The sequence below is a fragment of the Pieris brassicae genome, unplaced genomic scaffold (genome assembly GCF_905147105.1).
Source record: "Pieris brassicae unplaced genomic scaffold, ilPieBrab1.1, whole genome shotgun sequence".
NCBI classification, from domain to species: Eukaryota; Metazoa; Arthropoda; class Insecta; order Lepidoptera; family Pieridae; genus Pieris; species Pieris brassicae.
Window position 1 is genome coordinate 69 of NW_025576206.1, and position 72,089 is coordinate 72,157.

The 72,089-nt window shown below is 36.3% G+C and overlaps 3 long non-coding RNA genes across 7 annotated transcripts; 1 reads left to right on the forward strand and 2 right to left on the reverse strand.

The window, feature by feature from the left end:
- Positions 1–16,856: 16,856 nt before the first annotated feature.
- On the reverse strand, positions 16,857–19,776 carry LOC123719746. Of its 3 annotated transcripts, none has more exons than XR_006755821.1 (6): positions 19,711–19,776; positions 19,324–19,558; positions 18,981–19,119; positions 18,289–18,603; positions 17,622–17,804; positions 16,857–17,111 (listed from the first exon to the last, which is right to left on the reverse strand). It is a non-coding gene; the product is annotated as an uncharacterized LOC123719746 (long non-coding RNA). The 3 variants fall into 3 exon arrangements; XR_006755819.1 differs by having other exon boundaries at positions 18,289–18,616; XR_006755820.1 differs by having other exon boundaries at positions 18,289–18,616; positions 19,668–19,776.
- Positions 19,777–19,862: 86 nt separating this feature from the next.
- Positions 19,863–23,074, forward strand: LOC123719745. Of its 3 annotated transcripts, none has more exons than XR_006755816.1 (4): positions 19,863–20,310; positions 20,699–20,835; positions 20,985–21,109; positions 22,970–23,074. It is a non-coding gene; the product is annotated as an uncharacterized LOC123719745 (long non-coding RNA). The 3 variants fall into 3 exon arrangements; XR_006755817.1 differs by having other exon boundaries at positions 20,985–21,083; XR_006755818.1 differs by lacking the exon at positions 20,985–21,109.
- Positions 23,075–23,474: 400 nt separating this feature from the next.
- Positions 23,475–24,920, reverse strand: LOC123719744. Its single transcript, XR_006755815.1, has 3 exons — positions 24,217–24,920; positions 23,762–23,890; positions 23,475–23,534 (listed from the first exon to the last, which is right to left on the reverse strand). It is a non-coding gene; the product is annotated as an uncharacterized LOC123719744 (long non-coding RNA).
- Between the last annotated feature and the right edge of the window lie 47,169 nt (positions 24,921–72,089).

Consider the following 72,089-nt stretch of genomic DNA (forward strand, 5'->3'; position numbering starts at 1 on the left):
CAGACGCAGGCACTCTCTTCTACATACAGTTATTCGTTTCATAACGATTAACTAAATCATGGGAGTTACACTCCGAGAGCATAGCCAGACGCAGGCACTCTCTTCTACATACAGTTAGTTATTCGTTTCATAACGATTAACTAAATCATGGGAGTTACACTCCGAGAGCATAGCCAGACGCAGGCACTCTCTTCAACATACAGTTATTCGTTTCATAACGATTAACTAAATCATGGGAGTTACACTCCGAGAGCATAGCCAGACGCAGGCACTCTCTTCAACATACAGTTATTCGTTTCATAACGATTAACTAAATCATGGGAGTTACACTCCGAGAGCATAGCCAGACGCAGGCACTCTCTTCTACATACAGTTATTCGTTTCATAACGATTAACTAAATCATGGGAGTTACACTCCGAGAGCATAGCCAGACGCAGGCACTCTCTTCAACATACAGTTATTCGTTTCATAACGATTAACTAAATCATGGGAGTTACACTCCGAGAGCATAGCCAGACGCAGGCACTCTCTTCAACATACAGTTATTCGTTTCATAACGATTAACTAAATCATGGGAGTTACACTCCGAAAGTATAGCCAGACGCAGGCACTCTCTTCAACATACAGTTATTCGTTTCATAACGATTAACTAAATCATGGGAGTTACACTCCGAGAGTATAGCCAGACGCAGGCACTCTCTTCTACATACAGTTATTCGTTTCATAACGATTAACTAAATCATGGGAGTTACACTCCGAGAGCATAGCCAGACGCAGGCACTCTCTCAACATACAGTTATTCGTTTCATAACGATTAACTAAATCATGGGAGTTACACTCCGAGAGTATAGCCAGACGCAGGCACTCTCTTCAACATACAGTTATTCGTTTCATAACGATTAACTAAATCATGGGAGTTACACTCCGAGAGCATAGCCAGACGCAGGCACTCTCTTCTACATACAGTTATTCGTTTCATAACGATTAACTAAATCATGGGAGTTACACTCCGAGAGCATAGCCAGACGCAGGCACTCTCTTCTACATACAGTTATTCGTTTCATAACGATTAACTAAATCATGGGAGTTACACTCCGAGAGCATAGCCAGACGCAGGCACTCTCTTCTACATACAGTTATTCGTTTCATAACGATTAACTAAATCATGGGAGTTACACTCCGAGAGCATAGCCAGACGCAGGCACTCTCTTCTACATACAGTTATTCGTTTCATAACGATTAACTAAATCATGGGAGTTACACTCCGAGAGCATAGCCAGACGCAGGCACTCTCTTCTACATACAGTTAGTTATTCGTTTCATAACGATTAACTAAATCATGGGAGTTACACTCCGAGAGCATAGCCAGACGCAGGCACTCTCTTCAACATACAGTTATTCGTTTCATAACGATTAACTAAATCATGGGAGTTACACTCCGAGAGCATAGCCAGACGCAGGCACTCTCTTCAACATACAGTTATTCGTTTCATAACGATTAACTAAATCATGGGAGTTACACTCCGAGAGCATAGCCAGACGCAGGCACTCTCTTCTACATACAGTTATTCGTTTCATAACGATTAACTAAATCATGGGAGTTACACTCCGAGAGCATAGCCAGACGCAGGCACTCTCTTCAACATACAGTTATTCGTTTCATAACGATTAACTAAATCATGGGAGTTACACTCCGAGAGCATAGCCAGACGCAGGCACTCTCTTCAACATACAGTTATTCGTTTCATAACGATTAACTAAATCATGGGAGTTACACTCCGAGAGTATAGCCAGACGCAGGCACTCTCTTCAACATACAGTTATTCGTTTCATAACGATTAACTAAATCATGGGAGTTACACTCCGAGAGCATAGCCAGACGCAGGCACTCTCTTCTACATACAGTTAGTTATTCGTTTCATAACGATTAACTAAATCATGGGAGTTACACTCCGAGAGCATAGCCAGACGCAGGCACTCTCTTCAACATACAGTTATTCGTTTCATAACGATTAACTAAATCATGGGAGTTACACTCCGAGAGCATAGCCAGACGCAGGCACTCTCTTCAACATACAGTTATTCGTTTCATAACGATTAACTAAATCATGGGAGTTACACTCCGAGAGCATAGCCAGACGCAGGCACTCTCTTCTACATACAGTTATTCGTTTCATAACGATTAACTAAATCATGGGAGTTACACTCCGAGAGCATAGCCAGACGCAGGCACTCTCTTCTACATACAGTTATTCGTTTCATAACGATTAACTAAATCATGGGAGTTACACTCCGAGAGCATAGCCAGACGCAGGCACTCTCTTCAACATACAGTTATTCGTTTCATAACGATTAACTAAATCATGGGAGTTACACTCCGAAAGTATAGCCAGACGCAGGCACTCTCTTCAACATACAGTTATTCGTTTCATAACGATTAACTAAATCATGGGAGTTACACTCCGAGAGTATAGCCAGACGCAGGCACTCTCTTCAACATACAGTTATTCGTTTCATAACGATTAACTAAATCATGGGAGTTACACTCCGAGAGCATAGCCAGACGTAGGCACTCTCTTCAACATACAGTTATTCGTTTCATAACGATTAACTAAATCATGGGAGTTACACTCCGAGAGCATAGCCAGACGCAGGCACTCTCTTCAACATACAGTTATTCGTTTCATAACGATTAACTAAATCATGGGAGTTACACTCCGAGAGCATAGCCAGACGCAGGCACTCTCTTCTACATACAGTTATTCGTTTCATAACGATTAACTAAATCATGGGAGTTACACTCCGAGAGCATAGCCAGACGCAGGCACTCTCTTCAACATACAGTTATTCGTTTCATAACGATTAACTAAATCATGGGAGTTACACTCCGAGAGCATAGCCAGACGCAGGCACTCTCTTCAACATACAGTTATTCGTTTCATAACGATTAACTAAATCATGGGAGTTACACTCCGAGAGTATAGCCAGACGCAGGCACTCTCTTCAACATACAGTTATTCGTTTCATAACGATTAACTAAATCATGGGAGTTACACTCCGAGAGCATAGCCAGACGCAGGCACTCTCTTCAACATACAGTTATTCGTTTCATAACGATTAACTAAATCATGGGAGTTACACTCCGAGAGCATAGCCAGACGCAGGCACTCTCTTCAACATACAGTTATTCGTTTCATAACGATTAACTAAATCATGGGAGTTACACTCCGAGAGCATAGCCAGACGCAGGCACTCTCTTCTACATACAGTTATTCGTTTCATAACGATTAACTAAATCATGGGAGTTACACTCCGAGAGCATAGCCAGACGCAGGCACTCTCTTCTACATACAGTTATTCGTTTCATAACGATTAACTAAATCATGGGAGTTACACTCCGAGAGCATAGCCAGACGCAGGCACTCTCTTCTACATACAGTTATTCGTTTCATAACGATTAACTAAATCATGGGAGTTACACTCCGAGAGCATAGCCAGACGCAGGCACTCTCTTCTACATACAGTTAGTTATTCGTTTCATAACGATTAACTAAATCATGGGAGTTACACTCCGAGAGCATAGCCAGACGCAGGCACTCTCTTCAACATACAGTTATTCGTTTCATAACGATTAACTAAATCATGGGAGTTACACTCCGAGAGCATAGCCAGACGCAGGCACTCTCTTCAACATACAGTTATTCGTTTCATAACGATTAACTAAATCATGGGAGTTACACTCCGAGAGCATAGCCAGACGCAGGCACTCTCTTCAACATACAGTTATTCGTTTCATAACGATTAACTAAATCATGGGAGTTACACTCCGAGAGCATAGCCAGACGCAGGCACTCTCTTCTACATACAGTTATTCGTTTCATAACGATTAACTAAATCATGGGAGTTACACTCCGAGAGCATAGCCAGACGCAGGCACTCTCTTCTACATACAGTTATTCGTTTCATAACGATTAACTAAATCATGGGAGTTACACTCCGAGAGTATAGCCAGACGCAGGCACTCTCTTCAACATACAGTTATTCGTTTCATAACGATTAACTAAATCATGGGAGTTACACTCCGAGAGCATAGCCAGACGCAGGCACTCTCTTCTACATACAGTTATTCGTTTCATAACGATTAACTAAATCACGGGAGTTACACTCCGAGAGCATAGCCAGACGCAGGCACTCTCTTCTACATACAGTTATTCGTTTCATAACGATTAACTAAATCATGGGAGTTACACTCCGAGAGCATAGCCAGACGCAGGCACTCTCTTCTACATACAGTTATTCGTTTCATAACGATTAACTAAATCATGGGAGTTACACTCCGAGAGCATAGCCAGACGCAGGCACTCTCTTCAACATACAGTTATTCGTTTCATAACGATTAACTAAATCATGGGAGTTACACTCCGAGAGCATAGCCAGACGCAGGCACTCTCTTCAACATACAGTTATTCGTTTCATAACGATTAACTAAATCATGGGAGTTACACTCCGAGAGTATAGCCAGACGCAGGCACTCTCTTCAACATACAGTTATTCGTTTCATAACGATTAACTAAATCATGGGAGTTACACTCCGAGAGCATAGCCAGACGTAGGCACTCTCTTCAACATACAGTTATTCGTTTCATAACGATTAACTAAATCATGGGAGTTACACTCCGAGAGCATAGCCAGACGCAGGCACTCTCTTCAACATACAGTTATTCGTTTCATAACGATTAACTAAATCATGGGAGTTACACTCCGAGAGCATAGCCAGACGCAGGCACTCTCTTCTACATACAGTTATTCGTTTCATAACGATTAACTAAATCATGGGAGTTACACTCCGAGAGCATAGCCAGACGCAGGCACTCTCTTCAACATACAGTTATTCGTTTCATAACGATTAACTAAATCATGGGAGTTACACTCCGAGAGCATAGCCAGACGCAGGCACTCTCTTCAACATACAGTTATTCGTTTCATAACGATTAACTAAATCATGGGAGTTACACTCCGAGAGTATAGCCAGACGCAGGCACTCTCTTCAACATACAGTTATTCGTTTCATAACGATTAACTAAATCATGGGAGTTACACTCCGAGAGCATAGCCAGACGCAGGCACTCTCTTCAACATACAGTTATTCGTTTCATAACGATTAACTAAATCATGGGAGTTACACTCCGAGAGCATAGCCAGACGCAGGCACTCTCTTCAACATACAGTTATTCGTTTCATAACGATTAACTAAATCATGGGAGTTACACTCCGAGAGCATAGCCAGACGCAGGCACTCTCTTCTACATACAGTTATTCGTTTCATAACGATTAACTAAATCATGGGAGTTACACTCCGAGAGCATAGCCAGACGCAGGCACTCTCTTCTACATACAGTTATTCGTTTCATAACGATTAACTAAATCATGGGAGTTACACTCCGAGAGCATAGCCAGACGCAGGCACTCTCTTCTACATACAGTTATTCGTTTCATAACGATTAACTAAATCATGGGAGTTACACTCCGAGAGCATAGCCAGACGCAGGCACTCTCTTCTACATACAGTTAGTTATTCGTTTCATAACGATTAACTAAATCATGGGAGTTACACTCCGAGAGCATAGCCAGACGCAGGCACTCTCTTCAACATACAGTTATTCGTTTCATAACGATTAACTAAATCATGGGAGTTACACTCCGAGAGCATAGCCAGACGCAGGCACTCTCTTCAACATACAGTTATTCGTTTCATAACGATTAACTAAATCATGGGAGTTACACTCCGAGAGCATAGCCAGACGCAGGCACTCTCTTCAACATACAGTTATTCGTTTCATAACGATTAACTAAATCATGGGAGTTACACTCCGAGAGCATAGCCAGACGCAGGCACTCTCTTCTACATACAGTTATTCGTTTCATAACGATTAACTAAATCATGGGAGTTACACTCCGAGAGCATAGCCAGACGCAGGCACTCTCTTCTACATACAGTTATTCGTTTCATAACGATTAACTAAATCATGGGAGTTACACTCCGAGAGTATAGCCAGACGCAGGCACTCTCTTCAACATACAGTTATTCGTTTCATAACGATTAACTAAATCATGGGAGTTACACTCCGAGAGCATAGCCAGACGCAGGCACTCTCTTCTACATACAGTTATTCGTTTCATAACGATTAACTAAATCACGGGAGTTACACTCCGAGAGCATAGCCAGACGCAGGCACTCTCTTCTACATACAGTTATTCGTTTCATAACGATTAACTAAATCATGGGAGTTACACTCCGAGAGCATAGCCAGACGCAGGCACTCTCTTCTACATACAGTTATTCGTTTCATAACGATTAACTAAATCATGGGAGTTACACTCCGAGAGCATAGCCAGACGCAGGCACTCTCTTCTACATACAGTTATTCGTTTCATAACGATTAACTAAATCATGGGAGTTACACTCCGAGAGCATAGCCAGACGCAGGCACTCTCTTCTACATACAGTTATTCGTTTCATAACGATTAACTAAATCATGGGAGTTACACTCCGAGAGCATAGCCAGACGCAGGCACTCTCTTCTACATACAGTTATTCGTTTCATAACGATTAACTAAATCATGGGAGTTACACTCCGAGAGCATAGCCAGACGCAGGCACTCTCTTCTACATACAGTTATTCGTTTCATAACGATTAACTAAATCATGGGAGTTACACTCCGAGAGCATAGCCAGACGCAGGCACTCTCTTCAACATACAGTTATTCGTTTCATAACGATTAACTAAATCATGGGAGTTACACTCCGAGAGTATAGCCAGACGCAGGCACTCTCTTCAACATACAGTTATTCGTTTCATAACGATTAACTAAATCATGGGAGTTACACTCCGAGAGCATAGCCAGACGCAGGCACTCTCTTCTACATACAGTTATTCGTTTCATAACGATTAACTAAATCATGGGAGTTACACTCCGAGAGCATAGCCAGACGCAGGCACTCTCTTCTACATACAGTTATTCGTTTCATAACGATTAACTAAATCATGGGAGTTACACTCCGAGAGCATAGCCAGACGCAGGCACTCTCTTCTACAAACAGTTATTCGTTTCATAACGATTAACTAAATCATGGGAGTTACACTCCGAGAGCATAGCCAGACGCAGGCACTCTCTTCTACATACAGTTATTCGTTTCATAACGATTAACTAAATCATGGGAGTTACACTCCGAGAGCATAGCCAGACGCAGGCACTCTCTTCTACATACAGTTAGTTATTCGTTTCATAACGATTAACTAAATCATGGGAGTTACACTCCGAGAGCATAGCCAGACGCAGGCACTCTCTTCAACATACAGTTATTCGTTTCATAACGATTAACTAAATCATGGGAGTTACACTCCGAGAGCATAGCCAGACGCAGGCACTCTCTTCAACATACAGTTATTCGTTTCATAACGATTAACTAAATCATGGGAGTTACACTCCGAGAGCATAGCCAGACGCAGGCACTCTCTTCTACATACAGTTATTCGTTTCATAACGATTAACTAAATCATGGGAGTTACACTCCGAGAGCATAGCCAGACGCAGGCACTCTCTTCAACATACAGTTATTCGTTTCATAACGATTAACTAAATCATGGGAGTTACACTCCGAGAGCATAGCCAGACGCAGGCACTATCTTCAACATACAGTTATTCGTTTCATAACGATTAACTAAATCATGGGAGTTACACTCCGAGAGTATAGCCAGACGCAGGCACTCTCTTCAACATACAGTTATTCGTTTCATAACGATTAACTAAATCATGGGAGTTACAATCCGAGAGCATAGCCAGACGTAGGCACTCTCTTCAACATACAGTTATTCGTTTCATAACGATTAACTAAATCATGGGAGTTACACTCCGAGAGCATAGCCAGACGCAGGCACTCTCTTCAACATACAGTTATTCGTTTCATAACGATTAACTAAATCATGGGAGTTACACTCCGAGAGCATAGCCAGACGCAGGCACTCTCTTCTACATACAGTTATTCGTTTCATAACGATTAACTAAATCATGGGAGTTACACTCCGAGAGCATAGCCAGACGCAGGCACTCTCTTCAACATACAGTTATTCGTTTCATAACGATTAACTAAATCATGGGAGTTACACTCCGAGAGCATAGCCAGACGTAGGCACTCTCTTCAACATACAGTTATTCGTTTCATAACGATTAACTAAATCATGGGAGTTACACTCCGAGAGCATAGCCAGACGCAGGCACTCTCTTCAACATACAGTTATTCGTTTCATAACGATTAACTAAATCATGGGAGTTACACTCCGAGAGCATAGCCAGACGCAGGCACTCTCTTCAACATACAGTTATTCGTTTCATAACGATTAACTAAATCATGGGAGTTACACTCCGAGAGCATAGCCAGACGCAGGCACTCTCTTCAACATACAGTTATTCGTTTCATAACGATTAACTAAATCATGGGAGTTACACTCCGAGAGCATAGCCAGACGCAGGCACTCTCTTCTACATACAGTTATTCGTTTCATAACGATTAACTAAATCATGGGAGTTACACTCCGAGAGCATAGCCAGACGCAGGCACTCTCTTCAACATACAGTTATTCGTTTCATAACGATTAACTAAATCATGGGAGTTACACTCCGAGAGCATAGCCAGACGCAGGCAATCTCTTCAACATACAGTTATTCGTTTCATAACGATTAACTAAATCATGGGAGTTACACTCCGAGAGTATAGCCAGACGCAGGCACTCTCTTCAACATACAGTTATTCGTTTCATAACGATTAACTAAATCATGGGAGTTACACTCCGAGAGCATAGCCAGACGCAGGCACTCTCTTCAACATACAGTTATTCGTTTCATAACGATTAACTAAATCATGGGAGTTACACTCCGAGAGCATAGCCAGACGCAGGCACTCTCTTCTACATACAGTTATTCGTTTCATAACGATTAACTAAATCATGGGAGTTACACTCCGAGAGCATAGCCAGACGCAGGCACTCTCTTCAACATACAGTTATTCGTTTCATAACGATTAACTAAATCATGGGAGTTACACTCCGAGAGCATAGCCAGACGCAGGCACTCTCTTCAACATACAGTTATTCGTTTCATAACGATTAACTAAATCATGGGAGTTACACTCCGAGAGCATAGCCAGACGCAGGCACTCTCTTCTACATACAGTTATTCGTTTCATAACGATTAACTAAATCATGGGAGTTACACTCCGAGAGCATAGCCAGACGCAGGCACTCTCTTCTACATACAGTTATTCGTTTCATAACGATTAACTAAATCATGGGAGTTACACTCCGAGAGCATAGCCAGACGCAGGCACTCTCTTCTACATACAGTTATTCGTTTCATAACGATTAACTAAATCATGGGAGTTACACTCCGAGAGCATAGCCAGACGCAGGCACTCTCTTCTACATACAGTTAGTTATTCGTTTCATAACGATTAACTAAATCATGGGAGTTACACTCCGAGAGCATAGCCAGACGCAGGCACTCTCTTCAACATACAGTTATTCGTTTCATAACGATTAACTAAATCATGGGAGTTACACTCCGAGAGCATAGCCAGACGCAGGCACTCTCTTCAACATACAGTTATTCGTTTCATAACGATTAACTAAATCATGGGAGTTACACTCCGAGAGCATAGCCAGACGCAGGCACTCTCTTCTACATACAGTTATTCGTTTCATAACGATTAACTAAATCATGGGAGTTACACTCCGAGAGCATAGCCAGACGCAGGCACTCTCTTCAACATACAGTTATTCGTTTCATAACGATTAACTAAATCATGGGAGTTACACTCCGAGAGCATAGCCAGACGCAGGCACTCTCTTCAACATACAGTTATTCGTTTCATAACGATTAACTAAATCATGGGAGTTACACTCCGAGAGTATAGCCAGACGCAGGCACTCTCTTCAACATACAGTTATTCGTTTCATAACGATTAACTAAATCATGGGAGTTACACTCCGAGAGCATAGCCAGACGCAGGCACTCTCTTCAACATACAGTTATTCGTTTCATAACGATTAACTAAATCATGGGAGTTACACTCCGAGAGCATAGCCAGACGCAGGCACTCTCTTCAACATACAGTTATTCGTTTCATAACGATTAACTAAATCATGGGAGTTACACTCCGAGAGCATAGCCAGACGCAGGCACTCTCTTCTACATACAGTTATTCGTTTCATAACGATTAACTAAATCATGGGAGTTACACTCCGAGAGCATAGCCAGACGCAGGCACTCTCTTCTACATACAGTTATTCGTTTCATAACGATTAACTAAATCATGGGAGTTACACTCCGAGAGCATAGCCAGACGCAGGCACTCTCTTCTACATACAGTTATTCGTTTCATAACGATTAACTAAATCATGGGAGTTACACTCCGAGAGCATAGCCAGACGCAGGCACTCTCTTCTACATACAGTTATTCGTTTCATAACGATTAACTAAATCATGGGAGTTACACTCCGAGAGCATAGCCAGGCGCAGGCACTCTCTTCTACATACAGTTATTCGTTTCATAACGATTAACTAAATCATGGGAGTTACACTCCGAGAGCATAGCCAGACGCAGGCACTCTCTTCTACATACAGTTATTCGTTTCATAACGATTAACTAAATCATGGGAGTTACACTCCGAGAGCATAGCCAGACGCAGGCACTCTCTTCTACATACAGTTATTCGTTTCATAACGATTAACTAAATCATGGGAGTTACACTCCGAGAGCATAGCCAGACGCAGGCACTCTCTTCTACATACAGTTATTCGTTTCATAACGATTAACTAAATCATGGGAGTTACACTCCGAGAGCATAGCCAGACGCAGGCACTCTCTTCAACATACAGTTATTCGTTTCATAACGATTAACTAAATCATGGGAGTTACACTCCGAGAGCATAGCCAGACGCAGGCACTCTCTTCAACATACAGTTATTCGTTTCATAACGATTAACTTAATCATGGGAGTTACACTCCGAGAGCATAGCCAGACGCAGGCACTCTCTTCAACATACAGTTATTCGTTTCATAACGATTAACTAAATCATGGGAGTTACACTCCGAGAGCATAGCCAGACGCAGGCACTCTCTTCAACATACAGTTATTCGTTTCATAACGATTAACTAAATCATGGGAGTTACACTCCGAGAGCATAGCCAGACGCAGGCACTCTCTTCAACATACAGTTATTCGTTTCATAACGATTAACTAAATCATGGGAGTTACACTCCGAGAGCATAGCCAGACGCAGGCACTCTCTTCAACATACAGTTATTCGTTTCATAACGATTAACTAAATCATGGGAGTTACACTCCGAGAGCATAGCCAGACGCAGGCACTCTCTTCAACATACAGTTATTCGTTTCATAACGATTAACTAAATCATGGGAGTTACACTCCGAGAGCATAGCCAGACGCAGGCACTCTCTTCAACATACAGTTATTCGTTTCATAACGATTAACTAAATCATGGGAGTTACACTCCGAGAGCATAGCCAGACGCAGGCACTCTCTTCAACATACAGTTATTCGTTTCATAACGATTAACTAAATCATGGTAGTTACACTCCGAGAGCATAGCCAGACGCAGGCACTCTCTTCTACATACAGTTATTCGTTTCATAACGATTAACTAAATCATGGGAGTTACACTCCGAGAGCATAGCCAGACGCAGGCACTCTCTTCTACATACAGTTATTCGTTTCATAACGATTAACTAAATCATGGGAGTTACACTCCGAGAGCATAGCCAGACGCAGGCACTCTCTTCAACATACAGTTATTCGTTTCATAACGATTAACTAAATCATGGGAGTTACACTCCGAGAGCATAGCCAGACGCAGGCACTCTCTTCTACATACAGTTATTCGTTTCATAACGATTAACTAAATCATGGGAGTTACACTCCGAGAGCATAGCCAGACGCAGGCACTCTCTTCAACATACAGTTATTCGTTTCATAACGATTAACTAAATCATGGGAGTTACACTCCGAGAGCATAGCCAGACGCAGGCACTCTCTTCAACATACAGTTATTCGTTTCATAACGATTAACTAAATCATGGGAGTTACACTCCGAGAGCATAGCCAGACGCAGGCACTCTCTTCAACATACAGTTATTCGTTTCATAACGATTAACTAAATCATGGGAGTTACACTCCGAGAGCATAGCCAGACGCAGGCACTCTCTTCTACATACAGTTATTCGTTTCATAACGATTAACTAAATCATGGGAGTTACACTCCGAGAGCATAGCCAGACGCAGGCACTCTCTTCAACATACAGTTATTCGTTTCATAACGATTAACTAAATCATGGGAGTTACACTCCGAGAGCATAGCCAGACGCAGGCACTCTCTTCAACATACAGTTATTCGTTTCATAACGATTAACTAAATCATGGGAGTTACACTCCGAGAGCATAGCCAGACGCAGGCACTCTCTTCTACATACAGTTATTCGTTTCATAACGATTAACTAAATCATGGGAGTTACACTCCGAGAGCATAGCCAGACGCAGGCACTCTCTTCAACATACAGTTATTCGTTTCATAACGATTAACTAAATCATGGGAGTTACACTCCGAGAGCATAGCCAGACGCAGGCACTCTCTTCAACATACAGTTATTCGTTTCATAACGATTAACTAAATCATGGGAGTTACACTCCGAGAGCATAGCCAGACGCAGGCACTCTCTTCAACATACAGTTATTCGTTTCATAACGATTAACTAAATCATGGGAGTTACACTCCGAGAGCATAGCCAGACGCAGGCACTCTCTTCAACATACAGTTATTCGTTTCATAACGATTAACTAAATCATGGGAGTTACACTCCGAGAGCATAGCCAGACGCAGGCACTCTCTTCAACATACAGTTATTCGTTTCATAACGATTAACTAAATCATGGGAGTTACACTCCGAGAGCATAGCCAGACGCAGGCACTCTCTTCAACATACAGTTATTCGTTTCATAACGATTAACTAAATCATGGGAGTTACACTCCGAGAGCATAGCCAGACGCAGGCACTCTCTTCAACATACAGTTATTCGTTTCATAACGATTAACTAAATCATGGGAGTTACACTCCGAGAGCATAGCCAGACGCAGGCACTCTCTTCTACATACAGTTAGTTATTCGTTTCATAACGATTAACTAAATCATGGGAGTTACACTCCGAGAGCATAGCCAGACGCAGGCACTCTCTTCAACATACAGTTATTCGTTTCATAACGATTAACTAAATCATGGGAGTTACACTCCGAGAGCATAGCCAGACGCAGGCACTCTCTTCAACATACAGTTATTCGTTTCATAACGATTAACTAAATCATGGGAGTTACACTCCGAGAGCATAGCCAGACGCAGGCACTCTCTTCTACATACAGTTATTCGTTTCATAACGATTAACTAAATCATGGGAGTTACACTCCGAGAGCATAGCCAGACGCAGGCACTCTCTTCAACATACAGTTATTCGTTTCAAAACGATTAACTAAATCATGGGAGTTACACTCCGAGAGCATAGCCAGACGCAGGCACTCTCTTCTACATACAGTTATTCGTTTCATAACGATTAACTAAATCATGGGAGTTACACTCCGAGAGCATAGCCAGACGCAGGCACTCTCTTCTACATACAGTTATTCGTTTCATAACGATTAACTAAATCATGGGAGTTACACTCCGAGAGCATAGCCAGACGCAGGCACTCTCTTCAACATACAGTTATTCGTTTCATAACGATTAACTAAATCATGGGAGTTACACTCCGAGAGCATAGCCAGACGCAGGCACTCTCTTCAACATACAGTTATTCGTTTCATAACGATTAACTAAATCATGGGAGTTACACTCCGAGAGCATAGCCAGACGCAGGCACTCTCTTCAACATACAGTTATTCGTTTCATAACGATTAACTAAATCATGGGAGTTACACTCCGAGAGCATAGCCAGACGCAGGCACTCTCTTCAACATACAGTTATTCGTTTCATAACGATTAACTAAATCATGGGAGTTACACTCCGAGAGCATAGCCAGACGCAGGCACTCTCTTCAACATACAGTTATTCGTTTCATAACGATTAACTAAATCATGGGAGTTACACTCCGAGAGCATAGCCAGACGCAGGCACTCTCTTCAACATACAGTTATTCGTTTCATAACGATTAACTAAATCATGGGAGTTACACTCCGAGAGCATAGCCAGACGCAGGCACTCTCTTCAACATACAGTTATTCGTTTCATAACGATTAACTAAATCATGGGAGTTACACTCCGAGAGCATAGCCAGACGCAGGCACTCTCTTCAACATACAGTTATTCGTTTCATAACGATTAACTAAATCATGGGAGTTACACTCCGAGAGCATAGCCAGACGCAGGCACTCTCTTCAACATACAGTTATTCGTTTCATAACGATTAACTAAATCATGGGAGTTACACTCCGAGAGCATAGCCAGACGCAGGCACTCTCTTCAACATACAGTTATTCGTTTCATAACGATTAACTAAATCATGGGAGTTACACTCCGAGAGCATAGCCAGACGCAGGCACTCTCTTCTACATACAGTTAGTTATTCGTTTCATAACGATTAACTAAATCATGGGAGTTACACTCCGAGAGCATAGCCAGACGCAGGCACTCTCTTCAACATACAGTTATTCGTTTCATAACGATTAACTAAATCATGGAAGTTACACTCCGAGAGCATAGCCAGACGCAGGCACTCTCTTCAACATACAGTTATTCGTTTCATAACGATTAACTAAATCATGGGAGTTACACTCCGAGAGCATAGCCAGACGCAGGCACTCTCTTCTACATACAGTTATTCGTTTCATAACGATTAACTAAATCATGGGAGTTACACTCCGAGAGCATAGCCAGACGCAGGCACTCTCTTCAACATACAGTTATTCGTTTCAAAACGATTAACTAAATCATGGGAGTTACACTCCGAGAGCATAGCCAGACGCAGGCACTCTCTTCTACATACAGTTATTCGTTTCATAACGATTAACTAAATCATGGGAGTTACACTCCGAGAGCATAGCCAGACGCAGGCACTCTCTTCTACATACAGTTATTCGTTTCATAACGATTAACTAAATCATGGGAGTTACACTCCGAGAGCATAGCCAGACGCAGGCACTCTCTTCAACATACAGTTATTCGTTTCATAACGATTAACTAAATCATGGGAGTTACACTCCGAGAGCATAGCCAGACGCAGGCACTCTCTTCAACATACAGTTATTCGTTTCATAACGATTAACTAAATCATGGGAGTTACACTCCGAGAGCATAGCCAGACGCAGGCACTCTCTTCAACATACAGTTATTCGTTTCATAACGATTAACTAAATCATGGGAGTTACACTCCGAGAGCATAGCCAGACGCAGGCACTCTCTTCTACATACAGTTATTCGTTTCATAACGATTAACTAAATCATGGGAGTTACACTCCGAGAGCATAGCCAGACGCAGGCACTCTCTTCTACATACAGTTATTCGTTTCATAACGATTAACTAAATCATGGGAGTTACACTCCGAGAGCATAGCCAGACGCAGGCACTCTCTTCTACATACAGTTATTCGTTTCATAACGATTAACTAAATCATGGGAGTTACACTCCGAGAGCATAGCCAGACGCAGGCACTCTCTTCTACATACAGTTATTCGTTTCATAACGATTAACTAAATCATGGGAGTTACACTCCGAGAGCATAGCCAGACGCAGGCACTCTCTTCTACATACAGTTAGTTATTCGTTTCATAACGATTAACTAAATCATGGGAGTTACACTCCGAGAGCATAGCCAGACGCAGGCACTCTCTTCAACATACAGTTATTCGTTTCATAACGATTAACTAAATCATGGGAGTTACACTCCGAGAGCATAGCCAGACGCAGGCACTCTCTTCAACATACAGTTATTCGTTTCATAACGATTAACTAAATCATGGGAGTTACACTCCGAGAGCATAGCCAGACGCAGGCACTCTCTTCTACATACAGTTATTCGTTTCATAACGATTAACTAAATCATGGGAGTTACACTCCGAGAGCATAGCCAGACGCAGGCACTCTCTTCAACATACAGTTATTCGTTTCAAAACGATTAACTAAATCATGGGAGTTACACTCCGAGAGCATAGCCAGACGCAGGCACTCTCTTCTACATACAGTTATTCGTTTCATAACGATTAACTAAATCATGGGAGTTACACTCCGAGAGCATAGCCAGACGCAGGCACTCTCTTCTACATACAGTTATTCGTTTCATAACGATTAACTAAATCATGGGAGTTACACTCCGAGAGCATAGCCAGACGCAGGCACTCTCTTCAACATACAGTTATTCGTTTCATAACGATTAACTAAATCATGGGAGTTACACTCCGAGAGCATAGCCAGACGCAGGCACTCTCTTCTTCATACAGTTATTCGTTTCATAACGATTAACTAAATCATGGGAGTTACACTCCGAGAGCATAGCCAGACGTAGGCACTCTCTTCTACATACAGTTATTCGTTTCATAACGATTAACTTAATCATGGGAGTTACACTCCGAGAGCATAGCCAGACGCAGGCACTCTCTTCTTCATACAGTTATTCGTTTCATAACGATTAACTTAATCATGGGAGTTACACCCCGAGAGCATAGCCAGACGTAGGCGTAGCTGAGTCGGCGATGCCACTTAAATTCCCTGGGAGGTTGGAGGTTCCATCTGGCTGTTACAGGGATATTCAGTTGCGCAGCTAGGTTTAGTGTCTTCGAAGAATAATAATTTCAGCGTATTAAAAACGCTGCTACTAATTGCCTAAGCTAGTTTTTAATTGGACCGACGTGGGGTTTGGATCACATCCACAATTACAGATGTCAAGTATTATTATAATAAGTGTTTATACCTCTTTCCTGTCGGTCGAACCTCCGTTCAGTCGAAAAGCTTGTCCAGCGACAGTTGTTCCAGGGGCGTCTTGTCATCATTCATCTGAAGGTAAAATAAATTATATAATTACTAGCTGCCATAGAATGTGGTTTTAGATTTGAATTTGATTTACACTTCGGTCTAAGTAACACGTGGTTGGCTAACACCAAAAATTAAAAAAGTTCATACTTTAGCCTCAATAACACGTGGTAATCATGATATTGAATTGTAGCTTATATGACACGTTTGTCGGTTTACCATAGCAGTGCCATCTATTGATCACTTACTCAATTCAGTCGAATAATTGTTTTAATTTAAAATCGGTTAAGTAGTTTAGGAGGCCATCGCGGACAAACATCGTGACAGGAGATTTATATATATATTAACATTAATTTTATTTTTCATTTCTATTTTACAATTAAATACGACAAGTTTAACAATATACTAATAACAGTGTTTGTAATTTTAAAATTATTTAATTAAACACGGTTCTATAATTTTTTGAATTTTCTGCCTGTTTGTTTGTTCGGGAACCGTTGCTGAAGTACTTTTCAATAAAATTTTGAAACTTACTTTGGCAAATATTCCAACTGCAACCGAATGGCTTAAAATTTGATCTGCTAGGCGCTCTTTGATTTTCTGTTTGCCATTCTGTACTGGTTGTAAGTGGTGCTGGGTTAAAGCTGGAGCAAACACGGTTGGGATTCTCGCGATCTTTATTATAAAACTCCTCTATGTGGCTCCACTTTACTGTACCTGCAATGGAAGGTTATGATCTTATTCTCAAAACAATTAATGCATTATTTTAACCAATCACAGGTCAAGCGGCAATAAGAAAATAAATATGGTACAGCAGAGGTACATCAATTATTACTTATTTTAATTAGGCAATAATGCAATACTAACAACTACTCGATGCAGGGAAATAATTGCCAAAGCATTTGGACATTAATCGGTCGAGACATGGCCACTAGCGGATAAATAAGTCAATGGATGGTCATGGTTCAATGGATAAATAAGTCATAAAAAAGTTTTAATATCTTTCCGCTGTTCAATTAATTAAATTATTATACCAACCTATGTTTAGTTTTCCGTTTATTTGTATATCTAGTGTAAATTGGAAATACCGTTTAAAAAAAAATTAAATCTTTAAACATGCACTCAAGCAAACAAGCCAATGTAAATTTGTAAAAATTAATATTCAACCACATTTTGTATAATATTCTAAAGAAGTGGTTACCTCCTCGACAAGAGCTGCTGACTTGTCTGCTGTGTCACAATCTCCTGAGAAGTAAAATGCTATTGGCTGTTTCCAGCATTTTCGAACACCGATAACCATGAAAGTTCGACTATGGTTTGCTATCACAGTAGTACGGCCTTAGCATTGAGTTTTACGTTATATGTCAGATTTTTTCTTATTGACATTTCATCAAAAGCCATTTTACATAAATTATCATTGACATCTTGGTCTTTTGTGATTTCTTTTACTGTCTGTATTACTGGGCTGTTGATTCCACATACCATTGGAATTTTGTTCAATAATGCCTTGAGAGAGCTGACAAAATAACCTAGTATTGTCTTTGGTTAACATAGCTTTTACACATTGAAAGAAACCAATTTTTTATACCGGATTAAAACTATTTGTATTATTATAAACTTATAATTATGTATAATAATCCAGTTAAAAAAATATTTTCTTTCAAAATAACCTAATCAATAATATAAAACAAAAGTTTGATTTCTTATAGATGCTCAAGACGTTCACTTTATCATCCAGTGTCCATCTCATTCCAGTTAATTTTCTTATAAAGTTTTTCAGTTGGCTTTGTAATAGTAAAGAAAATGAATTATTTAATGTGCTTTTTAATATTTCATTGCTAGGTTCGTTTGATGTTAGAACACTTAATATAGATCTTTTGGAGTTTTTATCACCTTGAAACTTTTTTCAGAGCCTCACTATTTCAGATAGATTTTTTCTGCATCTCTTAGACAGCGTTTGCTTTTGAGGTGTAAGTTCACTGAACTTTTTCACGTCCAAGTCCTACAAAATACCTTTGCTAGTTGATGGTTCCTGGAAAATATACAAAAATAATTGAATAAAAAATTCGAAAAAGATAACAAATCCAATAAGTGGATGGAGAAAATAGAAAACTTTTAATCATCCATATATCACCTAGATGTGTGTCAGAAATGTACTGCCTACCTCTATGTAAAAAAGCATGACTATAAAAATTTGTCTATTTGACTTAGGTAGAATATGAATGTAAATACTCACTTGGATGTCATAACTTGCTCTATATGGACTACAATGTTTGTTTTTTAATTGGTCTATATCCTCCTCTATTCACTCTTAATCTAACTTGTTAAGTCTTTTCCTATCGCTGCTGGTAAATGAAGATTCATTCAAATGATTTTCACATAGTATCCTATGCTGGGCATTCACTGTTTTTAATGATTCAATGGATGTCCCATCACCATTAGGAAAACAAAATTTAGCCCAAACTTTAACACTAAAAATAAAGTTTTCATTAGACATAGTTAATAGTGAAGCTGTTTTGGATAATCTTTCCAATATGGACCGTCGATTTAAATGCCCATTTTTTTGTAGATAGTACTCACTAAAAGAAAGAGTTTTGCAAAGATTTAGGTTGCGCAAACTTACGGTTCATGAGATACATTTATTAAAACTTTTCACACAAATTGGTAAGTAACAACACGCAATTACAAAATATATTTGACAAATAATTGATGTCAAACGTCAATCACTTAGTGTAGGGTTCCGAAAATTTTCAAAGTATCGATACCACTCTGGTATCGACATTAAACTTTCTAATATGGATCATCGGTTTAAATGCCCATATTTGTTTTGTAGATAGTACAAAAGTTATTGAAAATATCGATACTACTCGGGTATCGATACTTTTTGGTGATCACTAAATTTGTTTTTAAGCCATTCATTTTGTTTAATGGCGTCCAGTCATCGTTTGTCACCCTTGCAGTAGAAATCGTTTTACGTACTCCTATAAACTTACAACGTTTGACTACCATGGCGTCTCCGAAGCCCATTGTTTGAAGAGTTAAGTGAAGTGCAAGTGTTGGACTCAAATTAGCCGCTTGTCACGGCCTCCTCTTCTGCGCCGATCCTTGACGAACCGGTTGCTGGTCCTAGTGGGCTGACTAGTCCTGGCGAGGAATTTGCTGCGATGCCCAGACTTACTAGGTCATCTGGCAGAAGGCTTAATCCTTACTCGGATGAGTTAAAGTAAGTTTTGATTTATGTTATTTCAGGTCAGGTTATAAAATAATAAATCATTAGTAAAAAAAAAAAAAATTGCTTACTGGAATTTTGAAAAAGTTGGATTGCATAAGGTCTGTTGTGGATTTTAAAATGAAATTTATAGCTGAAAATATTTTTTTCATTGTTTGTAACTTTCTGTATTATCTAATTCTGTATTATCGTGTACTTTTTTAATATCAAAAAAGTACCCAAAACCGAATCAGAGCACCCCACTATCCACATGGTCTTGTCTGCCCTACCCCTAGAGTATATATAAAAGCTCCGAAGTAGCCGTCAACCCCCTCCCCGCCCCTCTAAAACCTCAAATATCGACGGTCCATATTGGAAAGATTAACCGATCTACTTACTTCAGAGGCCCATTCTCGGACGGAAGAGGGAACCTATGCAAGGATAAGGAAGAATCTTCTTTTGATGGTATACCGCATTTTGAGTATTTTCCCTACCATGTTTTGGCAAAGTACAACACAAAATCGTCAATATGACTTACCTGTAAGTGAAGTTTTATTATACATTGAGCTTTGAGACTTTAATACTACCCTCAGTTTTCATTTGATTGAAATTGTAACTACACGTGTGTAAATCCAGTTGTAATGTATCCTCGAACGAAGGCGTACATAACCAAAAGCGTCGCGTAACAGGTAACGCACGGCCGCCGCCCTAACGACCACTTGTCGCTGGATGAGACAATGAACTGCTGCAGGTATCGGGAGAAGATCCATCAAAGTCTAATACTCCAGGTGAAGACATACAGTTTGATCTTGCAGTAAGCTTACACTTTACAACTTTTATCTAAGTATTCTAATCAATGCACCCAATTTGAACCCAGAGGAAAAGACCGCAATCTCAAACAGGATTAATATAGGACGCAGGTTTCAAATGCTACAGCTACTTCTTGTTTAGCAGAGGCCACTCACAGTGTTCTTGTCTGCGGAAACAAGAAATATGTACCTATTAAAATTACTTATGGATACGGATTCCAATGTGACACACAATACCAAGACTCAGTCACACGACACAACTTTATTCTATATAGCCTTAAAAGATCTAAAAGAACAACTTCAAGGAACATAGGTATACAAGTACCTATTCAGTAAGCGATTAGTTGACTACAAGCTCGCATCAAAATCAGAAAAGGACAAAGAAGGTCAAAAAGAATTTAATCATAGGCAAAAGGGGAATCCAGGATGAAGGAGCTTGCTCACAGCCTACTATAGGCAGTCGCGTCCAGCGCCGCGCGCGCCACCTCGCGCTCACTGGTAGTTTATCAAAGAATGTTATTCACTTATTACTTGTGATACAACTCTATTATCGTGGATAAAAGGTTATAAAATACCTTTTTCTTGGTCAGCGATGTTCCTAAAAGTAAACTATATTCAGAGACTGAACAAAGCAAATTCGAACAATCTATAAATTACAACAAAAACACTCCCGCACAAGGCGTTAACCGACAGATAACCGTTTGGCACCGTTAGGTGGCTATCTGAGGGCCGCAGGTAAACCCGCGTTCATAAATTGAAGCGAAGCGACCAATGAGAGGGCGGCAGGCAGCAACGCAGCGATCGGACTGACCAATGAGAGGGCAGCAGGCAGCAAGGCAGCGGTCGGACAGCGCGTGCGCACTGGCAAGCGGCGATGACTCACACGGAGCGAGCGAGATGGCACTACAGCACTGATGACTCACACGGAGAGAGCACTGGAGCAGACATCCGCACGGGTCGGCGGTCGGAAGCGAAAGTGGCCCCTGCGCATGTGTCACAACCTCTTTTATAATCACAACTCCCTCCTCCGACTCGACCATCCCACTTCGGGAAAATGGTCGAGTCAATTCGTAACAACTCGTAAACAACCGAACGAGTCAAATGAGTAACTATTGCACATGCGCACTTGTAGCAAGATTCTTAAGAATATGTTTCATAAAAATGTTTAGAATTTAGAATAATTAAATTAATATTAGAAGCTAACACAAGAAATATTAAGTTTATGTCCTCCAGCTACACTGAATGTTTACAAAATATTCAGGACGCTAGAACACTTCTTGAAGCTAAAGGATTTATTGTAAATACTGAAAAGAGTAATGAAATTCTTGTAAATTCTTGGGTATATAATAAAATGTAGAACTTAAATCTGTTAATATGATAATAATAAACAAATTTTTCAAAATCTCGCACAATTAGATGGCTTACGTGCCTACCTCTGCCTGTCCAGCAGCAGAATATGGCTGGTTTTACACGAAGGGTCTAGAGAGTAAATATTTTAACCATCGATAGTTTTACCGGACTTACAATGGTATCGTGCGTCAGACCAACCTATAAATTAAATTAAATCGGTTGACTTTTGTTAAGAAATGTATAGTGATTCAATTCAATTTCCTCATCTTACTAAAATTACTAAAGAACTTTGGCGATGGGGCGAAGGCTTACACGGTTTCCTGGTCAATTTATTTAATGGCTTTCCATCGTTTGCTATCATATTTAAAACGTTAGGAAAAATTATTAACGGCAATGAGTTTGGCATCATATTTGTTTTCCTGTGGACTACTCGAACGTGGTGACCGCTTTTCAGAAGGCTCTTAGTTTCGGGAACCATAATTTTCTAACCTAATGAAACTTATCTCTCATTCCAGCAACCGAGAAGAGTGCCTTTGTCATCAGTGTCATCTATAATATAAAAAATGAATCGCAGAATGTGTAGGTAAGCGCATAACTATACAAAGCCTGAACCAATTGTACCAGTTCTGTTTTTTTAATGTTCGTTGAAGTTGATGGTTTTAACATTTTCATTGGTTTACATTTATAACATTTGTTTATAACATTGGATTACATATTAGTAATATATAAGAGTATAATGAAATAAATTTTATATTATGTTATGTTTTATTTATTTTTCCTAATATTTCATTACATTACATGGTTATGATAAATAATAATTTAATTTTATAGGTAGATTAACGACATAACTTATTAAAATTTTAACTAACTTTCTTCTAAGAAAAATAAGTACTAGTATTTTATATGTACAAAAGGACATTTAAATACAACATGTTTGTTTCTGCTAGAATTAAGAAGAATATATTAATTTTCCAAAATAATAAATAAAGCTTGTTCTTTCAGTTACGTCTTGATTTCCTTCATTAACTTCTTGACTTGAAACTGTATCAAGTGTTGGAACTAAAACTTCTGCCGGTATATCTACAAATTATAATCCTTACAAATATTTTGCATAACAGCTGTGGCAATAACAATAGCTTGAACTTAAGCTAGTAATAAATACAATGTTAAAGCGACATTTCCATACTCCAAATTTTCCGAAAAAGACAAATATTTTAACCTTACATCATGTTTCATTTGGGTCACATATCTTGCAACTTTTTGACATAGTATAATTATTAATACTCTAAATTATACTATATATTTACCTCTCTATAGTATTCCTATTCTTAATGTGTACTTCATCATATCTCTGGTCAGTCAGAGAAATGGTGTTAATGAATAAGGTATATTTGAGTAAGCACTATTAACAACCATCCAGTGATTTCTCAGTAGACCTGTACAATATTAAGCTATAAACAAATATACCTGTTAATTTAGTTGGCACATTTATCAAGTTCTACCTTCTTATCAATAAATTTGAATTAACTTGTAGAACTGAGTTTACAAAAGTTGTTGCATCATGAGCGGCACCAGGCCATGGGGAACAACATTAATATATTTTATTTCTGCATCACACACAGCTTGTACATTTAAAGAGAAATATCCTTTTCAATTACAATATTATTCACCAATTACGTCACCTAAAGAAAATAATGCTGCTTAAAATTATTACAACTTCATACTATAATGTACAATGTTAAATAATATATAAATTACTTACATGATGATTGAATTCGTAAATGTGGCATAACAAAAAACCACAAATAAAATATTTAAATTTTTTTGGTTCAACAGTTTATGTGCATGATAAGTTATATAAGACAAAATTCGATGTTAAGTCATGGAAAGGTATTCTTGTGGGATACGAACCAAACGGTTATAAAGTTTGGAATCCTAAATGCGAAAAATTTATTACTGTCAGAGATGTCATAGTAGATGAGACAAATTACTTCAATCCAGGCCTGCGTTGCGACCTGAAGAGAATATAGTAAATTCTCATGATAATGTTAACATTGACAACATTTCAAAGTCAATAAAGTCTCAAAAAACTGACAGATATAAATCAGATACCTGTAAATCTGATGATTATGAAGTTCCTCAGAAAATTCGCAAAACTAACCATGACATCGTCGAATTTGAACAACCAAATGCACATTCTGATGATCTTTCAGTGGTCGTAAATAATGAGGACACAACCAGTTGTATTGAACCACGTAGGAGTGATAGGCTTAAAGTCGTCCCCCTATTTCTTATAAAGAAATCGATGATAACCTTATGTGTGCTAGTTCAATTTTGTGTAAAATACCAAATTCGTTTCAAGAGATTAAAACACGAGACGATAGAGTTCATTGGGAAGGTGCAATTAAATTCTCTATTTTTAAATAAAACATGGACTTTAGTACCACGGCCAGATAACAAAAATATTATAGATTGCAAATGGATGTTTAATATAAAAAATGATGAATTCGGAAAGCCTTTACGCTATAAAGCTCGACTCGTTGCTAGGGCTTTTAGCCAGGAATATCTCATAGACTATAATGAGACTTTTGCACCTGTTGCAAGAATAGCTAGTTTTAGATTTATTATTGCTTTTGCTAATCAATATAATTTACTTGTACATCACATGGACGTAAAAACTGCATTTCTAAATGGGGTACTACAGGAAGAAATATATATGAAAGTTCCAGAAGGGGTGTCTTGCAAAAATGGTTATGTGTGTAAATTAAATAAAGCATTATATGGGCTAAAGCAAGCCGCTAGATACTGGTTTGAAATTTTTGAACAGTCTCTTAGGCGGGAGGGTTTTCAGAATTCATCAGTAGATAGATGTATTTATATACTAAATAAAGGAGATATACAGAAAAATATATATGTGGTACTTTATGTTGATGATTTGGTAATAGTGAGTGCTAATGTAAATACAATAAACAGTTTTAAAATATATTTAATGAGTAAATTTAAAATGACAGATTTACATGAAATTAAATTATTTCTTGGAATTAAAATAACTCGTTGCGATGATATGATAATGTTAGATCAAAGTGCTTATATTAAAACAGTTTTAAATAAATTTTGCATGCAGGATTGCAACAAAAACCTGCAACTACTCCTATGGATAGTAAACTCAATTATGAAGCACTAAACTCAGAAAAAATTACACTGCTCCATGTCGCAATTTAATTGGTTGTCTAATGTATATAATGCTATGTACTCGACCTGACTTAAGCACTAGCGTTAATATATTAAGTAGGTACACAAATTAAAATAATAAAGAATTGTGGCAATGCCTCAAAAAAGTGCTTAGATATTTAAAAGGCACAACTGATTTTAAATTATGTTATAAAAGGTGTGAATATAATAACATCTTAACTGGGTATGTGGACTCCGATTGGGGAGGTAATGATGTAAAGAGTACAACCGGGTATATATTTAAATTGTTTGAACATTGTTCAATAACCTGGACAACAAAGAAACAATAGTCAGTAGCAGCCTCCTCCACAGCGGCTGAGTATATGGCCTTATATGAAGCCTTTATGGCTTAAATCTTTGGTAAGGAGTATTCATATTGATATATCCACTCCTATTGTAATATATGAAGACAATTAACTGACAGACAGACATTTTTCTAGGGAACAAATAGAGAAAAATGTAATAAAGCTAAAATACATTCCCACAGGTCAACAACCTGCAGATGCGTTAACAAAACCATTACCAGCGGTTACGTTTCATGAAATGAGGAGAAACATGGGTTTACAATTATAATATTTAATGAGTTGGCTATTATTTGTTATTAATTTAATTATTCTGTTATATTCATTGTGTTCTGATAATTATATGTAATGTATATAATGTATCGAATTTAAGATGATGAAATGATCTGATAAGGTTTTTCTGGGTTTTCCCTTATCCGAGCAACAAATGTTGGATCATTATTTTTGTATTTTCCCAGACTCGCTTGGAAGTTATATAGTTCTGTTTAGGCATTTGATTTGTACAAGAATTAATTTTTGAGGGGCATGTTGATTTATTTGAGTAATATTGCAAAAATTAATCATTGTATTGACTTTTTCCTGTCATTTGAATGAGCGATCGAGCCGCCATCTTGTCGAGGCGCCAAATTGTCTTTACCTCACTCTGCTCCAGGTCATTTCTGTTTCATTCCAATGTGTATCGTGGTAGGAAGCAGACATATCACTTCCAAGTTAAACAGTAAATATATTTCTTTATTACGGATACTGTGTGTATAATTATCGTGCCCTAACAAGAATTACAATAGTTCTTAACTGATACCGCCGTTACTGCACACTCGCAATGTTCGCGAGTGTGTTGCAGGCCTTTTAAGAATTTTTAAACTTAAAAATTGTAATTTATAGTAAACTGAAATATTAAAAAGATTATTACTTATTACTGTTTTTCTTGGAACAGGTGGTAAACGAACAGATTGTCCGTGGACAATCTTAATGTCAAGTTCGCGAGTGCGTTGCCGGCCTATTAAGAATTTGTATGACTTATTTGAAGATAAATATTATAAATAGCAAAATATAGATGTACCTACTACTAGCGACATCTTGTACCAGAGTGTCATCAAATGTTGTCTATGAGATTCTTTACTTTTGTATTTAGAAAATAAAGTTCAGTTCTTTTCCGGTACTCGCTCAGTCACGTTGTTTTATTACAGGTTATGGGCCCAGGCCGCTCCTGGCTCATAAAAAGTACTTAGTTCTCGCGACAGTATAATTATTGATTATCAGGACATTATCGATAATAATAATTCGTGGCAGAATAGGACTAAGTGTGTTGAGTTGTGCAGATTTATTGTGTCGCGTCAGGCATCAGTAATGGCGTCCAGTTCGAACTATCACATTAGTGTGCCGAAACTGCAAGGGCGTGAAAATTACAGTGAATGGTGTTTCGCAGCAGAAAATTTCCTTGTCTTAAAGGGAATGGTTGGGTGTATCAAACCTGAGCCCAACGTTGCTCCAGCAGCTGCAGACGATGCGAGAACAAAAGCGAAGTTGATTCTAACAATTGACCCGGCTCTTTATGTTCATATAAAGAATGTAGCAACATCGAAAGAATTGTGGGATAAATTGAAGATGTTATTCGATGACTCGGGATTTACAAGAAAAATAAGTCTTCTGAGGAATTTAATTTCTATTCGATTAGAAAATTGCACTTCGATGACGTCATATGTAACACAAATTGTTGAAGCTGGTCAGAAATTACAAGGTACGGGTTTTGGCATAAGTGATGAGTGGATCGGATCTATCATGTTGGCTGGATTATCTGAAAAATATATGCCCATGATAATGGCAATCGAGCATTCGGGCATGATAATCACAACCGACGCCATTAAAGGGAAATTGATGGACATTGGACCGGAAGACAGTGATGCCAACAATGCGTTTGCTTGTTTCCGCAAGAATCAAAAATCAAAGAGTGTAAAGAGTACACAGTCTATGTACAAGAAAGATGGTGAGAATGGGCTTAAAGGTCTCGTTACCAGGCCATAAAATTATTAAAAAAAAAAAAAAAATGGTGAGAATGAACGAATGTCGACATCTGTCAAAGAAAAACAACACGTCAAATGTTATAATTGTAAACAACATGGCCACTACCGTAATCAATGCACTTATAAAGATAAATCTTATAAGAATTCTGAAAATAAATCGTCAAAAACAAGTAATGCATTCAGTGCCGTGTTTTTTAGCAGAATATTTGACAAGAGTGACTGGTATGTCGACTCTGGGTCAAGTTCGCATTTGACAAGCAATAAAGATTGGATGGTCGACGAATGTTATTCTGGGTTCACCAAGGAAATCATGGTTGCTAACCAGAATAAAGTCCCAGTGTTGTGTTGTGGAAAAGTAAACATAACAACATCAACTGAAGGATGTGACTTTAACATAACTGTTGAAAAAGTGTTGTGTGTGCCCAAATTATCTACCAACTTATTGTCAGTAAGCCAACTGATATGGCAGGGTAACAAGGTGTATTTTACAAGCGATGGATGCGAGATATTTAATAAACAGGACACTCTAGTAGCGACTGCATCACTTATAAATGGAGTTTATAAACTAAATACTTCATCTTGTTTGGTGGCAGCAACAGCAGAGTCTCCAGAAGTTTGGCATCGTAGATTGGGACATGTCAACAGTGATAACATGAATAAAATGCAGGATGCTGTGGAGGGGGTCAAATTAACTGAGAAGGCCGACATCAACAAGTCCAACTGTATAGTGTGCTGTGAAGGAAAGCAAAGTCGGTTGCCCTTCGATAATAAAGGGAACAGGAGTACTAAGCTATTGGAAATAGTACACAGTGATATATGTGGCCCAATGGAGAATGTATCGCTAGGAGGATCAAGGTACTTTCTCATTTTTGTTGATGATCACAGCAGCATGACATATGTTTATTTTTTAAAAGGTAAAAATGAGACTTTACAATATTTTAAAGAATATAAAGCAAGAGTTGAGAATTCAACGTCAAATAAAATAAAAATACTTGTAAAATAAAAAGTGATAATGGCACAGAGTTCTGTAACAGAGATTTTGATAATTATTTGAAGAAACTGGGTATAATTCATCAAAGAACCAATCCCTATACTCCTGAGCAAAACGGGCTTTGTGAATGTATGAATAGGACTCTGATCGAGAAAGCAAGATGCCTTTTATTTGATGCAAGATTAGGCAAGGAATTTTGGGCTGAAGCCTAATGGCTTCAGCACACAGAGACAATAGACACAGCAGTCTATTTACAAAATAGAATTGTAAAAGGTGGATTGAACCACTGTACACCGTACAAGTTGTGGACAGGAGGCAAACCCAACCTCAGTCATTTAAGGATTTTTGGTAGTACTGTCATGAGACATATACCCAAGGAGAGAAGACGTAAGTGGGACAAGAAATCAGAACAATGCATACTGGTTGGTTACCCTGAGGATGTCAAAGGGTATAGGTTATACAATCCTTCAACAAAGGCTATTATAACCAGTCGAGATGTTGTCTTCATAAATGAAAAGTTATCTCATCAAGAAAATATGATTGAAATGGAAGTGGTAGAAGACAAACCAGCAGAAAATAGTCCACATACATCTTCAGTGGGAGAGGTGTCAGACCATGATGGAGAGGATTCATTCATTTTAACGAATGACATGGATGAAACCTATGTACCAGAGGAGGAGTCCATGACATCTGAGGAAGAACAGCAACCAGAAACCACATCAAAGTCACAACGGGTGAGACAAAAACCAGAAAGGTTTGGATATATGTGCACAGAACAGTGTAATGAATATTTTAGTGATGAACTGACATTAGAAGAAGCACTAAGGGGACCAGAGAAGGAGCAATGGGAACAGGCAGTGAAAGAAGAGCTGAAAAGCTTTGAAGACAACAAAGCATGGGAAGTTGTTGATATTCCTGCAAGTGGCAATATAGTTAAGTGCAAGTGGGTTCTAAAAAAAAAGTGTCATAGTGAAAATAATGTCCGCTATCGAGCCAGACTTGTGGCTAAAGGGTGTAGTCAAAAATATGGTGTGGACTATAGTGAAACATTTTCTCCAGTAGTACGGCATACAACACTTAGGTTATTATTCGCATTATCAGTGCAGTTCAACTTAGAAGTAACACATCTTGATGTGAAAACTGCTTTCTTAAATGGAGATCTGTCTGAGACAATATATATGCAAAAGCCTTTAGGTTATGTCTGTCCAAATAATAAAGTTTTAAAATTGACCAAAGCTATATATGGTCTCAAACAGGCATCTCGTGCATGGCATAAGAAAGTGGATGGTTGCATGTTAGCTAATGGTTATATTAAGTCCCAAATAGAGTCATGTTTATATACAAAATTTGCTGGCAGCAGTAAAACCATCGTGACATTATATGTCGATGATTTCTTTGTATTCTCAAATGATAGAAATGAAACTAGTAATCTTAAGGATATGTTGAATAAGATTTTTGTATTAAAAGACTTGGGAATTGTAAAGGAATGTCTTGGCATGTCAGTTGTATTTGATAAACAAAATAATAATTGTACTGTGACTTTAAGTCAAGAAAAATATATTGATAGATTGTTGACTAAGTTCAATATGGTTGATTGTAACACTGTGAATACTCCAATGGAGGTCAACTTAAAATGTAAGAAGGAAAATGATTGTAGTAATCAAAATCCCTATCAGCAGCTTATCGGGAGCCTAATGTATTTGGTTGTGCTCACACGACCCGATATAGCTTATGCAGTGTCATATTTAAGTCAATTCAATAATTGTAATACTGAACAACAATGGGTTTATGCAAAAAAGAATTTTAAGGTATTTGAAAGGGACAAAAGATTTAGGTTTAAAATATAGTAAGGGCAAAAATGCAAACATTGAAGGTTATGTTGATGCAGACTGGTGCAGTGATGTTAATGATAGGAAATCATATTCAGGAATTTGTTATACTTTGTCTGGGTCTGTTATATCTTGGAGTTGTAGTAAGCAAAAATGTATTACACTTTCTAGTACCGAATCTGAATATGTATCCATATCAGAAGCCTGCAAAGAGGCAGTTTATTTGAGAAATTTACAATTTGAACTTACTAAAAGTATGTATAAGATCATTTTATATAATGATAGTATGAGCGCACAGAAATTGTTGTTAAACCCTGTATTCCATAATAAAACGAAGCATATTGATGTCAGATATCATTATTGTAGAGAATTAATTAATGAAAACATTATAAGTGTTAATTATCTATGTACATCAAATATGCCTGCAGATTTGTTTACAAAAAGTCTCGCTGCTGTAAAACATTATAAACATTTGAATACTTTAGGTATTGTTAAAGTGTAATTGTTTCTTTTGTTTATATAGTATCTATATTTTGAGTGGGAGTATTATAAATAGCAAAATATAGATGTACCTACTACTAGCGACATCTTGTACCAGAGTGTCATCAAATGTTGTCTATGAGATTCTTTACTTTTGTCTTTAGAAAATAAAGTTCAGTTCTTTTCCGGTACTCGCTCAGTCACGTTGTTTTATTACAATAAATACAAATAAGAATATTATTTATTAGTATTTCTTATAGAACAGGTGTTAGCGGGCAGGAGCCTTTTCTGATGTTAACTGATACCCCCGTTAACGTACACGCTTAATGTCGAAGTATTCGCGAGTGTGTTGCCGGCCTTTTAAGAATTTTTATGACTTATGTATTGAAATTTTAAGAAAATTTAAATACAAACAAGATACCAATTACTGTTTTTTTTGGAACAGGGGTAACGGACACGAGCCTTATATGTTTTTAACTGATACCGCCGTTAATGCACACTCTCAATGTTCGCGAGTGTGTTGCAGGCCTTTTAAGAATTTTTGAAATTAAAAATTGTAATTTATAGAAAACTGAAATATTGACAAGATTATTACTGTTTTTCATGGAACAGGTGGTTAACGAACGGATTTTCCGTGGACAATCTCAATGTCAAGTTCGCGAGTGCGTTGCCGGCCTATTAAGAATTTGTATGACTTATTTGAAGTTAAATACAAACAAGAATATTATTTATTAGTATTTCTTATAGAACAGGTGTTAACGGGCAGGAGCCTTATCTGATGTTAACTGATGCCCCGTTAACGTACACGCTTAATGTCGAAGTGTTCGCGAGTGTGTTGCCGGCCTTTTAAGAATTTTTATGACTTATGTATTGAAATTTTAACAAAATTTAAATACAAACAAGATACCAATTACTGTTTTTTTTTTGGAACAGGGGTAACGGACACGAGCCTTATATGTTTTTAACTGATACCGCCGTTAATGCACACTCTCAATGTTCGCGAGTGTGTTGCAGGCCTTTTAAGAATTTTTGAAATTAAAAATTGTAATTTATAGAAAACTGAAATATTGACAAGATTATTACTGTTTTTCATGGAACAGGTGGTTAACGAACGGATTTTCCGTGGACAATCTCAATGTCAAGTTCGCGAGTGCGTTGCCGGCCTATTAAGAATTTGTATGACTTATTTGAAGTTAAATACAAACAAGAATATTATTTATTAGTATTTCTTATAGAACAGGGGTAGAACAGGTTTTAACGGGCAGGAGCCTTTTCTGATGTTAACTGATACCCCCGTTAACGTACACGCTTAATGTCGAAGTATTCGCGAGTGTGTTGCCGGCCTTTTAAGAATTTTTATGACTTATGTATTGAAATTTTAAGAAAATTTAAATACAAACAAGATTATTACCAATTACTGTTTTTTATGGAATAGGTGGTAAACGAACAGATTGTCCATGGACAATCTCAATGTCAGCTTTGCGAGTGCGTTGCCGGCCTATTAAGAATTTTTATGACTTTGTTGAAGTTAAATACAAACAAGAATATTATTTATAAGTATTTTTTATAGAACTCAATGTTCGCGAGTGTGTTGCCGGCCTTTTAAGAATTTTTGAAATTAAAATTTAATTTATAGAAAACTGAAATATTAACAAGTGTTAGCGGTAGTTGATTTAGTTCTTAGGGTAGGAAATTAAACACTTCAATGATGACCTAATTCACTATAATTTACTTCACTGATTTTACGTGAACTGTATAACTTCAAACTTGTACGAAGAAAAGGCCCGTGCGCATGTGTCACAACCTCTTTTATCATCACAACTCCCTCCTCCGACGCGACCATCCCACTTCGCGAAAATGGTCGAGTCAATTCGTAACAACTCGTAAACAACCGAACGAATCAAATGAGTAACTATTGCACATGCGCACTTGTAGCAAGATTCTTAAGAATATGTTTTATAAAAATGTTTAGAATTTAATTAAATTAATATTAGAAGCTAACAGTCGGCCTTTCCTGACAATGTTTGCGTCTCGCAAAAAAAAGAATGCTTTGTAACATACAACTCAAATTAGAAACGAAATTTTAACTTTAACTTTTGAATTACATCTATAACTACAGAGAGTTAAATTTAATCCATTGTGACGTTACTAATTATTTATGTTCATTTATTAAGGAATATATGAATTTGTCTCGGTAGACATCCCTACTCATCGGCAAAGAAGACACAGGGTGTAGGCCGAGAGAAAAAGCCGGCGTAAAAAACTCTCGGTACTCTTTTAAAATATCAAGTCATCAATTTTATCAATAATTTACAATAGTCTTACTAACTAAATCTATTGTGACCTCTTCACATTCACAATAGTCTTACATAACCAAATCTATTGTGACCTCTTCACATTCACAATAGTCTTACATAACCAAATCTATTGTGACCTCTTAATATTCACAATAGTTTTACATAACCAAATCTATTGTGACCTCTTCATAGTCACAATAGTGTTACATAACCAAATCTATTGTGACCTCTTCACATTCACAATAGTGTTATATAACCAAATCTCTTGTGACCTCTTTACATTCACAATAGTCTTACATAACCAAATCTCTTGTGACCTCTTAATATTCACAATAGTTTTACATAACCAAATCTATTGTGACCTCTTCACATTCACAATAGTGTTACATAACCAAATCTATTGTGACCTCTTCACATTCACAATAGTCTTACATAACCAAATCTATTGTGACCTCTTCATAGTCACAATAGTGTTACATAATCAAATCTATTGTGACCTCTTCACATTCACAATAGTTTTAAATAACAAAATCTGCTGTAACCTCTTCATATTCACAGCAGATTCACAATAAAGTTTACATAACTAAATCTATTGTGATCCCTTTATGATCCTTTATACAAAAGTGATTTTATCATGTAAAATTGATATTCTAGTCTCGTGTTCAAAACATAAATTTAACAAAAATATATATTAAAATCATAAAAAACATCTTATCGTAAGCACAACAATTACTTGAAGCACTTTCATTTCTCACAAAATACCTAATTATATGAATAACACCAACTACTACTACAACCCTACTTGTTCTCAGTATTATGTTTCAACAACATATTTCAATTCACTCAAAACTTACTTATTATATTCAGCCATCGCTTTTATTAGGATACTATTACTTCTGGAGATGACGTAAATTTGACATTACTTTATCAAATAATTTGTCAAATACAAACTCATTGGTAACCGATCAAATTGATACAATAATTTCCTTACATTCAATTTCATTACAATATCTTATCAATTCTGTTGAACGATATTTTTATCATCAGACACAAATAAAAGTATTTCATATCCACTACTAAGACAAATAATAAAAAGAAAACTATTGTTAGTGTAAGTCAAGTATTGATTATGCACAGGGAATATATATATGTAGAAAAGTCATATGTAATTTTACTATAAACATACTAGTTTTAATATAAAAATTATAACAGTCTTAACAAGCAAGCTAAATTGTCGACATGAAATAACATCAAAGTTTTAGATTTGTTACTTAAATTGAGACTTTTTTCCGTTCCGATTCCGGTATATGCTGTGCCAAAACGCAATTTTGTTGTCATTTGTAATATAATAAACCCAAAGTGAATTACAGTCAAATACGACCCCCACAAAAAACAAGCCATGAACGACTAGGCTCTGCTGAATGTTAACATACTGCAGAGTCCAATTCATCTGAAGTAAATCAAGTTTGTTTATCAGCAGTGCCAACTTTAAGTGCTGGGAGCAATATGTATGTAAAATTAGACTTCGTTTACTAATTTCCCATTCATCACCTTTGCAACCCTTGCTCACTTAAAACCACAAATAGCATCAGCTTTCTAATAGTACCCTCTTGCAAGGTCCAGTGTAATGCAACACCCTTGACTGAAGTATTGTCCACTTATTAATTCGCGGTAGAGGGCAAAGTGCACAGCCTAAGACAGTAGGACAGTGCACAAATTACCAGGCCATCAGTTCTGGATTTTTTTTTTTGGTTTTTGTTTTACCGTTCCCAGTTTGATCTTCTTTCAGGCCGTATTACGGGTAAAAACCTGTCGCTTAGCTCTATCTTAATTTCTGTACATGTTTTAAAACCAATCGCTAAACTTATTTGAAGAACCCAGCTACAAATAAGTATCTATATTTTCATTCCATTTCCTTATTAATGTTAATCTTTAATTGGATTTACAAATGAACGACTATTCAACCATATATCAAGGTCAATAGTAATAGCGATTCCACTGTTATCATTATCACTTCATTCATATTGACGTTTTTCTACTTTATGGACGTGTAATAACAAGTTCTATTAACGGTTGCCAATAATGAAAATAACTCCTCTTAACTTTCAAAACCAGAAAAATCTTTGAGACACTTAAAATATTTTCATTTTCCTTTCGAGGTTCTAGACATCAACTTTGATCGGAATCTTTCTTCAAAGGAACGTTACATTTGACCAATCGATTTTAAGAAATATGTTGTATCGCCACGGATTTAAATTTGTAGCCTCTTCGTGAGATATACGTAAACAATAATTTAGACCGTACACCGATGCTATTTTGCGTGTATGAAAATAATCGTGATATGCGTATGTCGTATAATGTCGTAGAGTCGTAATTCTTTCACATTCTTTGACAAATTGTCATAATTTTGTCCGGATTGAATTCTGGGACCAAGATCATATTTTAAAACTTCTAACTTCAATCTGTTATATTGTTTAAAATTTAATTTAAATAGAAAATCTTAACAATAAATATTAGTTTCCATCTATACTTGCCGAAATAACAATTTCTCATCCACAAGACTTAAAAATCTTAATCGAAGTTCACACTTTCTACAGTCTAACCCATTGCAACAACTTAAATAGATTCTACCTTCATTTTGTTTAATAAACAATAAAATTAATAAATATCTAATGACAAACTACTTAACCAATTTTGTTTTGACACTGGAAGGACTAGCTAGCGTTTAAGATACAGGCTAGGCCTAGTTTAAACGATAGTGCTCATAGAAGTATATTATGTGTAAGGTTAACCAAAATGAATATTGTAGCTCAACGTTTCGTCGCATATTGTATGTTTACAACCTTTAAAATGTAAGTACAAAGTGTAATGTTTTTTTTGTCTAATAAAGTAATTGTAATATTTAAAAAAAAAATGAATCAGCCGTTTGCTGTATTTTCACGGCTTGCATTATTCATGCAATCGTCGTTCGCGTGCCTTACTTTTGTGGCTAAATGCTGGGACTGCGTAGTCCTGTGATGGTAGTGCCGTGAGGCAACGCCTGCGTAATTATTCGATCTACTGCGGCTTTTGTGGCAAGGTTAACTTACGACTGCCCCATAGTCTTGCTCCTACTGCATTGGGAAGCGAGCTGCTTTAGTCTTACCAATGAAATAACCATGAGGTTCGACTCCTATATGTCTTGTCCTTAAAACCATTTCGTAACTCAGGACTAAAACCCTTGATTCTTTTTGCGTCTAGTCATACTACTGGAAACAAACGTTACACATAAGAAAAGCATTGTACATTACTACACCCGCCATCTGAATCTTAAAAGGATTGGCATCGATTCTAACAAAGATATTTTCTATTTAAATCAAAAAGCTTAATTTATATTCATATATATATATATATATATATATATATACTTGAAACTATACTGTATTATGTTTCAATGTAATTTTCGTCTAACATAGTCATAATTTGATATTAATCTGACCTTGAAATTCTAAAAATGGTGAAAACTACTTACTGTTTAAAGTAGCTTATTATCCTAAGATTTTATAAAATTTGTAAAAAAAATTATAACAATTAATATTAAAAAGAAAACTATAAAAATATTTACCTCGCTTAAAAACCTCTAAAAATGGTTAAATTATTATTATACACAAAAGATATAAATAAATTACTTCTGTAATATAATAATAAACTGACTTAGGACTTCTAAAAATAATAAAATTATTATACATTTAATTAAAGTCAGTTTAAAAGAATCGTTAAAAACATTAATAAATTAAAATCAATTATTTCTGTAGAAAAAAAAAACTTTATAAAAATATTCAACTCACTTAAGAAGTTCTAAAAATTATTATTATAAAAAAAAATTAGAAGAAATAAGTCCTGTAAGAACCTTTTTATAATATTAAACTGACTTAGGACTTCTAAAATAATAAAAATATTATAGATTTAATTAAGCTAAATTTTAAAATAATGGTTAAAATTAATAATAAATTAAAATCCATTATTTCTGAAAAATAAAAAAAACTTTATAAAAATGAATTCACCCTTAGAATCTCTAAAAATTGTGAAAATTATAAAAAGATACGAATACTATAAAACAAGATTTGATTGTTTGCTTTTTGAATAGGCCCCGAAACTGGATGGATTGACAGGATCAATTAGAATTAGAACCCTACGTTATCTCGGATGAACATGGGCTAAATAATATTTTTCCAAATTACTATGGCATTCAGTTCACACCCAAGGCGTGAAAAATACTATATATTAGTTCACATAAAGCCTATATATCTAGCTAAATAAACGCTTCACTACCCTAGTAACCTCTTATAAATAAAGATTATAAACTTTCCTATATACTTATTAAATTTATTTCAACTTCATACAAATGGTAAGTATTGTAAAAATATATAATGTATAAAAATATCTAACAGCTGTTAAAAATAAAAAATAACGTAAAATGTTCTTAGCGTTAAAAGGAAATCGGACAATTCAAGATCATATCTACAATTAAACAAGAAATTGTACTAGTATATGACTTCTTTTCTTTCATATTTGTTAGGTAGGCATCAAGGCCTGCAGTTGGGAAGCTTTGATTTTTATCGATATAACTAATACGACAAGACAGGGCCGAGAGGTTATAATAGGAAAACGTTTAGAAATCCTAAAACATAGCACAGTTCCACGCTTCCTACGCAATAGCACAGTCTTCCGTTAATAAAGGAACAGAACTTTATACCCGTAAGCTACTTTTTAATAGCATAACAAATGTATAGAGAAAACCTAAAATACGAAAATAATTTCCTTCCTTAATATACTTGTGTACCACAAAGAACGGTAGTAGTAGGGATTCCCGGCGACTGCCTCACGTCTAAGTTCCCCAAAAACGTAAAAATCATGGTTGGCCAAACCTAAAAAAAAAGGTTGTACTCTACCCCCACTAAACAGGCCGTGTGGAGTCGAATGCACTCACTCCTGAAGTGATAGCTCTAACCGTTCCAGAGATAGCTTTCCCAAAACCCTTGCTAATTACTTACTAATCACCACCTTATCAGCTACGAATGCGTCGTTATCTACTTTCCTACATTCACTAACCCGATCTATGGCTCTAAAAGAAAAATAGAATAAACTATGTCTAACCTAACCTAATCTACGGGTCTAAGCAAACAACAATAAACATACCTATCCTACATTAACACCATTATCTATAATAAAATTAGATGTAAGGGTTACATATTTAAATAAAATATTTTTATTCCAGGTATTATTCTTTGAGTTATGTTTGATGAGAATATTGTTGATAGCTCATAAGTAAAAATTTAGTATGAGTTATAAGTTAATTAAAATATGTAAATAATTTAAGAATGAAAAATGGTTAATAAATAAACGAATAAAATGCTTCGCCGAACAAAAGGGTCGCATAGCTCTCGTCGCGGTATACCGGCGCAGATGTTTGTAAGCGCAGCTCTCGTCGCGGTATACTGTTCGAGTACTTAAGCTCGGCGAGGTCTACGCAAAATTCTCTTTCCTCTTTCCTCTGACTACGAACTGGGACCCACGAATAATCGGCGAAGCAAGAAACAAGATCAAGGCGCAGTTTCATTTCAAGACAACGTCAAACAATTACGCACAATTATTATTATTATTTTTTTTTGAAGAAGGAATCTCGCTGTTGGCCTTAAGGGCCTTTACAGCTCAGCTCGGGCTGTTTTGGCGAGCGTAGCTCGGCCAGAATGGCGTTTTGTCCCGCGACTAGCGCAAGGGCGTCTCCTGTGAGACTCGAACCTCGGCTTGGGCCGTCGCGGGGCGGTCAATCGCCTGAAGGGCAGGACGGAAGCTCACTGGAGTGAGCGAAGTGCGGCTTTTAATTTATCGTTTGCTACGGTAATTGGATCATCCGGATCCGTTAGTATGTGTCGAGGCCTCCTACGAGCCTTTTTTGTCGGGAAGGGGTAATAGTTGATGCTATTACGCACCAGCGGATTGGGATGGTGTTTAGCCTTGTCAAAGTGGCGTGTGGACGCCAACTTCATCCATTGGGCTATGGTAGGGAGCTCCAGGTCGTGGTGGAGATCGACGTTTCTCACATAGAAGGGCGCACCGGTCGCGATTCTCATGAATCGCGACTGAAGCACCTGTAGCCGGTGAATATAGGAGGGGGCACAATGCGCAAAGACTACGCTAGCGTATGTCATGCACGGTCGGATGCATGCCTTGTACAGGATCACCTTGTGTCTGAGAGACATTTGACTCCTTTTATTTAGGAGGAAATGGAGGCGAGAGAGGACAAAATAGGCCTTCTTGCGAACGGCGGCTATGTGCTTACGGAAAGACATGCCGCTATCGAGCGTGACTCCTAGATATTTGACGGACTTTTGCCAAGGGATGGCTTGCCCGTATAGGGTTACCTCTGTCTTGAGGTGAAATTTATCCCTAGCGATAGCACCGGGGTTGCCCCTGGCAAAGAGAAGTGCTACGCTTTTCTCGGGATTTATTTGGAAGCCCCATTTCCGAAACCATTCGCCTAACGACGTGGTAGCGGTCTGGAGTCTGTCCACAATGACACCTCTATCTTTGTGGGTGGTATAGAGAGCGGTGTCATCGGCATAGAGGGCTAGCTCCACATTGGGAGCCCTAGGGATGTCGCCGGTATACAGCGTGAACAGAAGGGGCGAGAGGACCGAGCCCTGAGGGACTCCGGCCATGATGGGGCGAGGAGACGATAGCGTTCCTTCTACGCGATAGCGCATTGAGCGGTCGGACAAGAAGTCGTGTACGATACGCACGAGTCTTAGTGGCACATTAAGGTGGTAGAGCTTGTAAACCAAGCCGTTGTGCCAGACCTTGTCGAAAGCTTTCGCTATGTCGAAGAAGAGTGCACTGCTCTACTAGGTTGACGGCTAAGCACTCGGCTTTTTCGTCGTCGTCGAATGCGTCAGGCAGATTTGGACGCTTGAGAGGGGGCATGGACGCCACCGTGTCGGTTTTAAGGGAACGCGCGAGAGACCAATAGGCCGTGTGCGAAGGTGACAATGCGCTGGTAAGACGGTCCCAGCGTTCGTTTCTAATTTCCCGCATGCGCTCTTTGACTCGGCGCTGCGAGGCGCGGAGTGCTCTGCGGTTTTCGTCGGTCGGGGCTCTGGCGAAGGCGCGAGTCGCCGCGTTCTACGACTCGGCGACCTTGGTCTGAATGTGATTAGTGACCGAGGAGATCGCGTCTAACGCGTGAGCGGACGAGACTAAATTGTCGGGGACATTTGGGAGGGCAGAGGTGTCGGCGGGCTTGAGGGCCTCGTCTAACTTCTGCCAGTCGACAATGGACTTGAACCTCTTCTCTCGAGTGTTAGGGCCGAATTCAAAGTGAACCGGGAAGTGATCCGAGTCTAACTCGTGTAACGTCTCTACGCTTCGCGGCTGTAGTGCCACGTTACGTAAAACCGCTACGTCTATGACGTCCGTTGAGAGAAGGTCGTTGCCTGTTATGCCACGGCGAGTCGGTTGTATGGGGGCAATGACGTTGAAATTGAGCACGTCTATAAGCCTATTGAGGGCTAACCCATTAGGGTTCTGTTTTGAGCTATTCCAGTCCCCGTGTTTGCTATTGAGATCCCCGACTAATAAGACCGAGGGGCCCATCGCAAACAGGGTTCTGAGATCGCTCTCTAGTATGTCCTTGGCGGGAGGGAGGTACACCGACGCGATAATAATCGGCTGATGGCCGGTCATGGCTACGCGAAACACGGTCGGAAGCGAAGTGTGAAGCAGGGGTGCGTGGGTTAAGGCGGTGCCAGCACTACGTCAAACCGTCTTGACAAAACGTACGAAGTCAATCCCCACCGGTATACAAAACCGCGCCGAGGAACTTTGGTTACTGCACGGGTGTTTTCAAACGAACACATAAACGTATTATCCCGTGCAGGCTTGAGTCTCTGAGGCGTCGTGGAGGTTGGCATTCAACAAGTGGTCCTTCGAGCCGGATTCTGCACCGATTGTCATCAAGAAGTGAATATTGCGAAAAGAAAATGGCAGTCACAAGGTCACAGAACGGGATGCAGCGAGGGGAATCGACGTTAACTGCTACCTCCGCTACTACGTCCGAAGCCACTCGGATTACAAGCGGAGAGATAACGATAGAGCAGTCCACGTCGACGAGCGCAGCCAGCCAGCCAGATCAAGCATTGACTCTGGCACCAGCGGGTTCCACCCGGCGGGCCGCATCGAGAGCCGTATCCAAAGCCAGCTCAAGAAGACAAGCCGAGGCCAGAGAAGAGCTGGCTCGCTGCGAGCTCCGGGAAGCGCAGGCAGCAGCACGCCTGGCCAGAATACGGTTAGAAGCAGCAACGGAAGAGAAAGACTCCGTTATAGAAGATGTCAGTGATAACCATAATGAAAAGGTTAAAAACTGGATGCGCACATCGGCACAAAGGCCAGAAGAATTAGAAACAAAAAGCGACATTCAAGCAATAGCTGACGCAATAAAGGAAGCCATGACGACACATGTAGCGCCGCAACCGAAGTACATTCAAGAGCTGCCAATATTTGAAGGGGACAGCTCCGAATGGACGGCGTTCCGGGTCGTATACGAAGACACTTCTCCGATGTTCACTGGCATTCAGAATATGGCGCGGCTACGTAAAGCGATTAAAGGCACGGCGAGAGAAAGCATTAAGAGCCTCTTGTACTCAGAGGCAATGCCAGAAGAAGTAATTAACGCTTTACGCCGAAGATTTGGTAGACCGGACGCGCTGGTGTTAGCTGAACTGGAGAAATTAATGGCGCTTCCTAGAACGACGGAAAATCCGAGGGACATATGCGTATTCGCTAGCCAAATCAACAATAGCGTGGCCGCCATAAAGGGATTGAAGAGACCGCAATACCTCTACTCACCCGAAATCGTGAAACTTATAATAGAGAAGATGCCTCCAATACTTAGATTCAGGTGGTACGATTTCACGGCTGCGAGGGAAGAGGAATCATTCTCTGATATCCAAACAATAAGCAACTTCCTCAATTCAGAAGCGGATAAATGCGGCGCATTCGCGGCACTCGAAGACAACAAAAGTGTACGACCGAGCGCAGTGATAAGAAGGCCAGTGAAGCAAGCTACTTATAATGTCGCTGAAAGGAGTACACCAGAAGAAATCAAGTGCCCAGACTGTGAAGGCACCCATAAACTCAAAGACTGTGAAAGATTCCTGAAGGCGGCAGTCAACGAGAGATGGGAAACAGTTAAGAGGCTTAAGGTCTGCTTCAAGTGCCTCACTGGGAAGCACCGAAAGGAAACATGCCGAAGACCACCGTGCAAGATTTGTCGAAGATGGCACCATAGCCTATTACACGTGACGTCGGAAAGCGAACGATGTCACGATGAGGTAGCGCCCGAGACAGCGACGGTCAACACAATAAGCACACCGAAAGCTATTCTAAAGATGCTTAAGGTGGAGATATATTGACCGGCTGGGAGCAAACAAGTACTGGCGCTGCTAGATGAAGGCTCAACGGTTACACTGCTTGACGAAAACGTGGCTTCGAGCATCGGCATCCAAGGCCCTCGCGAAATCCTTAACATAGAAACTATCGGCGGAGGGCAAATGCAAAACCATATCTCCATGATTTTAGATATCGAAGTGAAAGGGATCAAGCAAAGCGAGAAGTGCATACTCAAACGGGCAAGAACTATCAAGGAGCTCAAATTAACCCCACAACTCATAGATAAATCCCGGCTAAAGAAGTATCATCACTTGCGGGGTTTACTACAAGAGGTGTGCTATGAAGCTGAGGCGCCGAAGCTGCTCATTGGCCAAGACAATTGGGAATATATTGTCTCGTTACAAATACGACGTGGGAAGCCAGGGCAGCCGGTGGCGTCACGAACAAAGTTAGGATGGGTTCTTCACGGTTCCGACAGCAGCGGCGTGTCACCGATCAATTATGTGAACACATGTGCACACGCAAGCGTCGTCGATAAAACAGATCAGCTGGTGAGGGAACATTTTAGTATTGAGTCCTTGGGGGTTCAGCCGAAGAGGCCTTCAACGGATATAGAACAGCGAGCGCTTGAAATATTGGATAGAACCAGTCGACAATTGGAAGATGGCAGATACGAGGTCGGACTATTGTGGAAAACGGACGACATACAACTTCCAAACAATTACGCAGCAGCTTTCAACAGATTTCAAGGAATAGAAAAAAAACTGCGTAAGGACGCTGAATTAAAAAATGAATATAGCGCGCAGATAGAGAATCTGTTGAAAAGTAACTACGCTGAAGAAGCACCAGATGACTGCACATCCAACAAAAAGTGGTACCTGCCTCATTTTCCAGTGGTTCACCCCCTTAAAAAGAAGCTGAGAATTGTCTTCGACGCCGCGGCTAAATACAATGGAGTCAGCCTCAACGACGTTCTGCTGACCGGTCCGGACTTACTGCAGTCAATATTTGGAGTGCTACTTCGCTTCCGTCAAGGTCCCGTAGCGGTAGCGGCCGATATAAAAGAAATGTTTCTGCAGGTGAAAATATCTGCAGAAGATAGAGACAGTCTCAGGTTCCTATGGCGGAAAGACAAGGAAGCGCCAGTGAAGGAATATAGAATGTCATCGGTGATTTTTGGAGCTGCGTCGTCGCCTTGCACCGCGATTTATATAAAAAAAACAAGAATGCAAAGGCCTTCATACATAAATATCCGGAAGCGGCGCAAGCAATAGAGCGGAATCACTATTTGCTATCACTATATCACTATATCACTATATGGATGACTATTTGGAAAGTTTCCATAGTATTGACGATTGCAAACGAGTAATGCAGCAAGTTGACTTCATTCACAAGAAGGCGCACTTCGAGCTACGAGGATGGGCGTCGAATAAAAAATAAATCGTAGATGCCGGCGGCAAACAGGAAGTGCACCTAGGGGAAAACGAAGAAAAGACCCTGGGACTGAGATGGCTGACGTCAGAGGATTGTCTTGGATTTAGAAGCCAGTTTAGAAGAATCCCTGACGAGGTGGCACGAGGCATGCAGACTCCAACAAAACGAGAAGTCACGGGAGCTGTGATGTCTACCTTCGACCCACTCGGACTGCTGTCACCCATTCTCATCCAAGGGAAGAAGCTCATCCAAAAGATATGGCGCAGTGGTGTTGGATGGGATGACCAAATAACTGAAGATGATACCGAGGCTTGGAAAAGCTACCTAGAGCATATCAGTAGAATACAAGACATCCGGCTGCCGCGATGCATGTCACTATTCTGCACTGAGGGGGAGCTGCATACTTTCACTGACGCGAGCGAGACAGCGTATGCAGCCGCAGTATATTGGCGAACCGGAGATAAAGGAAAATACTTAATAAACCTCATCGCAGCCAAGTCGCGAGTAACGCCTTTAAAACCAGTCTCTATGCCGAGACTTGAACTACAGGCAGCTCTGTTAGGTAGTAGACTAGCAGATTCAGTGGCAAGAGAGCTCGACCTACAAGTTACAAAGAAAACCTTTTGGTCGGATTCAAGTGTGGTCCTGTCCTGGATAAAGGCAGATCCCAGAACATTTAAGACCTTCGTAGCGCATCGAATTGCGGAGATAGAGGATCTGACGAATGCCCTGTGCACTGGAGCATGGGACTGGACTGGAGGTGGGTGCCAACAGCGGAGAATCCTGCCGACGATGCAACCAGAAGTCCACCCGAAGAGTTTAATGCGGAACATCGATGGTTCAAGGGTCCAGATTTCCTGTCGAAAGGCGAAACAGAATGGCCAGCTCCACGAAGCTTTAAAAAGGAAAAATGCGAGGAAGACAGAACGACGGAACAGGTCAATACAATTCACCACAGCGAAGTAACACCGGTTCCTGAAAACTGTTCATCGTGGACGAAATTGTGGAGATCCACTACCAGGGTACTACAATTCATCAATCTGTCTAAAGAAAAGAGGCCGTCGAACCACGAACGCTGCAATAAAACTGCAAAAATGAGGCGACACTTCCTTCCATTAGATGAAACGCATCTACTGAGAGCGGAGGAGGTTCTAATCGCCCAGTGTCAGAAACGCAGTTTCGACCAAGATATCAAAAACCTTAAACAAGGGCACAAGACAGATAATAGAAGCCAATTGAACAGGCTAGATGTCACTATGAAAGACCAATTCATAAGACTTCAAGGCAGAGTAAGGAACGTAGCGGGCGTTGACAACAACTATTTAACGCCCATAGTACTGGATGGCAGGAGCGCTATCAGGCGATTGATTATCAAACACTATCATGAAAAGTTCAACCATGGTAATCAAGCCACGGTAATGAACGAAATCCGCCAAAAATACTGGATGTTGGGTTTGAGATCAGTACTGCGCAGTATATAGCAAAACTGCCAACATTGTAAGCTAAAAAAAGGTAAACCACCGGAATATCCGGCGGGCGACTTACCTCAAGAAAGACTCCGACATGGTGAGCCCCCCTTCACGTGAACAGGTGTAGACTACTTCGGTCCAATGCTCGTGGCGATTGGCAGACGAAGAGAGAAGAGATGGGGAGCCTTGTTTACCTGCCTGACCACGAGGGCAGTACACATCGAAATAGCGCCCAGCCTGACGACGGACTCTACAATAATGGCGTTAAGGAGATTCGCCTCACGAAGAGGAATGCCAAAAGTAATTTATTCCGATAATGGAACTAATTTCGTTAAGGCTAATAAATAACTCCAAACCGCCATTGAAGGGCTTAAAAGAGAGGAAATCGTCACGGAAGCGGAGAAGGTTGGCATAAAGTGGAAATTTATTCCTATAACTAACCTCGCTGACAATTTAGAAGAGGAGGCGCTAACCCCAAATCACTTCCTCATTGAACGATCCAGTGGAGCTGCGCGCGTAGGGCATTTTCCTGATGCGAAGCTAGTGGGCAGAGAAGATTGGAAGACCGTCCAACGACTCTCTGATCACTTTTGGAGGAGATGGCTGCGAGAGTACTTGCCCACGCTACTGCCCAGGAAAATGACAGGACGACGGGAAGGTGAGCAGCTACAACCAGGCGACGTGGTTCTTATCGTGGACCGCACGCTACCACGATGCACGTGGCCGAGGGGCATTATCAAAATTACGTACCCCGGGCCCGACGGAAGAACCAGGATCGTGGACGTCACAACCAAAGGTGGAGTGCTACGAAGACCATCGTCGAGGATAGTGATCTTGGTGCCTGCGAAGTTGCCGTGCAGGAACGACGGTGCTACGCACGAGGGGGAGAATGATGGCGACTCGTAAATATAAATAGAGATAGATTATACGTTAGTTTTAGCGACTCTATAATTATAAGATAAATAAGAATATTTTTGGCAGCTCATAAGTAGAAATTAACTATGAGTTATGTTTGATGAGAATATTGTTGATAGCTCATAAGTAAAAATTAAGTATGAGTTATAAGTTAATTAAAATATGTAAATAATTTAAGAATGAAAAATGGTTAATAAATAAACGAATAAAATGCTTCGCCGAACAAAAGGGTCGCATAGCTCTCGTCGCGGTATACTGTTCGAGTACTTAAGCTCGGCGAGATCTACGCAAAATTCTCTTTCCTCTTTCCTCTGACTACGAACTGGGACCCACGAATAATCGGCGAAGCAAGAAACAAGATCAACAAAGAGCAAACAAGCAAGAAGGCGCAGTTTCATTTCAAGACAACGTCAAACAATTACGCACTAGCAGGGGTGCGTGGGTTAAGGCGGTGCCAGCACTACGTCAAACCGTCTTGACAAAACGTACGAAGTCAATCCCCACCGGTATACAAAACCGCGCCGAGGAACTTTGGTTACTGCACGGGCGTATTCAAACGACATAAACGTAACGACGACTTAAACGTAATATCCCATGCAGGCCCGAGTACCTGAGGTGTCGTAGGGATTGGCAACAATAGTGGTACGTACGAAGTCAATCCCCACCGGTATACAAAGCCGCGCCGAGGAACTTTGGTTACTGCACGGGTGTTTTCAAACGAACACATAAACGTATTATCCCGTGCATGCTGAGGTGTCGTGGAGGTTGGCATTCAACAGTATCATTGATCTCTGAGTCACACGTAAAATTTCTAAGGAAGTCTTCTAATCTCATCCCCCTGAACTTGTAATATATGTATACCAAACAGTACTCTCTGCACACCGTCGATAGGTAATCCTGAACCGTAAGGCTATTGTATCTCCACATGCAACAATTCCTTCTTAAAAATCCTTCTATTGGTTCAATAGGTTTACGTCCAAACGAATCAAAGTATTCCCCAACTCTTTCAACGTTTATATGAATAGCCACCCAATGAGACCCCGGCTGTGAATCAGGGTCAAGATTGCATATGATAAGTGCTGGCACCTGAGCATACATCGGCAATCGATTTGAAGGATATACGTTGCTCTGGAGGCTGGGATGTATTCTACGAAGACTCATTTGCACTTCTAGTGTGTTCATACTTTAATATGCGTTTACTCCCCTACTCTTTCACTCTTTTACTGACTACATTTATTACTATCAATTCATATTTGTACCAATGTATTTAAACACACATAATATGATCTCAACATAAGTAATGAGTCTCTTTGTAAAAAAAGTAATGAAGGTAAATAAAAACCATGTCATATTCGATTACATTATATTTTACTATTCTTAATATCATAATAATTACATAAGTGATTGCTTAACTACTATAATCCACACATACATTTCTGTTCTTATCTATTTCTATAATATTTGAAAACTCTGCGTAAACTACACAGTTAATTGTTTCAGGCAATGCGCTCTCGAATCTTACTTCCATTCTTACACTACCATGGCGTACAAGATTCCAATGCACATTAGAGTTAGCCGACAAGTCAGGTGTTAAATCAAAAGCTAGTAAACAGTACCCATTTGAATATTGCTCCTTCGATATTCCATTACCTTCGTTAAGAAAATGTATACCGGTGCCTGAGTACAGGGTGTGGTATGCGCTAGTAAATACATCGTTTGGAAATGATGGTTGTAACGCTTTTGAAGGTATCTGTTGACCATCTATATATAGGCTAAATGAGCAAATACCAAAATTTTCAAAGTTGAAAGGATTTTTACCATAACTACCGTTGAATGCTGTATTATTCACAAAACCTATAATACATCTCTTAGGAACCTGTCCTAAAAATATATTGTCCAGTGTTTTACCCTGCACACCAGATGGTATGGTCAGGACTTTCACTTCACCTCTTGTTATAGGATATTTAGCCGTAGTAGTGGCAAGAACCTTTTGATGAGCTATTAGTATTGATGGATTAATTTTTGCTCTGCGTATTATTAAAGTTGCATCTGTTATACATACTTTGTACTTATTATCTGCATTCTGTGACATGAGGTTAAATGTTTCTCTCGATCTAACTAATTTTATAGATAATTCGACCCCGTTAATGAGGAATTTATCTTGATTGAATATATCCCCATATTTATCTCGGATTTTGTATATTAGATATATCTAAAACGCTGATGTATGATTTCTACTATAGTTACATGAAAGAGAAATTTACTTCAAATCTGAAACTACTGTATACAGATACTGACAGTCTCATTTATCAAATATTTACTAGTAACTTTTATAATGATATAAAGCCAGACATTTGTACACATTTCGATACATCAGATTATGATCCAAACAATGTTTTTAATTTTCCTCAAGTAAATAAGAAAAAATTAGGTTATTTTAAAGATGAAAATTGTGGTAATATCTTTACAGAATTTGTGGGTTTGCGATCAAAAATGTATGCATTACAGGTAGATGATAAAATTATTACTAAGGCGAAGGGTGTTAACAAATGTGTCACTAAAAAATTAACGTTGGATAATTATAAGTCGTGTTTGTTTAATAAAAACGTACAGCATTGTAAAATGTATCGGTTTAGATCATTAAAACATACAATTTTTACACATGAAATAAATAAGGTGTGTTTATCTTTTAATGACACTAAGCGGTACATTTTACGAAACAAAATCGATACATTACCTATAGGTCATTACCAAATCAATAGTATGTAATTAAGTTAATCATTATTGTAAATATAACAAATTGTAAATTTTTATGTAAATTTAATTTGTTTTGTACATGTATAATGTATAAACGTGTACATTAATATTGTGATATAATACTTACATTGTTTATATATATCATATAAATAAATTGTTTTTAAAATACCAACTTAATTTTATCCCTTTCCCTGAAGAAGTCAAAAAATAATGATTCATTTTATTCATCCCTTTCCTGCTACGGACCTAGTGGGTGTGGAAAATCTAACTTTGTTGTAAATTTCATTATGCATAAAAGTAGTATATGTAATTTTTTTAGAAGGCGAATCTACAACTATATAAATATTGAAAGATTGGTTAACATTTGACTGAGATATGAGCGTTTATAATGTTGGAACGTTTACATCGATTACTCAAAAACTAGTCGATTTATTTAAGAATAATTACACCGTTAGGTAGAAAATTAAACGGCAACTCTAAAACTATATAAATATTGAAGATTGGTTAACATTTGACTGAGATATAAGCGTTTATAATGTTGGAACGTTTACATCGATTTCTGAAAAACTAGTTGATTTATTTAAAAAAAATTACACCGTTAGGTAGAAAATTGAACGGCGAATCTAAAACTATATAAATATTGAAGATTCGTTAACATTTGACTGAGATATGAGCGTTTATAATGTTGGAACGTTTACATCGATTTCTCAAAAACTAGTCGATTTATTTAAAAAAATTACACAGTTAGATAGAAAATTGAACGGCGAATCTAAAACTATATCAATATTGAAGATTGGTTAACATTTGTTTGAGATATGAGCGTTTATAATGTTGGAACATTTACATTGATTACTCAAAAACTAGTCGATTTATTAAAAAAAAATTACACCGTTAGGTAGAAAATTGAACGGCGAATCTAAAACTATATAAATATTAAGGATTGGTTAACATTTGACTGAGATATGAGCGTTTATAATGTTGGAACGTTTACATCGATTTCTCAAAAACTAGTCGATTTATTTAAGAATAATTACACCGTTAGGTAGAAAATTAAACGGCAACTCTAAAACTATATAAATATTGAAGATTGGTTAACATTTGACTGAGATATGAGCCTTTATAATGTCGGAACGTTTACATCGATTACTGAAAAACTAGTCGATTTATTTAAGAATAATTACACCGTTAGGTAGAAAATTGAACGGAAACTCTAAAACTATATTAATATTGAAGATTGGTTAACATTTGACTGAGATATGAGCGTTTATAATGTTGGAACGTTTACATCGATTACTCAAAAACTAGTCGATTTATTTAAGAATAATTACACCGTTAGGTAGAAAATTGAACGGCAAATCTAAAACTATATCAATATTGAAGATTGGTTAACATTTGACTGAGATAAGAGCGTTAATAATGTTGGAACGTTTACATTGATTACTCAAAAACTAGTTGATTTATTTAAAAAAACTTACACCGTTACATAGAAAATTGAACGGCAAATCTAAAACTATATCAATATTGAAGATTGGTTAACATTTGACTGAGATATGAGCGTTTATAATGTTGGAACATTTACATCGATAACTCGAAACAAATTACACCATTAGATAGGAAATTGAATGGCGAACAGGGTAGGTTTGGTTCGGTTAGGTTAGGTGAACTTTTTTTTTTTTTTTTTTTATGAGATATGAGCGTTTATAATGTTGGTATGTTTACATCGATTTCTCAAAAACTAGTTGATTTATTTAAAAAAATTACACAGTTAGATAGAAAATTGAACGGCAAATCTAAAACTATATCAATATTGAAGATTGGTTAACATTTGACTGAGATATGAGCGTTAATAATGTTGGAACATTTACATCGATAACTCGAAACAAAGTACACCATTAGATAGGAAATTGAATGGCGAACAGGGTAGGTTTGGTTCGGTTAGGTTAGGTGAACTTTTTTTTTTTTTTTTTTTTATGAGATATGAGCGTTTATAATGTTGGTACGTTTACATCGATTTCTCAAAAACTAGTTGATTTATTTAAAAAAATTACACAGTTAGATAGAAAATTGAACAACGAATCTAAAACTATATCAATATTGAAGATTGGTTAACATTTGACTGAGATATGAGCGTTTATAAAGTTGGAACGTTTACATCGATTTCTCAAAAACTAGTCGATTTATTTAAGAATAATTACACCGTTAGATAGAAAATTGAACGGCAAATCTAAAACTATATCAATATTGAAGATTGGTTAACATTTGACTGAGATATGAACGTTTATAATGTTGGAACATTTACATCGATTTCTCAAAAACTAGTTGATTTATTAAAAAAAATTACACAGTTAGATAGAAAATTGAACGGCAAATCTAAAACTATATCAATATTGAAGATTGGTTAACATTTGACTGAGATATGAACGTTTATAATGTTGGTACGTTTACATCGATTTCTCAAAAACTAGTTGATTTATTTAAAAAAATTACACAGTTAGATAGAAAATTGAACGGCGAATCTAAAACTATATCAATATTGAAGATTGGTTAACATTTGACTGAGATATGAACGTTTATAATGTTGGTACGTTTACATCGATTTCTCAAAAACTAGTTGATTTATTTAAAAAAATTACATAGTTAGATAGAAAATTGAACGGCGAATCTAAAACTATATCAATATTGAAGATTGGTTAACATTTGACTGAGATATGAGCGTTTATAATGTTGGAACGTTTACATCGATTACTCAAAAACTAGTCGATTTATTTAAAAAAATTACACAGTTAGATAGAAAATTGAACGGCGAATCTAAAACTATATCAATATTGAAGATTGGTTAACATTTGACTGAGATATGAGCGTTAATAATGTTGGAACATTTACATCGATAACTCGAAACAAAGTACACCATTAGATAGGAAATTGAATGGCGAACAGGGTAGGTTTGGTTCGGTTAGGTTAGGTGAACTTTTTTTTTTTTTTTTATGAGATATGAGCGTTTATAATGTTGGTACGTTTACATCGATTTCTCAAAAACTAGTTGATTTATTTAAGAATAATTACACCGTTAGGTAGAAAATTGAACGGCGAATCTAAAACTATATAAATATTAAGGATTGGTTAACATTTGACTGAGATATGAGCGTTTATAATGTTGGAACGTTTACATCGATTTCTCAAAAACTAGTCGATTTATTTAAGAATAATTACACCGTTAGGTAGAAAATTAAACGGAAACTCTAAAACTATATTAATATTGAAGATTGGTTAACATTTGACTGAGATATGAGCGTTTATAATGTTGGAACGTTTACATCGATTACTCAAAAACTAGTCGATTTATTTAAGAATAATTACACCGTTAGGTAGAAAATTGAACGGCGAATCTAAAACTATATCAATATTGAAGATTGGTTAACATTTGACTGAGATATGAGCGTTTATAATGTTGGAACGTTTACATTGATTACTCAAAAACTAGTTGATTTATTTAAGAATAATTACACCGTTAGATAGAAAATTGAACGGCAAATCTAAAACTATATCAATATTGAAGATTGGTTAACATTTGACTGAGATATGAACGTTTATAAAGTTGGAACGTTTACATCGATAACTCGAAACAAATTACACCATTAGATAGGAAATTGAATGGCGAACAGGGTAGGTTTGGTTCGGTTAGGTTAGGTGAACTTTTTTTTTATTTTTTTTTTATGAGATATGAGCGTTTATAATGTTGGTACGTTTACATCGATTTCTCAAAAACTAGTTGATTTATTTAAAAAAATTACACAGTTAGATAGAAAATTGAACGGCGAATCTAAAACTATATCAATATTGAAGATTGGTTAACATTTGACTGAGATATGAACGTTTATAATGTTGGTACGTTTACATCGATTTCTCAAAAACTAGTTGATTTATTTAAAAAAATTAAATAGTTAGATAGAAAATTGAACGGCAAATCTAAAACTATATCAATATTGAAGATTGGTTAACATTTGACTGAGATATGAGCGTTTATAATGTTGGAACGTTTACATCGATTACTCAAAAACTAGTCGATTTATTTAAGAATAATTACACCGTTAGGTAGAAAATTGAACGGCGAATCTAAAACTATATAAATATTAAGGATTGGTTAACATTTGACTGAGATATGAGCGTTTATAATGTTGGAACGTTTACATCGATTTCTCAAAAACTAGTCGATTTATTTAAGAATAATTACACCGTTAGGTAGAAAATTAAACGGCAACTCTAAAACTATATAAATATTGAAGATTGGTTAACATTTGACTGAGATATGAGCGTTTATAATGTTGGAACGTTTACATTGATTACTCAAAAACTAGTAAATTTATTTAAGAATAATTACACCGTTAGATAGAAAATTGAACGGCAAATCTAAAACTATATCAATATTGAAGATTGGTTAACATTTGACTGAGATATGAACGTTTATAAAGTTGGAACGTTTACATCGATAACTCGAAACAAATTACACCATTAGATAGGAAATTGAATGGCGAACAGGGTAGGTTTGGTTCGGTTAGGTTAGGTGAACTTTTTTTTTATTTTTTTTTTATGAGATATGAGCGTTTATAATGTTGGTACGTTTACATCGATTTCTCAAAAACTAGTTGATTTATTTAAAAAAATTACACAGTTAGATAGAAAATTGAACGGCGAATCTAAAACTATATCAATATTGAAGATTGGTTAACATTTGACTGAGATATGAACGTTTATAATGTTGGAACGTTTACATCGATTTCTCAAAAACTAGTCGATTTATTTAAGAATAATTACACCGTTAGGTAGAAAATTAAACGGCAACTCTAAAACTATATAAATATTGAAGATTGGTTAACATTTGACTGAGATATGAGCGTTTATAATGTTGGAACGTTTACATTGATTACTCAAAAACTAGTTGATTTATTTAAGAATAATTACACCGTTAGATAGAAAATTGAACGGCAAATCTAAAACTATATCAATATTGAAGATTGGTTAACATTTGACTGAGATATGAACGTTTATAAAGTTGGAACGTTTACATCGATAACTCGAAACAAATTACACCATTAGATAGGAAATTGAATGGCGAACAGGGTAGGTTTGGTTCGGTTAGGTTAGGTGAACTTTTTTTTTATTTTTTTTTTTTAAGATATGAGCGTTTATAATGTTGGTACGTTTACATCGATTTCTCAAAAACTAGTTGATTTATTTAAAAAAATTACACAGTTAGATAGAAAATTGAACGGCGAATCTAAAACTATATCAATATTGAAGATTGGTTAACATTTGACTGAGATATGAACGTTTATAATGTTGGTACGTTTACATCGATTTCTCAAAAACAAGTTGATTTATTTAAAAAAATTAAATAGTTAGATAGAAAATTGAACGGCAAATCTAAAACTATATCAATATTGAAGATTGGTTAACATTTGACTGAGATATGAGCGTTTATAATGTTGGAACGTTTACATCGATTACTCAAAAACTAGTCGATTTATTTAAGAATAATTACACCGTTAGGTAGAAAATTGAACGGCGAATCTAAAACTATATAAATATTAAGGATTGGTTAACATTTGACTGAGATATGAGCGTTTATAATGTTGGAACGTTTACATCGATTTCTCAAAAACTAGTCGATTTATTTAAGAATAATTACACCGTTAGGTAGAAAATTAAACGGAAACTCTAAAACTATATTAATATTGAAGATTGGTTAACATTTGACTGAGATATGAGCGTTTATAATGTTGGAACGTTTACATCGATTACTCAAAAACTAGTCGATTTATTTAAGAATAATTACACCGTTAGGTAGAAAATTGAACGGCGAATCTAAAACTATATCAATATTGAAGATTGGTTAACATTTGACTGAGATATGAGCGTTAATAATGTTGGAACATTTACATCGATAACTCGAAACAAAGTACACCATTAGATAGGAAATTGAATGGCGAACAGGGTAGGTTTGGTTCGGTTAGGTTAGGTGAACTTTTTTTTTTTTTTTTTTATGAGATATGAGCGTTTATAATGTTGGTACGTTTACATCGATTTCTCAAAAACTAGTTGATTTATTTAAGAATAATTACACCGTTAGGTAGAAAATTGAACGGCGAATCTAAAACTATATAAATATTAAGGATTGGTTAACATTTGACTGAGATATGAGCGTTTATAATGTTGGAACGTTTACATCGATTTCTCAAAAACTAGTCGATTTATTTAAGAATAATTACACCGTTAGGTAGAAAATTAAACGGAAACTCTAAAACTATATTAATATTGAAGATTGGTTACCATTTGACTGAGATATGAGCGTTTATAATGTTGGAACGTTTACATCGATTAATCAAAAACTAGTCGATTGATTTAAGAATAATTACACCGTTACATAGAAAATTGAACGGCGAATCTAAAACTATATCAATATTGAAGATTGGTTAACATTTGACTGAGATATGAGCGTTTATAATGTTGGAACGTTTACATCGATTTCTCAAAAACTAGTCGATTTATTTAAGAATAATTACACCGTTAGGTAGAAAATTGAACGGCAAATCTAAAACTATAACAATATTGAAGATTGGTTAACATTTGTTTGAGATATGAGCGTTTATAATGTTGGAACATTTACATTGATTACTCAAAAACTAGTCGATTTATTAAAAAAAAATTACACCGTTAGGTAGAAAATTGAACGGCAACTCTAAAACTATATAAATATTGAAGATTGGTTAACATTTGACTGAGATATGAGCGTTTATAATGTCGGAACGTTTACATCGATTACTCAAAAACTAGTCGATTTATTTAAGAATAATTACACCGTTAGGTAGAAAATTGAACGGCGAATCTAAAACTATATCAATATTGAAGATTGGTTAACATTTGACTGAGATATGAGCGTTTATAATGTTGGAACGTTTACATCGATTTCTCAAAAACTAGTCGATTTATTTAAGAATAATTACACCGTTAGGTAGAAAATTAAACGGAAACTCTAAAACTATATTAATATTGAAGATTGGTTAACATTTGACTGAGATATGAGCGTTTATAATGTTGGAACGTTTACATCGATTACTCAAAAACTAGTCGATTTATTTAAGAATAATTACACCGTTAGGTAGAAAATTGAACGGCGAATCTAAAACTATATCAATATTGAAGATTGGTTAACATTTGACTGAGATATGAGCGTTTATAATGTTGGAACGTTTACATCGATTTCTCAAAAACTAGTCGATTTATTTAAGAATAATTACACCGTTAGGTAGAAAATTGAACGGCAAATCTAAAACTATATCAATATTGAAGATTGGTTAACATTTGACTGAGATATGAGCGTTTATAATGTTGGAACGTTTACATCGATTTCTCAAAAACTAGTCGATTTATTTAAGAATAATTACACCGTTAGGTAGAAAATTGAACGGCAAATCTAAAACTATAACAATATTGAAGATTGGTTAACATTTGTTTGAGATATGAGCGTTTATAATGTTGGAACATTTACATTGATTACTCAAAAACTAGTCGATTTATTAAAAAAAAATTACACCGTTAGGTAGAAAATTGAACGGCAACTCTAAAACTATATAAATATTGAAGATTGGTTAACATTTGACTGAGATATGAGCGTTTATAATGTCGGAACGTTTACATCGATTACTCAAAAACTAGTCGATTTATTTAAGAATAATTACACCGTTAGGTAGAAAATTGAACGGCGAATCTAAAACTATATCAATATTGAAGATTGGTTAACATTTGACTGAGATATGAGCGTTTATAATGTTGGAACGTTTACATCGATTACTCAAAAACTAGTCGATTTATTTAAGAATAATTACACCGTTAGGTAGAAAATTGAACGGCAAATCTAAAACTATATCAATATTGAAGATTGGTTAACATTTGACTGAGATATGAGCGTTTATAATGTTGGAACGTTTACATCGATTTCTCAAAAACTAGTCGATTTATTTAAGAATAATTACACCGTTAGGTAGAAAATTGAACGGCAAATCTAAAACTATAACAATATTAAGGATTGGTTAACATTTGACTGAGATATGAGCGTTTATAATGTTGGTACGTTTACATCGATTTCTCAAAAACTAGTTGATTTATTTAAAAAAATTACACAGTTAGATAGAAAATTGAACGGCGAATCTAAAACTATATCAATATTGAAGATTGGTTAACATTTGACTGAGATATGAACGTTTATAATGTTGGAACGTTTACATCGATTTCTCAAAAACTAGTCGATTTATTTAAGAATAATTACACCGTTAGGTAGAAAATTAAACGGCAACTCTAAAACTATATAAATATTGAAGATTGGTTAACATTTGACTGAGATATGAGCGTTTATAATGTTGGAACGTTTACATTGATTACTCAAAAACTAGTTGATTTATTTAAGAATAATTACACCGTTAGATAGAAAATTGAACGGCAAATCTAAAACTATATCAATATTGAAGATTGGTTAACATTTGACTGAGATATGAACGTTTATAAAGTTGGAACGTTTACATCGATAACTCGAAACAAATTACACCATTAGATAGGAAATTGAATGGCGAACAGGGTAGGTTTGGTTCGGTTAGGTTAGGTGAACTTTTTTTTTATTTTTTTTTTATGAGATATGAGCGTTTATAATGTTGGTACGTTTACATCGATTTCTCAAAAACTAGTTGATTTATTTAAAAAAATTACACAGTTAGATAGAAAATTGAACGGCGAATCTAAAACTATATCAATATTGAAGATTGGTTAACATTTGACTGAGATATGAACGTTTATAATGTTGGTACGTTTACATCGATTTCTCAAAAACAAGTTGATTTATTTAAAAAAATTAAATAGTTAGATAGAAAATTGAACGGCAAATCTAAAACTATATCAATATTGAAGATTGGTTAACATTTGACTGAGATATGAGCGTTTATAATGTTGGAACGTTTACATCGATTACTCAAAAACTAGTCGATTTATTTAAGAATAATTACACCGTTAGATAGAAAATTGAACGGCGAATCTAAAACTATATAAATATTAAGGATTGGTTAACATTTGACTGAGATATGAGCGTTTATAATGTTGGAACGTTTACATCGATTTCTCAAAAACTAGTCGATTTATTTAAGAATAATTACACCGTTAGGTAGAAAATTAAACGGAAACTCTAAAACTATATTAATATTGAAGATTGGTTAACATTTGACTGAGATATGAGCGTTTATAATGTTGGAACGTTTACATCGATTACTCAAAAACTAGTCGATTTATTTAAGAATAATTACACCGTTAGGTAGAAAATTGAACGGCGAATCTAAAACTATATCAATATTGAAGATTGGTTAACATTTGACTGAGATATGAGCGTTAATAATGTTGGAACATTTACATCGATAACTCGAAACAAAGTACACCATTAGATAGGAAATTGAATGGCGAACAGGGTAGGTTTGGTTCGGTTAGGTTAGGTGAACTTTTTTTTTTTTTTTTTTATGAGATATGAGCGTTTATAATGTTGGTACGTTTACATCGATTTCTCAAAAACTAGTTGATTTATTTAAGAATAATTACACCGTTAGGTAGAAAATTAAACGGAAACTCTAAAACTATATTAATATTGAAGATTGGTTAACATTTGACTGAGATATGAGCGTTTATAATGTTGGAACGTTTACATCGATTTCTCAAAAACTAGTCGATTTATTTAAGAATAATTACACCGTTAGGTAGAAAATTAAACGGAAACTCTAAAACTATATTAATATTGAAGATTGGTTAACATTTGACTGAGATATGAGCGTTTATAATGTTGGAACGTTTACATCGATTACTCAAAAACTAGTCGATTTATTTAAGAATAATTACACCGTTAGGTAGAAAATTGAACGGCGAATCTAAAACTATATCAATATTGAAGATTGGTTAACATTTGACTGAGATATGAGCGTTTATAATGTTGGAACGTTTACATCGATTTCTCAAAAACTAGTCGATTTATTTAAGAATAATTACACCGTTAGGTAGAAAATTGAACGGCAAATCTAAAACTATAACAATATTGAAGATTGGTTAACATTTGTTTGAGATATGAGCGTTTATAATGTTGGAACATTTACATTGATTACTCAAAAACTAGTCGATTTATTAAAAAAAAATTACACCGTTAGGTAGAAAATTGAACGGCAACTCTAAAACTATATAAATATTGAAGATTGGTTAACATTTGACTGAGATATGAGCGTTTATAATGTCGGAACGTTTACATCGATTACTCAAAAACTAGTCGATTTATTTAAGAATAATTACACCGTTAGGTAGAAAATTGAACGGCGAATCTAAAACTATATCAATATTGAAGATTGGTTAACATTTGACTGAGATATGAGCGTTTATAATGTTGGAACGTTTACATCGATTTCTCAAAAACTAGTCGATTTATTTAAGAATAATTACACCGTTAGGTAGAAAATTAAACGGAAACTCTAAAACTATATTAATATTGAAGATTGGTTAACATTTGACTGAGATATGAGCGTTTATAATGTTGGAACGTTTACATCGATTAATCAAAAACTAGTCGATTGATTTAAGAATAATTACACCGTTACATAGAAAATTGAACGGCAAATCTAAAAATATATCAATATTGAAGATTGGTTAACATTTGAGTGAGATATGAGCGTTTATAATGTTGGAACGTTTACATCGATTTCTCAAAAACTAGTCGATTTATTTAAGAATAATTACACCGTTAGGTAGAAAATTGAACGGCAAATCTAAAACTATAACAATATTAAGGATTGGTTAACATTTGACTGAGATATGAGCGTTTATAATGTTGGAACGTTTACATCGATTTCTCAAAAACTAGTCGATTTATTTAAGAATAATTACACCGTTAGGTAGAAAATTAAACGGCAACTCTAAAACTATATAAATATTGAAGATTGGTTAACATTTGACTGAGATATGAGCGTTTATAATGTCGGAACGTTTACATCGATTACTCAAAAACTAGTCGATTTATTTAAGAATAATTACACCGTTAGGTAGAAAATTGAACGGAAACTCTAAAACTATATTAATATTGAAGATTGGTTAACATTTGACTGAGATATGAGCGTTTATAATGTTGGAACGTTTACATCGATTTCTCAAAAACTAGTCGATTTATTTAAAAAAACTTACACCGTTACATAGAAAATTGAACGGCAAATCTAAAACTATATCAATATTGAAGATTGGTTAACATTTGACTGAGATATGAGCGTTTATAATGTTGGAACATTTACATCGATAACTCGAAACAAATTACACCATTAGATAGGAAATTGAATGGCGAACAGGGTAGGTTTGGTTCGGTTAGGTTAGGTGAACTTTTTTTTTTTTTTTTTTTTATGAGATATGAGCGTTTATAATGTTGGTATGTTTACATCGATTTCTCAAAAACTAGTTGATTTATTTAAAAAAATTACACAGTTAGATAGAAAATTGAACAACGAATCTAAAACTATATCAATATTGAAGATTGGTTAACATTTGACTGAGATATGAGCGTTTATAAAGTTGGAACGTTTACATCGATTTCTCAAAAACTAGTCGATTTATTTAAGAATAATTACAACGTTAGATAGAAAATTGAACGGCGAATCTAAAACTATATCAATATTGAAGATTGGTTAACATTTGACTGAGATATGAGCGTTTATAAAGTTGGAACGTTTACATCGATTTCTCAAAAACTAGTCGATTTATTTAAGAATAATTACACCGTTAGATAGAAAATTGAACGGCGAATCTAAAACTATATCAATATTGAAGATTGGTTAACATTTGACTGAGATATGAACGTTTATAATGTTGGTACGTTTACATCGATTTCTCAAAAACTAGTTGATTTATTTAAAAAAATTAAATAGTTAGATAGAAAATTGAACGGCAAATCTAAAACTATATCAATATTGAAGATTGGTTAACATTTGACTGAGATATGAGCGTTTATAATGTTGGAACGTTTACATCGATTACTCAAAAACTAGTCGATTTATTTAAGAATAATTACACCGTTAGGTAGAAAATTGAACGGCGAATCTAAAACTATATAAATATTAAGGATTGGTTAACATTTGACTGAGATATGAGCGTTTATAATGTTGGAACGTTTACATCGATTTCTCAAAAACTAGTCGATTTATTTAAGAATAATTACACCGTTAGGTAGAAAATTGAACGGCGAATCTAAAACTATATAAATATTAAGGATTGGTTAACATTTGACTGAGATATGAGCGTTTATAATGTTGGAACGTTTACATCGATTTCTCAAAAACTAGTCGATTTATTTAAGAATAATTACACCGTTAGGTAGAAAATTAAACGGAAACTCTAAAACTATATTAATATTGAAGATTGGTTAACATTTGACTGAGATATGAGCGTTTATAATGTTGGAACGTTTACATCGATTACTCAAAAACTAGTCGATTTATTTAAGAATAATTACACCGTTAGGTAGAAAATTGAACGGCAAATCTAAAACTATATCAATATTGAAGATTGGTTAACATTTGACTGAGATATGAGCGTTTATAATGTTGGAACGTTTACATCGATTTCTCAAAAACTAGTCGATTTATTTAAGAATAATTACACCGTTAGGTAGAAAATTGAACGGCAAATCTAAAACTATAACAATATTAAGGATTGGTTAACATTTGACTGAGATATGAGCGTTTATAATGTTGGTACGTTTACATCGATTTCTCAAAAACTAGTTGATTTATTTAAAAAAATTACACAGTTAGATAGAAAATTGAACGGCGAATCTAAAACTATATAAATATTGAAGATTGGTTAACATTTGACTGAGATATGAGCGTTTATAATGTCGGAACGTTTACATCGATTACTCAAAAACTAGTCGATTTATTTAAGAATAATTACACCGTTAGGTAGAAAATTGAACGGCGAATCTAAAACTATATCAATATTGAAGATTGGTTAACATTTGACTGAGATATGAGCGTTTATAATGTCGGAACGTTTACATCGATTACTCAAAAACTAGTCGATTTATTTAAGAATAATTACACCGTTAGGTAGAAAATTGAACGGCGAATCTAAAACTATATCAATATTGAAGATTGGTTAACATTTGACTGAGATATGAGCGTTTATAATGTTGGAACGTTTACATCGATTTCTCAAAAACTAGTCGATTTATTTAAGAATAATTACACCGTTAGGTAGAAAATTAAACGGAAACTCTAAAACTATATTAATATTGAAGATTGGTTAACATTTGACTGAGATATGAGCGTTTATAATGTTGGAACGTTTACATCGATTACTCAAAAACTAGTCGATTTATTTAAGAATAATTACACCGTTAGGTAGAAAATTGAACGGCAAATCTAAAACTATATCAATATTGAAGATTGGTTAACATTTGACTGAGATATGAGCGTTTATAATGTTGGAACGTTTACATCGATTTCTCAAAAACTAGTCGATTTATTTAAGAATAATTACACCGTTAGGTAGAAAATTGAACGGCAAATCTAAAACTATAACAATATTAAGGATTGGTTAACATTTGACTGAGATATGAGCGTTTATAATGTTGGAACGTTTACATCGATTTCTCAAAAACTAGTCGATTTATTTAAGAATAATTACACCGTTAGGTAGAAAATTAAACGGCAACTCTAAAACTATATAAATATTGAAGATTGGTTAACATTTGACTGAGATATGAGCGTTTATAATGTCGGAACGTTTACATCGATTACTCAAAAACTAGTCGATTTATTTAAGAATAATTACACCGTTAGGTAGAAAATTGAACGGAAACTCTAAAACTATATTAATATTGAAGATTGGTTAACATTTGACTGAGATATGAGCGTTTATAATGTTGGAACGTTTACATCGATTTCTCAAAAACTAGTCGATTTATTTAAAAAAACTTACACCGTTACATAGAAAATTGAACGGCAAATCTAAAACTATATCAATATTGAAGATTGGTTAACATTTGACTGAGATATGAGCGTTTATAATGTTGGAACATTTACATCGATAACTCGAAACAAATTACACCATTAGATAGGAAATTGAATGGCGAACAGGGTAGGTTTGGTTCGGTTAGGTTAGGTGAACTTTTTTTTTTTTTTTTTTTTATGAGATATGAGCGTTTATAATGTTGGTATGTTTACATCGATTTCTCAAAAACTAGTTGATTTATTTAAAAAAATTACACAGTTAGATAGAAAATTGAACAACGAATCTAAAACTATATCAATATTGAAGATTGGTTAACATTTGACTGAGATATGAGCGTTTATAAAGTTGGAACGTTTACATCGATTTCTCAAAAACTAGTCGATTTATTTAAAAAAATTAAATAGTTAGATAGAAAATTGAACGGCAAATCTAAAACTATATCAATATTGAAGATTGGTTAACATTTGACTGAGATATGAGCGTTTATAATGTTGGAACGTTTACATCGATTACTCAAAAACTAGTCGATTTATTTAAGAATAATTACACCGTTAGGTAGAAAATTGAACGGCGAATCTAAAACTATATAAATATTAAGGATTGGTTAACATTTGACTGAGATATGAGCGTTTATAATGTTGGAACGTTTACATCGATTTCTCAAAAACTAGTCGATTTATTTAAGAATAATTACACCGTTAGGTAGAAAATTAAACGGCAACTCTAAAACTATATAAATATTGAAGATTGGTTAACATTTGACTGAGATATGAGCGTTTATAATGTTGGAACGTTTACATTGATTACTCAAAAACTAGTTGATTTATTTAAGAATAATTACACCGTTAGATAGAAAATTGAACGGCAAATCTAAAACTATATCAATATTGAAGATTGGTTAACATTTGACTGAGATATGAACGTTTATAAAGTTGGAACGTTTACATCGATAACTCGAAACAAATTACACCATTAGATAGGAAATTGAATGGCGAACAGGGTAGGTTTGGTTCGGTTAGGTTAGGTGAACTTTTTTTTTATTTTTTTTTTATGAGATATGAGCGTTTATAATGTTGGTACGTTTACATCGATTTCTCAAAAACTAGTTGATTTATTTAAGAATAATTACACCGTTAGGTAGAAAATTGAACGGCAAATCTAAAACTATATCAATATTGAAGATTGGTTAACATTTGACTGAGATATGAGCGTTTATAATGTTGGAACGTTTACATCGATTTCTCAAAAACTAGTCGATTTATTTAAGAATAATTACACCGTTAGGTAGAAAATTGAACGGCAAATCTAAAACTATAACAATATTAAGGATTGGTTAACATTTGACTGAGATATGAGCGTTTATAATGTTGGAACGTTTACATCGATTTCTCAAAAACTAGTCGATTTATTTAAGAATAATTACACCGTTAGGTAGAAAATTAAACGGAAACTCTAAAACTATATTAATATTGAAGATTGGTTAACATTTGACTGAGATATGAGCGTTTATAATGTTGGAACGTTTACATCGATTACTCAAAAACTAGTCGATTTATTTAAGAATAATTACACAGTTAGGTAGAAAATTGAACGGCGAATCTAAAACTATATCAATATTGAAGATTGGTTAACATTTGACTGAGATATGAGCGTTTATAATGTTGGAACGTTTACATCGATTTCTCAAAAACTAGTCGATTTATTTAAGAATAATTACACCGTTAGGTAGAAAATTGAACGGCAAATCTAAAACTATAACAATATTGAAGATTGGTTAACATTTGTTTGAGATATGAGCGTTTATAATGTTGGAACATTTACATTGATTACTCAAAAACTAGTCGATTTATTAAAAAAAAATTACACCGTTAGGTAGAAAATTGAACGGCAACTCTAAAACTATATAAATATTGAAGATTGGTTAACATTTGACTGAGATATGAGCGTTTATAATGTTGGAACGTTTACATCGATTTCTCAAAAACTAGTCGATTTATTTAAGAATAATTACACCGTTAGGTAGAAAATTAAACGGAAACTCTAAAACTATATTAATATTGAAGATTGGTTAACATTTGACTGAGATATGAGCGTTTATAATGTTGGAACGTTTACATCGATTACTCAAAAACTAGTCGATTTATTTAAGAATAATTACACCGTTAGGTAGAAAATTGAACGGCAAATCTAAAACTATATCAATATTGAAGATTGGTTAACATTTGACTGAGATATGAGCGTTTATAATGTTGGAACGTTTACATCGATTTCTCAAAAACTAGTCGATTTATTTAAGAATAATTACACCGTTAGGTAGAAAATTGAACGGCAAATCTAAAACTATAACAATATTAAGGATTGGTTAACATTTGACTGAGATATGAGCGTTTATAATGTTGGAACGTTTACATCGATTTCTCAAAAACTAGTCGATTTATTTAAGAATAATTACACCGTTAGGTAGAAAATTGAACGGCGAATCTAAAACTATATAAATATTAAGGATTGGTTAACATTTGACTGAGATATGAGCGTTTATAATGTTGGAACGTTTACATCGATTTCTCAAAAACTAGTCGATTTATTTAAGAATAATTACACCGTTAGGTAGAAAATTAAACGGCAACTCTAAAACTATATAAATATTGAAGATTGGTTAACATTTGACTGAGATATGAGCGTTTATAATGTTGGAACGTTTACATCGATTTCTCAAAAACTAGTCGATTTATTTAAAAAAATTACACAGTTAGATAGAAAATTGAACGGCGAATCTAAAACTATATCAATATTGAAGATTGGTTAACATTTGACTGAGATATGAGCGTTAATAATGTTGGAACATTTACATCGATAACTCGAAACAAAGTACACCATTAGATAGGAAATTGAATGGCGAACAGGGTAGGTTTGGTTCGGTTAGGTTAGGTGAACTTTTTTTTTTTTTTTTTTATGAGATATGAGCGTTTATAATGTTGGTACGTTTACATCGATTTCTCAAAAACTAGTTGATTTATTTAAGAATAATTACACCGTTAGGTAGAAAATTGAACGGCGAATCTAAAACTATATAAATATTAAGGATTGGTTAACATTTGACTGAGATATGAGCGTTTATAATGTTGGAACGTTTACATCGATTTCTCAAAAACTAGTCGATTTATTTAAGAATAATTACACCGTTAGGTAGAAAATTAAACGGAAACTCTAAAACTATATTAATATTGAAGATTGGTTAACATTTGACTGAGATATGAGCGTTTATAATGTTGGAACGTTTACATCGATTACTCAAAAACTAGTCGATTTATTTAAGAATAATTACACAGTTAGGTAGAAAATTGAACGGCGAATCTAAAACTATAACAATATTGAAGATTGGTTAACATTTGTTTGAGATATGAGCGTTTATAATGTTGGAACATTTACATTGATTACTCAAAAACTAGTCGATTTATTAAAAAAAAATTACACCGTTAGGTAGAAAATTGAACGGCAACTCTAAAACTATATAAATATTGAAGATTGGTTAACATTTGACTGAGATATGAGCGTTTATAATGTCGGAACGTTTACATCGATTACTCAAAAACTAGTCGATTTATTTAAGAATAATTACACCGTTAGGTAGAAAATTGAACGGCGAATCTAAAACTATATCAATATTGAAGATTGGTTAACATTTGACTGAGATATGAGCGTTTATAATGTTGGAACGTTTACATCGATTTCTCAAAAACTAGTCGATTTATTTAAGAATAATTACACCGTTAGGTAGAAAATTAAACGGAAACTCTAAAACTATATTAATATTGAAGATTGGTTAACATTTGACTGAGATATGAGCGTTTATAATGTTGGAACGTTTACATCGATTACTCAAAAACTAGTCGATTTATTTAAGAATAATTACACCGTTAGGTAGAAAATTGAACGGCAACTCTAAAACTATATAAATATTGAAGATTGGTTAACATTTGACTGAGATATGAGCGTTTATAATGTCGGAACGTTTACATCGATTACTCAAAAACTAGTCGATTTATTTAAGAATAATTACACCGTTAGGTAGAAAATTGAACGGAAACTCTAAAACTATATCAATATTGAAGATTGGTTAACATTTGACTGAGATATGAGCGTTTATTATGTTGGAACATTTACATCGATAACTCAAAAACTAGTCGATTTATTTAAGAATAATTACACCGTTAGGTAGAAAATTGAACGGAAACTCTAAAACTATATCAATATTGAAGATTGGTTAACATTTGATTGAGATATGAGCGTTTATTATGTTGGAACATTTACATCTATAACTCGAAACAAATTACACCATTAGATAGGAAATTGAATGGCGAACAGGGTAGATTTGGTTCGGTTAGGTTAGGTGAACTTTTTTTTTTTTTTTTTTTTTATGAGATATGAGCGTTTATAATGTTGGTACGTTTACATCGATTTCTCAAAAACTAGTTGATTTATTTAAAAAAATTACACAGATAGAAAATTGAACAACGAATCTAAAACTATATCAATATTGAAGATTGGTTAACATTTGACTGAGATATGAGCGTTTATAAAGTTGGAACGTTTACATCGATTTCTCAAAAACTAGTCGATTTATTTAAGAATAATTACACCGTTAGATAGAAAATTGAACGGCAAATCTAAAACTATATCAATATTGTAGATTGGTTAACATTTGACTGAGATATGAACGTTTATAATGTTGGTACGTTTACATCGATTTCTCAAAAACTAGTTGATTTATTTAAAAAAATTACACAGTTAGATAGAAAATTGAACGGCGAATCTAAAACTATATCAATATTGAAGATTGGTTAACATTTGACTGAGATAAGAGCGTTAATAATGTTGGAACGTTTACATTGATTACTCAAAAACTAGTTGATTTATTTAAAAAAACTTACACCGTTACATAGAAAATTGAACGGCGAATCTAAAACTATATCAATATTGAAGATTGGTTAACATTTGACTGAGATATGAGCGTTTATAAAGTTGGAACGTTTACATCGATTACTCAAAAACTAGTCGATTTATTTAAGAATAATCACACCGTTAGGTAGAAAATTGAACGGCGAATCTAAAACTATAACAATATTGAAGATTGGTTAACATTTGTTTGAGATATGAGCGTTTATAATGTTGGAACATTTACATTGATTACTCAAAAACTAGTTGATTTATTAAAAAAAAATTACACCGTTAGGTAGAAAATTGAACGGCAAATCTAAAACTATATAAATATTAAGGATTGGTTAACATTTGACTGAGATATGAGCGTTTATAATGTTGGAACGTTTACATCGATTTCTCAAAAACTAGTCGATTTATTTAAGAATAATTACACCGTTAGGTAGAAAATTGAACGGCAAATCTAAAACTATATCAATATTGAAGATTGGTTAACATTTGTTTGAGATATGAGCGTTTATAATGTTGGAACATTTACATTGATTACTCAAAAACTAGTCGATTTATTAAAAAAAAATTACACCGTTAGGTAGAAAATTGAACGGCGAATCTAAAACTATATAAATATTAAGGATTGGTTAGGTTAGGTTAGGTTAGGTTAGGTTAGGTTAGGTTAGGTTAGGTTAGGTTAGGTTAGGTTAGGTTAGGTTAGGTTAGGTTAGGTTAGGTTAGGTTAGGTTAGGTTAGGTTAGGTTAGGTTAGGTTAGGTTAGGTTAGGTTAGGTTAGGTTAGGTTAGGTTAGGTTAGGTTAGGTTAGGTTAGGTTAGGTTAGGTTAGGTTAGGTTAGGTTAGGTTAGGTTAGGTTAGGTTAGGTTAGGTTAGGTTAGGTTAGGTTAGGTTAGGTTAGGTTAGGTTAGGTTAGGTTAGGTTAGGTTAGGTTAGGTTAGGTTAGGTTAGGTTAGGTTAGGTTAGGTTAGGTTAGGTTAGGTTAGGTTAGGTTAGGTTAGGTTAGGTTAGGTTAGGTTAGGTTAGGTTAGGTTAGGTTAGGTTAGGTTAGGTTAGGTTAGGTTAGGTTAGGTTAGGTTAGGTTAGGTTAGGTTAGGTTAGGTTAGGTTAGGTTAGGTTAGGTTGTTAGGTTAGGTTAGGTTAGGTTAGGTTAGGTTAGGTTAGGTTAGGTTAGGTTAGGTTAGGTTAGGTTAGGTTAGGTTAGGTTAGGTTAGGTTAGGTTAGGTTAGGTTAGGTTAGGTTAGGTTAGGTTAGGTTAGGTTAGGTTAGGTTAGGTTAGGTTAGGTTAGGTTAGGTTAGGTTAGGTTAGGTTAGGTTAGGTTAGGTTAGGTTAGGTTAGGTTAGGTTAGGTTAGGTTAGGTTAGGTTAGGTTAGGTTAGGTTAGGTTAGGTTAGGTTAGGTTAGGTTAGGTTAGGTTAGGTTAGGTTAGGTTAGGTTAGGTTAGGTTAGGTTAGGTTAGGTTAGGTTAGGTTAGGTTAGGTTAGGTTAGGTTAGGTTAGGTTAGGTTAGGTTAGGTTAGGTTAGGTTAGGTTAGGTTAGGTTAGGTTAGGTTAGGTTAGGTTAGGTTAGGTTAGGTTAGGTTAGGTTAGGTTAGGTTAGGTTAGGTTAGGTTAGGTTAGGTTAGGTTAGGTTAGGTTAGGTTAGGTTAGGTTAGGTTAGGTTAGGTTAGGTTAGGTTAGGTTAGGTTAGGTTAGGTTAGGTTAGGTTAGGTTAGGTTAGGTTAGGTTAGGTTAGGTTAGGTTAGGTTAGGTTAGGTTAGGTTAGGTTAGGTTAGGTTAGGTTAGGTTAGGTTAGGTTAGGTTAGGTTAGGTTAGGTTAGGTTAGGTTAGGTTAGGTTAGGTTAGGTTAGGTTAGGTTAGGTTAGGTTAGGTTAGGTTAGGTTAGGTTAGGTTAGGTTAGGTTAGGTTAGGTTAGGTTAGGTTAGGTTAGGTTAGGTTAGGTTAGGTTAGGTTAGGTTAGGTTAGGTTAGGTTAGGTTAGGTTAGGTTAGGTTAGGTTAGGTTAGGTTAGGTTAGGTTAGGTTAGGTTAGGTTAGGTTAGGTTAGGTTAGGTTAGGTTAGGTTAGGTTAGGTTAGGTTAGGTTAGGTTAGGTTAGGTTAGGTTAGGTTAGGTTAGGTTAGGTTAGGTTAGGTTAGGTTAGGTTAGGTTAGGTTAGGTTAGGTTAGGTTAGGTTAGGTTAGGTTAGGTTAGGTTAGGTTAGGTTAGGTTAGGTTAGGTTAGGTTAGGTTAGGTTAGGTTAGGTTAGGTTAGGTTAGGTTAGGTTAGGTTAGGTTAGGTTAGGTTAGGTTAGGTTAGGTTAGGTTAGGTTAGGTTAGGTTAGGTTAGGTTAGGTTAGGTTAGGTTAGGTTAGGTTAGGTTAGGTTAGGTTAGGTTAGGTTAGGTTAGGTTAGGTTAGGTTAGGTTAGGTTAGGTTAGGTTAGGTTAGGTTAGGTTAGGTTAGGTTAGGTTAGGTTAGGTTAGGTTAGGTTAGGTTAGGTTAGGTTAGGTTAGGTTAGGTTAGGTTAGGTTAGGTTAGGTTAGGTTAGGTTAGGTTAGGTTAGGTTAGGTTAGGTTAGGTTAGGTTAGGTTAGGTTAGGTTAGGTTAGGTTAGGTTAGGTTAGGTTAGGTTAGGTTAGGTTAGGTTAGGTTAGGTTAGGTTAGGTTAGGTTAGGTTAGGTTAGGTTAGGTTAGGTTAGGTTAGGTTAGGTTAGGTTAGGTTAGGTTAGGTTAGGTTAGGTTAGGTTAGGTTAGGTTAGGTTAGGTTAGGTTAGGTTAGGTTAGGTTAGGTTAGGTTAGGTTAGGTTAGGTTAGGTTAGGTTAGGTTAGGTTAGGTTAGGTTAGGTTAGGTTAGGTTAGGTTAGGTTAGGTTAGGTTAGGTTAGGTTAGGTTAGGTTAGGTTAGGTTAGGTTAGGTTAGGTTAGGTTAGGTTTTTTTTTTTTTTTTTTTTTTTTTTTTTTTTTAATAACACCTAATAGGCCTACCTTCCCCGGCTACTTTATCGCCGGGGGCGTTGTCTAAGCTAAACTTCCCTCTTTTCTGTCATTCATCCTCACAATAATTTACACACAACTCAATTTTTATTAGGATTTAAATACAGATTTTCACAGACTTTGCTTAACCTACTTATATCTAATTTTTTACTCTAATGTTTTGCAGTCCTTTCTATGGCGAGACGTGGCCCGCGAGGCGGGCGGATTTCACTTGTCCGTGAGTATTCTCATAATACCCATTAGCAAGTGGGCGCCGGCCGCCTCGCGGTCCCCGCCCTGGCTTTACTTTTATTGAACCTGACTGTTCGTCTAGTAATTTTTTGGCAAAAAGCCTCCAGGTGCGTCCTGTGACAAGCTAGCATGTCGGGCAGTCCCTGGAGACTAAGCGACATGCCAGTCATTTGTTCCAGGTCGCACCTGGAGGAGGCAAAAATCGGGCACTCCGTTAGTAAGTGAGGGATGGATTGTTCCACCCCACTGTCGCATTCGCATTCTGGCGATTCTTTC